Below are 70,551 nucleotides of genomic sequence, written 5' to 3'. Positions count from 1 at the left end.
GAGAAGCTCGACACCGAGCGTGCGCTCCTTTTGCCTGTGTACATATCACTGAAAACTAAGTTCATCATGAGTTAGCATAGAGTCCTCGGGACTGGAAAATATTCCCCGAATTCAGGCAAATCGAGCCAAAGATGCTCAAAATCAAGATGCGAGTAAAGCGGTCTCGGCTACTCTTTCACTCTGAAAATGAAGTGGGGCCATATTTCGGTTCTACAAGCTTGACACCGAGCGTGCGCTCCTTTTGCCTGTCTCCTTTTGACTAAGAACTAAGTCCATCAGGAGATAGTTTAGACTCCTCGAGACTGGAAACTATCCTCCAAGTTTCGGCAAATTGAGCCATAGTTTCTTAAAATTACGATACGCGTACGGCAGTTTCGTTTACTCTTTCAGTCTTAAAATAAAGTGGGGCTTTATTTCGACCTAGAAGCTCGACAGGGAGCGTGCGCTCCTGTTACCTGTGACCATTTTCCTGAAAATATCCCCCAAGTTTTGGCAGATCGAGCCATAGTGGCTAAAAATTTCGATGCACTTAAGGCGGTTTCGTCTACCCTTTCAGTCTTAAAATAAAGTGGGGCTACATTTCGGCCTACAACCTGGAAACCTAGCGTGCGCTCCTTTTACCTGTGTCCATTTCACTGAAAACCAAGGCAATCAGGAGTTAGTTTAGAGCTTCCGGGACTGGAAAATATCCCCCAAACCCCGAGAAATCAAGCCGAAGTTGGACAAATTTACCATGCGCGAAAGGCGGTCTCCACTACTCTTTCAGTCTTAAAGTGAAGTGGGGCTATATTCCGGCCCAGAAGCTCGAAAGTATGCGTTCAAAAAGTTTGGCTGTGTCCATTTCACTGCAAACCAAGGCCATCAGGAATTACTTTAGAGTCCCCGGAACTGGAAAATATCCCCTAGTTCCGCGAAGTCGAGACGAAGTTGGTCAAAATCACCATGCGCGTAAGGCGGTCTCAGCTACTCTTTCAGTTTTAAAATGAAGTGGGGCTATATTTCTCCCCAGAATTTCGAAAGTATGCGTTCAAAAAAATTGGCTGTGTCCATTTCACTGCAAACCAAGGCCATCAGGAATTACTTTAGAGTCCTTGGGACTGGAATATATCCCCGAAGTTTCGGGAAATCTAGCGGAAGTTGGTCAAAACCACGATGCGCGTAAGACGGTCTCGGCTACTCTTTCAGTCTTAAAGTGAAGTGGGGCTATATTTCGGCTCAGAAGCTCGAAGGGGAGCGTTCAAAAAGTTTTGCTCTCTCCATTTCAATGCAAACCAAGGCAATGAGGAGTTACTTTAGAGTCCCCGGTACCGGAAAATAGCCCCCATTTCCCGGGAAATCGAGCCAAAGTTGGTCACAATCACGATAAGCGTAACGCGGTCTCGGCTACTCTTTTATTCTTAAAGTGAACTGGGGCAATATTTCCGCCCAGAAGCTTGAAAGTGAGAGTTGAGAAAGTTTTGCTGTGTCCATTTCACTCCAAAGCAAGGCCATCAGGAGTTACTTTGGAGTCCGCGGGACTGTAAAATATCCCCCACGTTCCGGGAAATCGAGCCGAAGTTGGTCAAAATTACGATGCGCGTAAGCCGGTCTTGGCTACTCTTTCAATCTTAAAGTAAAGTGGAGCTATATTTCGGCCCAGAAGCTCGAAAGTGAGCGTTCAGAAAGTTTTGCTGTGTCCATTTCACTCCAAAGCAAGGCCATCAGGAGTTACTTTAGAGTCCGCGGGACTGTAAAATATCCCCCAAGTTCCGGGAAACAGAGCCGAAGTTGGTCAAAATCAGGATCCGCGTAAGCCGGTCTCGCCTACTCTTTCAATCTTCCAGTAAAGTGGAGCTATATTTCGGCCCAGAAGCTCGAAAGTGAGCGTTCAAAGAGTTTTGCTGTGTCCCTTTTACTGCAGACGAAGGACGTTGAGGGCCAGTTTAGAGTCCCTGGGAATGGAAAATATCCCCAAGTTCCGGGAAATTTAGCCAAAGTTGGTCAAAATCACGACGTGCGTACGGCGGTCTCGGCTACTCTTTCAGTCTTAAAGTGAAGTGGGGTAATATTTCGGCCCAGAAGCTCGAAACTGAGTGTTTAAAAAGTTTTGCTGTCTGAATTTCACTGCAAACCAAGGCCATCAGGAGTTAGTTTAGAGACCCAGGGAGTGGAAAATATCGCCCAAATTCCGGCAAATTTAGCCGAAGTTTGTCAAAATCACCAGGGCGTAAGGCGGTCTTGGCTAATCTTTCAGTCTTAAAGTGAACTGGGGCTATATTTCGCCCCAGAAGCTCGAAAGTGAGCGTTCAAAAAGTTTTCCTGTGTCAATTTCACTTCGAAGCAAAGCCATCAAGAGTTAGTTTAGAGTCGCAGGGACTGGAAAATATCCCGTAAGTGCCGAAAAATCGAGACAAAGTTTGCCAAAATAAATAAGCGCGTAAGGCCGTCTCGGCTACTCTTTTAGTGTTAAAATAAAGTGGGGCGCTATTTCGGCCCAGAAGCTCCAAAGTAAGGGTTGAAAAAAAATTGCTGTGTCCATTTCACTGGAAACCAAGGCAATCAGGAGTTAGTTTAGTCTTCCCGGGACTGGAATATATCCCCCAGGTTCCGGGAAATCGAGCCGAAGTTAGTCAAAATCACGATTTGCATAAGACAGACTCGGCTACTCTTACTCTTAAAAAGAAGTGGCGCTATATTTCGGCCCAGAAGCTCGAAGGTGAGTCTTCACAACGTTTTGCTCTGTCAGTTTCAATGCAAAGCAAGGCGATCAGGAGTTAGTTTAGAGTCCCCGGGACTGGAAAATATCCCCCAAGTTCCGGGATATCGATCCGAAGTTGGTCAAAATCACGATGCGCGAAACGCGATCTCGGCTATTGTTTCAGTCTTAAAGTGAAGTGGGGCTATATTTCGGCCCAGAAGCTCGAAAGTGACCGGTTAAAAAGTTACGCTTTGTGCATTTAACTGCAAACAAAGGTCATCAGGAGTTAGTTTAGAGTGCCCCGGACTGGAAAATATCCGGCAAGCTTCGGGAAATCGAGCTGAAGTTGGTCAAAATCAGGATGCCTGTAAGGCGGTCTCCGCTACTCTTTCGGTCTTAAAGTGAAGTGGGGCTATATCTCGGCTATATCGTTAAAAAAGTTATGCGCTGTGCATTTCACTGCAAACCAAGGCCATCAGGAGTTAGTTTACAGTCCCCCGGACTGGAAAATATCCCCCAAGTTCCGGGAAATCGAGCTGAACTTGGTCAAAATCACGATGCGCGTAAGGCGGTCTCGGCTACTATTTCAGGGTTAAAGTGAAGTGAGCTTCTATTTAAGCCCACAAGCTAGAAGGTGAGTGTTCAAAAAGTTCTGCTCTGTCCATTTCTCCGAAAACCAAGGCTATAAGGAGTTAATTTAGAGCTCGCGGGACTCGAATATATCTGCCAAGCTCCGGGAAATCGACCCGAAGTTGGTCAAAATCACGATTCGCGCAAGACGGTTTCGGCTACTCTTTCAGTCTTAAAGTAAAGTGGGCTATATTTCGGGCCAGAAGCTCAAAAGTGAGCGTTCAAAAAGTTTCGCTGTGTCCATTTCAATGCAAACCAAGACGATCAGGAGTTAGTTTAGAGTCTCCGGGACTGGAAAATATCCCCCAAAATTCCGGGAAATTGAGCCGAAGTTGGTCAAAATCACGATGCGCGCAAGCCGGTCTCAGCTATTCTTTCAGTCTTAGAGTGAAGTGGGACTATATTTAAGGCCAGAAGCTCGAAGATAAGCGTTCAAAAAGTTTTGCTGTGTGCATTTCACTGCAAACCAAGGCCATCAGGAATAAGTTTAGAGTCCACAAAACTGGAAAATATTCCCTAATTTCCGGCAAATCGAGCCGAAGTTGGTCAAAATCACGATGCGCGTAAGGCGGACTCAGCTCATCTTTCACTCTTCAAGTGAAGTGGGGCTCTCAAAAAGTTTGGCTGTTTCAATTTCACTGCAAAACAAGGCCATCCGGACTTAGTTTAAAATCCCCGAGACTAGAAAATATCCCCCAAGTCCCGCGAAATCACGCCGAAGATGGTCAAAATCACGATGCGCGTAAGGTGGTCTCGGCTACTCTTTAAGTCTTAAAGTGAAGTCGGGCTATGTTTCGGCCCAGAAGCTCGAAAGGGAGCGTTCAAAAAGTTTTCCTGTGTCCATTTCACTACAAACCCAGGCCATCAGCAGTTAGTTTAGAGTCCCCGGGACCGGAATATATCCCCCAAGTTCCGGGAAATCGAGCCAAATTTGGTCAAAATCACCATGCGCGTAAGCCGGTCTCGGCTACTCTATCAGTCTTAAAGTAAAGTTGGGCTATATTTTGTTCCAGAAACTCACAAGTGAGCGTTTAAAAAGTTCTGCTAAGTCCACTTCACTGCAAACCACGACAATGAGGAGTTAGTTTAGAAATCCCGGGACTGGAAAATATCCTCGAAGTTGCGGCAAATCGAGCCGAAGTTGGTGAAAATCACGATGCGCGGAAGGCGTTCTTTGCTACTCTTTCCGTCTTAAAGTGAAGTGGGGCTATATTTAGTCCTAGAAGCTCGACACCGAGCGAGCGCTCCTTTTATCTGTGTCCATTTTAGTAAAAATTAAGGCCATCAGAAGTTAGTTTAGAGTCCCCGGGACTGTAAAATATCAACCAAAATCCGGCAAATCAACCAAAGTTGCTGAAAATCACGATGTGCGTAAGAGTTTATGGTACTCTTACCGTTTTAAATTAAAGTGGGGCTATATTTCGGCCTAGAAGCTCCACACCTAGCATCCGCTTCGTTTACCTCTGTCCTTTTCACTTAATAATACGGCAATCAGGAGTTAGTTTAGAGTCCCCGGAACTGAAAAATATCCCCCTAGTCCCCGCAAATCCAGCCAAAGATGCTCAAAAATCACCATTATTATCAATATACGCGGCCAAATTGAAAACCGCCCTCTTGAAAACACGCGCTTTGCGGGCCGCAAATGACTCCTAGCGGGCCGTTAATGTATTAACGGCCCTGCAGCTGATTGGTTCTCGGTTGATCATCCGATGAATAGTAAGCAATCAGGTTACGTTTATTGACGCGGGAAAACCATTCAGGTGCGAACAGCTTGCGTAGTGAACGTTTGCCGTTTGGAAATTTCATTTTAAAATGGAAGAACTCCCAAATTTTCAGCTTTTTTCTAGTCAAAACTCGGACTTAGACAACGAGCAACTGGATGAGATTGAGCAAAAAGCTCAAGCGAAAAACACCAAGAGAGCAACGGAGTGGGGAGTAAAAAAGTTCGAGAAATGGTGTGAAAAAAGAAAAATTACAGTGGATCTCAAAACAGTAAGTGCAACGGACGTGAGTGAAATTCTGCGAAAGTTCATCGCTGAAGTGAAAACAGAGAAAGGCCAAGCATTAACTCCAAGTACATTGACTGGAATTAGAGCGGCCATACATCGCCATCTAACCTGTGCTCTACTCAGCCGAAACATAAACATTTTGCAAGACAGCGAATTTAGGTCTGCCGACAAAATGTTTGAAGCGAAGGCCAAGCTATTTACGAAAGAAAACAATGCGAAACCAAAACACAAATCATCCATTCAGTCAGGAGACATGCAGAAATTGAATCGATACTTCATGGAAGGGCAGAACACGGACGGCGTTTGGAAAGATGCGGAGAAGTTAGTTGAGTTTATTTGGTTTTCGTTGTGTTTCCATTTTGCTCGCCGCGGCAGAGAGGGATGGCGGGAGCTTACAAGGCAGTCATTTGAAATAAAAACTGATGACACTGGAGCCCGTTACGTCACCGAAAAACTTACTGAACAAACTAAAAATTAACAAGGAGCACTAAACAGTCTGAGCAGTCATACTCGGATGTTCGTATGTACGAAACTTCAACTGCACTTGATCCAGTGGCTGCGTTTGAATTTTACCTCGGCAAGACTCATCCCGACTGTAAGGCACTGTTTCAGACTCTAAGCAAAGTTACCACCAAGAATGTAAACTTTGCAAGCACCCGACACTGGTACAGAAATGAGCCTGTGGGAAAAAATACTATCAGCAAGATGATGGAAAGGATTTCCATCAAAGCAGAGTTATCGGAGCGGTACACGAATCACTGCATTCGTGCATCGACTGTCACTTCTTTGTTCCAGCGCGGTGTGGACGCAAGGAAAATCTGTGCAATCACAAAGCACGAAGATGAACGGAGCCTTTCCCACTACATCAGCGAGACAACAAGTGCACAAAAAAGAGAGTGTTCAAAGATTTTAAGTGACACAATTCAGCCACAACTCGCTGTTCAGCAAGAAGCTTCAGGAATCACAAGGCAAAATGTCGCGGGCCCGTCAACCGGTCCTAGCTCAAACTTAAACCCACAGTCTCTTCTCCAAAACCAATTTATTTCCTTGGCACAGCCGTACCAAAATTGCACCCAACATATTCAGATTGGAACAATGAACATTTATCACGGAAAGTATGAAGAACCGTCGCCATTAACCCGCAAACGCCGCCGGATAATCGAGAGCGATGATAGCGACTAAAAGCTGTAACTTATTTGATGAAATTAGCAAAGACAGTCTGAGTCCATTGCCTGTGAACGGGAAGACTATCATTTTTTTTAATGTAAACTGTGTTTTTGCTAATCATTGTTACCAATCTTTTTAAAAGTAGATTTTATTTGACATTTTATTGTAAACAAAGAGGAATTTTATTTGGTTCTTGTTTAACTGTTCGTATTGTAGCAACAACTTTCCATACCATAGTTTCATGCTACATCTCTGTTAAACATTTTTTTCTTATTAAATGAATTGGTACGATTTGTTCTTGTGTATTGATAATAATGATAATCGCATGACTTTTGTCGGTCATATAGTTTATTTGTGTCCCTCGTAACATCATTTGAGCCCTTGCGCTTCGCGCTCGGGCGCAAATGATGCTATTCAGGGCCACAAATAAACTATATGCCCTCCAAAAGTCATGTGATTGTCCTATTCGCGTAAGGCGGTCTCTCCTACTCTTTTAGTCTTAAAATAAAGTGAGGCTATATTTCGGCCTAGAAGCTCGACACCTGGCTTGCGCTTCTTTAACCTGTGTCCATTTCAGCAAAAAATAAAGACATCAGGGTTTAGTTCAGAGTTTCCGGCACTGGAAAATATCCCCCAATTTCCGGAAAATCGAGCCGAAGTTGATTAAAATCACGATGCGCGTAAGGCGGTCTCGGCTACTCTTTCAGTCTTGAAGTGAAGTGGGGCTACATTGCTGCCCAAGAGCTTGAAAGTGAGCGTTTAAAAAGTTTTGCTCTGTCTATTTCACTGCAAACGAAGGCCATCAGGAGTTAATTTAGAGTTTCCTGGAGTAGAATATATCCCCCACCTTCCTGGCAATCGAGCCGAGGTTGGTTAAAATCACCATGCCCGTAAGGCGGTCTCAGCTACTCTTTCAGTCTTAAAGTGAAGTGGGGCAATATTTCGGCCCAGAAGCTCTAAAGTGAGTGTTTAAAAAGGTTTTGCTGTGTCAATTTCAGTGCAAACCAAAGCCATCAGGAATTAGTTTAGAGACCCAGGGAGTAGAAAATATCCCCCAAATTCCGGGAAATTTAGCCGAAGTTGGTCAAACTCACCATTTGCGTAAGGCGGTCTCGACTACATTTTCAGTCTTAAAGTGAAGTTGGGCTATATTTCTGCCCAGAAGCTCGAAAGTGACCGTTCAAAACGTCTTCCTTTGTCAATTTCACTGCAAACAAAGGCGAGCCCAAGTTACGTTAGAGTCCCAGGGACTGGAAAATATCCTGTAAGTGCGGGAAAATGGGACAAAGGTTGTCAAAATGAAGATACGCGTAAGGCCGTCTCGGCTATTCCTTCAGTCTTAAAGTGAAGTGAGGCTCTACTTCGGCCCAGAAGGTCCAAAGTGAGCGTTCAAAAAAAATTGCTGTGTCCATTTCACTGCAAACCAAGGCAATCAGGAGATAGTTTAAAGTCCCGGAGACTTGAATATATCCCCTAAGTTCCGGGAAATCGAGCCAAAGTTTGTCAAACTCACGATGCGCGTAAGACGGACTCGGCTACTCTCTCAATCTTAAAGTAGAGTGGGGCTATATTTGGGCCCAGAAGCTCGAAGGTGAGCGTTCAAAATGTTTTCCTCTGTCCATTTCAATACAAACCAAGGCGATCAGGGGTTAGTTTAGAGTCCTCGGGACTGGAAAATACCCCCCAAGTTCCTAGAAATCGATCCGAAGTTGGTCAAAATCACGATGCGCGTAAGGCGGTCTCGGCTACTCTCTCAGTCTTAAAGTGAACTGTGGCTATATTTCGGCAAAGAAGGTCGAAAGTGAGCGTTGAAAAAGTTATGCTGTGCCCAATTCACTGCAAAGCAAGGCAATCAGGTGTTAGTTTAGAGTCCACCGGATTTGAAAATATCCCGCAAGTACCGGGAAATCGAGCCTAAGCTGGTGAAAATCACGATGCGCGTAAGGCGGTCTCGGCTACTCGTAAAGTCTTAAAGTAAAGTGGGGCTATATTTGGGCCCAGAAGCTCGAAGGTGAGCGTTCAAAATGTTTTCCTATGTCCAATTCAATGCAAACCAAGGCCATCAGGAGGTAGTTTAGAGTCTCCGGGACTGAAAAAATATGCCTCAAGTTGCGGGAAATCGAGCCGAAGTTGGTCAAAATCACGATGCGCGTAAGGCGCTCTCGCTTACTCTTTCAGTCTTTAAGTGAAGTGGGGCTATATTTGGGCCAAGAAGCTCGAAAGTGAGCGTTCAAAAAGTTTTGCTGTGTCCATTTCAATGCGGAGGAAGGCCCTCAGGAGTTACTTTAGAGTCCGCGGGACTACAAAATATTCCCCAAGTTCCGGGAAACCGAGCCGAAGTTGGTCAAAATCACGATGCGCGTAAGGCGGGCTCGGCTACTCCTTTAGTCTTAAAGTAAAGTGGGGCTATATCTGCTCCCAGAAGCTCGAAAATCAGCGTTCAAAAAGCCTTGCTGTGTCCAGTTTACGGCAGACCAAGGACGTCGGGGGTCAGTTTGGAGTCCCTGGGAATGGAAAATATCCCCCAAGTTCCGGGAAATTTAGCCGAAGTTGGTCAAAGTCACGACGCGCGTACGCGGTCTGTGCTACTCTTTCAGTCTTAAAGTGAAGTGGCGCAATATTTCGCCCCAGAAGCTCGAAACTGAGTGTTTAAAAAGTTTTGCTGTGTCAATTTCACTGCAAACCAAGGCCATCAGGAGTTAGTATAGAGACCCAGGGAGTGGAAAATATCGCCCAAATTCCGGCAAATTTAGCCTAAGTTTGTCAAAATCACCATGGGCGTAAGATGGTTTCGGCTAATCTTTCAGTCTTAAAGTGAAGTGGGGCTCTATTTCGCCCCAGAAGCTCGAAAGTGAGCGTTCAAAAAGTTTTCCCTTGTCAAGTTCACTTCAAACCAAGGTGATCAGGAGTTAGTTTAGGGTCCCCAGGACTGGAAAATATCTCCCAAGTTCCGGGATATCGATCCGAAGTTGGTCAAAATCACGATTCGCGAAACGCGGGTCGGCTATTATTGCAGTCTTAAAGTGAAGTGGGGCTATATTTCAGCCCTGAAGCTCGAAAGTGACCGTTTAAAAAGTTACGCTTCGTGCTTTAACTGCAAAAAAAGGCCATCAGGAGTTATTTTAAAGTCCCCCGGACTAGAAAATATCCGCCAAGTTCCGGGAAATCGAGCTGAACTTGGTCAAAATCACGATGTCTGTAAGGCGGTGTCGGCTATTCTTTCAGTCTTCAAGTGAAGTTGGGCTATATTTTGGCGCAGAAGCTCGAAGATGAGCGTTGAAAAAGTTTTGCTGTGTCCATTTCATTGCAAACCAAGGTCATCATGAAATAGTTTAGAGTCCACGGAACTGGAAAATATTCCCTAAGTTCCGGCCAATCGAGCCGAAGTTGCTCAAAATCACGATGCGCGTAAGGCGGACTCGGCTCATCTTTCACTCCTCAAGTGAAGTGGGGCTATATTTCGGCCCAGAAGCTCGAAACTCTGCTTTTAAAAACTTTTGCTGTTTCAATTCCACTGCAAAACAAGGTCATCAGGACTTAGTTTAAAGTTCCCGGGACTAGAAAATATCCCCCAAGTTCCGGGAAATCAAGTCGAAGGTGGTCAAAATCACGATACGCGTAAAGCGGTCTCGGCAATTCTTTAAGTCTTAAAGTGAAGTGGGGTTATATTTCGGCCGAGAAGATCCAAAGTGAGCGTTCAAAAAGTTTTGCTGTGTCCATTTCACTGCAAAGCAAGTCCATCAGGAGTTAGTTTAGAGTCCCCGGGACTGGAAAATATCCCCCAAGTTCCGGAAAATCAAGCCAAAGTTGGTCAAAATCACGATGTGCGTAAGACGCTCTGGGCTACTCTTTCAGGCTTAAAGTGAAGTGGGGCGATATTCGGCTCAGAAGCTCGAAGGTGAGTGTTTAAAATGCTTTGCTCTGTCCATTTCAATGCAAACCAAGGCGATCGGGACTTAGTTTACAGTCCCTGGGACTGAAAAATATCCCACAAGTTCCGGCAAATTGAGCCAAAGTTGCTGAAAATCACGATGCGCGTAAGGCCGTTTCGTCTATTTTTTAAGTCTTAAAATGAAGTGGGGCTATATTTCGACCTAGAAGCTCGGCATCGAGCGTGCGCTAATTTAATCTGTGTCGAATTCACTGAAAACTAAGGCAATCAGCAGTTAGTTTAGAGCTCCCAAAGCTGGAAACTATCCACCAAATTCCGGGAAATCGAGCCATAGAGGTTCAAAATCACGATGCGTGTAAGGCGGTCTCGTCTACTCTTTCAGCCTTAAAATGAAATGGGCTATATTTCGGCCCAAAACCTTGAAAGTGAGCGTTCAAAAAGTTTTCCTGTGTCCATTTCACTGCAAACCAAGGCCAAGAGGAAATACGTTAGAGTCCCCGGGACTGTAAAATATCCCCCAAGTTCCCGGAAATCAAGCGGAAGTTGGTCAAAATCACGTTGCGCGAAAGCCGGTCTCGGCTACTCTTTCAGTTTTAAAGTGAAGTGGGGCTATATTTCGACCCAGCAGCTCGAAAGTGAGCGTTCAAAAAGTTTTCCTGTGTCCATTGCTCGGCCAACCAAGGCAATCAGGAGTTAGTTTCGAGTCCCCGGGACTGGAAAATATCCCCCCAGTTCCGGGAAATGCAGCCGAACTTGCTCAAAATCACGATGCGCTTAAGACGGTCTCGGCTACTCTTCAAGTCTTAAAGTGAAGTGGGGCTATGTGTTGGCCCAGAAGCTTTAAAGTGAGCGTTGAAAAAGTTTTGCCGTTTCCATTTTACTGCAAACCAAGGCAATCAGGAGTTAGTTTAAAGTTGCCGGGTCTGGATTATATCCCCCAAGTTCCGGGAAATCGAGGCGTAGTTTGTCAAAATCACGATTCGCATAAGACGGTCTCGGCTACTCTTTCAGTCTTAAAGTGAAGTGTGGCTATATTTTGGCCCAGAAGCTCACACAAGAGCGTTAAAAAAGTTTTCCTGTGTCCATTTCACTGCAAAGCAAGGCCATCAGGAGTTAGTTTAGAGTCCCCGGGACTGGAAAATATCCCTCAAGTTTCCGAAAATCGAGCTTAAGTTAGTCAAAATTACGAGGCGCGTAAGGCGGCCTCGGCTACTCTTTCAATCTTAAAATGAAGTGGGGCTAAACTTTTGGGCCCAGCAGCTGGAGAGTCAGCGTTCAAAAAGTTTTGCTGTTTCCATTTCAGTCCAAACCAAGACAAGCAGGAGTTAGTTTAGAGTCCCCGGGACTGGAAAATCTGCCCCAAGTTCCGGGAAATCAACCCGAAGTTTGTCAAAATTACCATGCGCGTAAGGGGTCTCGGCTACCCTTTTGGTGTTAAAGTAAAGTGGGGCTATATTTTGGCCCAGAAGCTCGAAATTGAGCGTTCAAAAAGTTTTGCTGTGTCCATTTTACTGCAAACCAAGGCAATCAGGAATGAGCTTAGAGTCCTCAGAACTGGAATATATCCCCTAACTTCCGGCAAATCGAGCGGAAGTTGCTCAAAATCAGGATGCGCGTAAGTCGGTCTCGGCTACTCTTTCAGTCTTCAAGTGAAGTGGGGCTCTATTTCGGTCCAGAAACTCGAAAGTGTGCGTTCAAAAACTTGTGCTGTGTAAATTTCACTGCAAACCATGGCCATCAGGAGTTAGTTTAGAGTCCCCGGGACTGGAAAATATTCCCCAAGTTCCGGGAAATCGAGCAGAAGTTGATCAAAATCACGATGCGCGTAACGCGGTCTCGGCTACTGTTTCAGTCTTAAAGTGAAGTGTGGCTGTATTTCGGCCCACAAGCTCGAAAGTGAGCGTTCAAAAAGTTTTCCTGTGTCCATTTCATTGAACACCAAGGCCATCAGGCGTTAGTACACGAAAGTAGAAAATATCCCCCCAGTTCCGGGAAATCGAGCCCAAGTTGGTCAAAAGCAGGATGCGCGCAAGGCGGTCCCGGCTACTCTTTCAGTCTTAAAGTGAAGTTGCGCTATATCTCGGCCCAGAGGCTCGAAAGTGCGCATTCGAAAAGTTTTGCTGTGTCCATTTCACTGCAAAGCAAGGCCATCAGGAGTTAGTTTAGAGCGCTTGGTACTAGAAAATATTTGCCAAGTTCCGCCAGATTGAGCCGAAGTTGGTTAAAGTCACGATGCGCGTAAGGCGCTCTCGGTTAGTCTTTCAGTCTTAAAGTGAAGTTGGGCTATAGTTCGGCCAAGAAGCTCGAAAGTGCGCGTTCAAAAAGTTTTGCTCTGTCCCTTTAACTGGAAACCAAGGCCGTCAAGAGTTAGTTTAGACTCCTCGGGACTGGAAAATATTCTCCAAGTTCCAGGAAATCGCGCCGAAGTTGATCAAAATCACCATGCGCGTAACGGGCTCTCGGCTATTCTTACAGTCTTAAATTTAAGTAGGGCTATATTTCGGCCCTGAAGCTCGAAGGTGAGTGTTTCAGAATGTTTTGCTCTGTTCATTAGATTGGAAACCAAGGTCATCGGGAGTTAGTTTAGATTCCCCGGGACTTTAAATTATTCGCCAACTTCCGGGAAATCGTCCAAAAGTGCCCCAAAATCACGATGCGCGTAAGGCGGTCTCGGCTACTCTTTCAGTCTTAAAATTAACGGGGGCTATATTTTGACCTGGAAGCTCGAGACCGGAAGTGCGCTAATTTTACCTGTGTCCATTTTACTGACATCTTAGGCGATCAGGAGTTAGTTTATAGTCCTTGGGACTGGAAAATATTTCCCAAATTCTGGCAGATCGAGCCAAAGTTGCTCAAAATCACGATGGGCGTAAGGCGGTCTCGGCTACTCTTTCACTCTGAAAATGAAGTGGGGCCATATTTCGGTTCTACAAGCTTGATATCGAGCGTACGCTCCTTTTGCCTGTGTGCTTTTCACTAAGAACTAAGTCCATCAGGAGATAGTTTAGAGTCCTCAAGACTGGAAACTATCCTCCAAGTTTCGGCAAATTGAGCCATAGTTTCTTAAAATTACGATAAGCGTACGGCAGTTTCGTTTACTCTTTCAGTCTTAAAATGAAGTGGGGGTTTATTTCGACCTAGAAGCTCGACATGGAGCGTGCGCTCCTGTTACCTGTGACCATTTTACTGAAAACTAAGGTTATCAGGAGTTAGCTTAGAGTCCCCGGGACTGGAAAATATCCCCCAAGTTTTGGCAGATCGAGCCATAGCGGCTAAAAATTTCGATGCGCTTAACGCGGTTTCGTCTACCCTTTCAGTCTTAAAATAAAGTGGGGCTAGATTTCGCCCTACAACCTGGAAACCTAGCATGGGCTCCTTTTACCTGTGTCCATTTCACTGCAAACTAAAGCCATCAGGAGTTAGTTTAGAGTCCCCGGAACTGGAAAATATCCCCCAAGTTCCGCGAAATCGAGACGAAGTTGGTCAAAATCACCATGCGCGTAAGGCGGTCTCGGCTACTCTTTCAGTCTTAAAGTGAAGTAGGGCTATATTTCGGTCCAGAAGCTCGAAAGTGAGCGTTCAAAAAGTTTTGCTCTCTCAATTTAACTGAAAACCAAGGCCATCGTGGGTTAGTTTAGAGTCCCCGGGACTGAAAAATATCCCTTAAGTTCCGGAAACTCGAGCCGAAGTTGGTCAAAATCACGATGCGCCTAAGGCGGTCTCGGCTACTCTTTTAGTTTTAAACTGATGTGGGGCTATATTTCTCCGAAGAAATTCGAAAGTATCCGTTCAAAAAAATTGGCTGTGTCCATTTCACTCCAAACCAAGGCAATCAGGAATTACTTTAGAGTCCTTGGGACTGGAATATATCCCCGAAGTTTCGGGAAATCTAGCGGAAGTTGGTCAAAACCACGATGCGCGTAAGACGGTCTCGGCTACTCTTTCAGTCTTAAAGTGAAGTGGGGCTATATTTCGGCTCAGAAGCTCGAAGGGGAGCGTTTAAAAAGTTTTGCTCTCTCCATTTCAATGCAAACCAAGGCAATTAGGAGTTACTTTAGAGTCCCCGGTACCGGAAAATATCCCCCATTTCCCGGGAAATCGAGCCAAAGTTGGCCACAATCACGATAAGCGTAAGGCGGTCTCGGCTACTCTGTCATTCTTAAAGTGAACTGGGGCAATATTTCCGCCCAGAAGCTTGAAAGTGAGCGTTCAGAAAGTTTTGCTGTGTCCATTTCACTCCAAAGCAAGGCCATCAGGAGTTACTTTAGAGTCCGCGGGACTGTAAAATATCCCCTAAGTTCCGGGAAATCGAGCCGAAGTTGGTGAAAATTACGATGCGCGTAAGCCAGTCTCGGCTACTCTTTATATCTTAAAGTAAAGTGGAGCTATATTTCGGCCCAGAAGCTCGAAAGTGAGCGTTCAAAAAGTTTGGCTGTGTCCATTTCAATGCAAACCAAGAGGATCAGGAGTTAGTTTACAGTCTCCGGGACTGGAAAATATCCCCCAAATTCCGGGAAATCGAGCCGAAGTTGGTCAAAATCACGATGCGCGCAAGGCGGTCTCAGCTATTCTTTCAGTCTTTAAAGGGAAGTTGGGCTATATTTTAGGCCAGAAGCTCGAAGACAAGCGTTCAAAAAGCTTTGCTGTGTCCATTTCACTGCAAACCAAGGCCATCAGGAATAAGTTTAGAGTCCAGAGAACTGAAAAATATTCCCTAATTTCCGGCAAATCGAGCCGAAGTTGGTCAAAATTACGATGCGCGTAAGGCGGACTCGGCTCATTTTTCACTCTTCAAGTGAAGTGGGGCTATATTTCGGCCTAGAGGCTCAAAACTTTGCTTTCAAAAAGTTTGGCTGTTTCAATTTCACTGCAAAAGAAGGCCATCCGGACATAGTTTAGAATCCCCGGGACTAGAAAATATCCCCCAAGTGCCGCGAAATCAAGCCGAAGATGGTCAAAATCACGACGCTCGTAAGGCGGTCTCGGCTACTCTTTAAGTCTTACAGTGAAGTTGGGCTATGTTTCGGCCCAGAAGCTCGAAAGGAAGCGTTCAAAAAGTTTTCCTGTGTCCATTTCACTGTAAACCCAGGCCATCAGGAGTTAGTTTAGAGTCCCCGGGACTGGAATATATCCCCCAAGTTCCGGGAAATGAAGCCTAATTCTGTCAAAATCACCATGCGCGTAAGCCGGTCTCGGCTACTCTATCAGTCTTAAAGTAAAGTTGGGCTATATTTTGTTCCAGAAACTCCCAAGTGAGCGTTTAAAAAGTTCTGCTAAGTCCTCTTGACTGCAAACCACGACAATGAGGAGTTAGTTTAGAAATCCCGGGACTGGAAAATATCCTCGAAGTTGCGGGAAATCGAGCCGAAGTTGGTGAAAATCACGATGCGCGCAAGGCGTTCTATGCTACTCTTTCCGTCTTAAAGTGAAGTGGGGCTATATTTCGGCCGAGAAGCTCGACACCGAGCGAGCGCTCCTTTTATCTGTGTCCATTTTAGTAAAAATTAAGGCAATCAGAAGTTAGTTTAGAGTCCCCGGGACTGTAAAATATCAACCAAAATCCGGCAAAGCAACCAAAGTTGATGAAAATCACGATGTACGTAAGAGTTTATGGTACTCTTACCGTTTTAAATTAAAGTGGGGCTATATTTCGGCCTAGAAGCTCCACACCTAGCGTCCGCTTCGTTTACCTCTGTCCTTTTCACTTAATAATACGGCAATCAGGAGTTAGTTTAGAGTCCCCGGGACTGAAAAATATCCCCCTAGTCCCCGCAAATCCAGCCAAAGATGCTCAAAAATCACCATTCGCGTAACGCGGTCTCGGCTACTCTTTTAGTCTTAAAATGAAGTGGCGCTATATTTCGGCCTAAAAGCTCGACACCTAGCTTGCGCTTCTTTAACCTGTGTCCATTTCAGCAAAAAATAAAGACATCAGGGTTTAGTTTAGAGATTCGGGCACTGGAAAATATCCCCCAATTTCCGGAAAATCGAGCCGAAGTTGATTAAAATCACGATGCGCGTAAGGCGGTCTCGGCTACTCTTTCAGTCTTGAAGTGAAGTGGGGCTACATTGCTGCCTAAGAGCTTGAAAGTGAACGTTTAAAAAGTTTTGCTCTGTCTATTTCACTTCAAACAAAGGCCATCAGGAGTTAATTTAGAGTTTCCGGGAGTAGAAAATATCCCCCAACTTCCTGGCAATAGAGCCGAGGTTGGTTAAAATGACCATGCCCGTAGGGCGGTCTCGGCTACTCGTTCAGTCTTAAAGTGAAGTGGGGCTATATTTTTGCCCAGAAGCTCGAAAGTGACCGTTCAAAAGGTCTTCCTGTGTCAATTTCACTGCAAACAAAGGCGACCAGAAGTTAGGTTAGAGTCCCAGGGACTGGAAAATATCCTGTAAGTGCGGGAAAATGGAGACAAAGGTTGTCAAAATGAAAATACGCGTAAGGCCGTCTCGGCTATTCCTTCAGTCTTAAAGTGAAGTAAGGCTCTACTTCGGTCCAGAAGGTCCAAAGTCAGCGTTCAAAAAAAATTGCTGTGTCCATTTCACTGCAAACCAAGGCCATCAGGAGATAGTTTAGAGTCCGCGAGACTTGAATATATCCCCTAAGTTCCGGGAAATCGAGCCAAAGTTTGTCAAACTCAGGATGCGCGTAAGACGGACTCGGCTACTCTTTCAATCTTAAAGTAGAGTGGGGCTATATTTGGGCCAGGAAGTTCGAAGGTGAGCGTTCAAAATGTTTTCCTCTGTCCATTTCAATACAAACAAAGGCGATCAGGGGTTAGTTTAGAGTCCTCGGGACTGGAAAATACCCCCGAAGTTCCTAGAAATCGATCCGAAGTTGGTCAAAATCACGATGCGCGTAAGGCGGTCTCGGCTACTCTTTCAGTCTTAAAGTGAAGTGTGGCTATATTTCGCCAAAGAAGGTCGAAAGTGAGCGTTGAAAAAGTTATGCTGTGCCCAATTCACTGCAAAGCAAGGCAATTAGGTGTTACTTTAGAGTCCGCTGGATTTGAAAATATTCCCCAAGTACCGGGAAATCGAGCCTAAGCTGGTCAAAATCACGATATGCGTAAGGCGGTCTCGGCTACTCTTAAAGTCTTAAAGTGAAGTGGGACTATATTTGGGCCCAGAAGCTCGAAGGTGAGCGTTCAAAATGTTTTCCTATGTCCATTTCAATGCAAACTAAGGCCATCAGGAGTTAGTTTAGAGTCCCCGGGACTAAAAAAATATTCCCCAAGTTGCGGGAAATCGAGCCGAAGTTGGTCAAAATCACGACGCGCGTAAGGCGCTCTCGCGTACTCTTTCAGTCTTTAAGTGAAGTGGGGCTATATTTGGGCCAAGAAGCTCGAAAGTGAACGTTCAAAAAGTTTCGCTGTGTCCATTTCAATGCGAACCAAGGCCATCAGGAGTTACTTTAGAGTCCGCGGGACTAAAAAATATTCCCCAAGTTCCGGGAAACCGAGCGGAAGTTGGTCAAAATCACGATGCACGTAAGGCGGACTCGGCTACTCTTTTAGTCTTAAAGAAAAGTGGAGCTATATCTCGTCCCAAAAGTTCGAAAATGAGCGTTCAAAAAGCCTTGCTGTGTCCAGTTTACTGCAGACCAAGGACGTCGGGGGTCAGTTTAGAGTCCCCGGGGATGGAAAATATCTCCCAAGTTCCGGAAAATTTAGCCAAAGTTGGCCAGAATCACGACGCGCGTACGGCGGTCTCGGCTACTCTTTCAGTCTTAAAGTGAAGTGGGGCAATATTTCGCCCCAGAAGCTCGAAACTGAGTGTTTAAAAAGTTTTGCTGTGTCAATTTCACTGCAAACCAAGGCCATGAGGAGTTAGTATAGAGACCCAGGGAGTGGAAAGTATCCCCCAAATTCCGGGAAATTTAGCCTAAGTTTGTCAAAATAACCATGGGCGTAAGGCGGTCGTGGCTAATCTTTCAGTCTGAAAGTGAAGGGGGGCTCTATTTCAGCCGAGAAGCGCGAACCTGACCGTTTAAAAAGTTACGCTTCCTGCATTTAACTGCAAAAAAAGGCCATCAGGAGTTATTTTAAAGTCCCCCGGACTGGAAAATATCCCCCAAGTTCCGGGAAATCGAGCTGAACTTGGTCAAAATCACGATGTCTGTAAGGCGGTCTCGGCTACTCTTTCAGTCTTAAGGTGAAGTGGGGTTATATTTCGGCCCAGAAGGTCCAAAGTGAGCGTTCAAAAAGTTTTGCTGTGTCCATTTCACTGCAAAGCAAGGCCATCAGGAGTTAGTTTAGAGTCCCCGGGACTGGAAAATATCCCCCAAGTTCCGCAAAATCAAGCCAAAGTTGGTCAAAATGATGATGCGCGTAAGACGGTCTCGGCTACTCTTTCAGGCTTAAAGTGAAGTGGGGCTATATTCTTCTCAGAAGCTTGAAGGTGAGCGTTTAAAATGTTTTGCTCTGTCCATTTTAATGCAAACCAAGGCGATCGGGAGTTAGTTTTGCAGTCCCTGGGACTGAAAAATATCCCACAAGTTCCGGCAAATTGAGCCAAAGTTGCTCAAAATCACGATGCGCGTAAGGCCGTTTCGTCTATTTTTTCAGTCTTAAAATGAAGTGGGGCTATATTTCGACCTAGAAGCTCGGCACCGAGCGTGCGCTAATTTAATCTGTGTCGATTTCACTGAAAACTAAGGCAATCAGCAGTTAGTTTAGAGCTGCCAAAGCTGGAAACTATCCCCCAAGTTGCGGGAAATCGAGCCATAGAGGCTCAAAATCACGATGCGCGCAAGGCGGTCTCGTTTACTCTTTCAGCCTTAAAATGAAATGGGCTATATTTCGGCCCAAAACCTCGAAAGTGAGCGTTCAAAAAGTTTTCCTTTGTCCATTTCACTGCAAACCAAGGCCAAGAGGAAATACGTTAGAGTCCCCGGGACTGTAAAATATTCCCCAAGTTCTGCGAAATCAAGCGGAAGTTGGTCAAAATCACGTTGCGCGCAAGGCGGTCTCGGCTACTGTTTCAGTTTTAAAGTGAAGTGGGGCTATATTTCGACCCAGCAGCTCGAAATTGAGCGTTCAAAAAGTTTTCCTGTGTCCATTGCTCGGCTACCAAGGCAATCAAGAGTTAGTTTAGAGTCCCCGGGACTGGAAAATATCCCCCCAGTTCCGGGAAAGACGGTCTCGGCTACTCTTTAAGTCTTAAAGTGAAGTGGGGCTATGTGTTGGCCCAGAAGCTTTAAAGTGGGCGTTGAAAACGTTTTGCCGTTTCCATTTTACTGCAAACCAAGGCAATCAGGAGTTAGTTTAAAGTTGCCGGGTCTGGAAAATATCCCCCAGGTTCCGGGAAATCGAGGCGTAGTTTGTCAAAATCACGATTCGCATAAGGCGGTCTCGGCTACTCTTTCAGTCTTAAAGTGAAGTGTGGCTATATTTTGACCCAGAAGCTCGCACAAGAGCGTTAAAAAAGTTTTCCTGTGTCCATTTCACTGCAAAGCAAGGCAATCAGGAGTTAGTTTAGAGTCCCCGGGACTGGAAAATATCCCCCAAGTCTCCGAAAATCGAGCTTAAGTTAGTCAAAATTACGATGCGCGTAAGGCGGCCTCGGCTACTCTTTCAATCTTAAAATGAAGTGGGGCTAAGCTTTTGGGCCCAGATGCTGGAAAGTCAGCGTTCAAAAAGTTTTGCTGTTTCCATTTCACTCCAAACCAAGACAAGCAGGAGTTAGTTTAGAGTCCCCGGGACTGGAAAATATCCCCCAAGTTCCGGGAAATCAACCCGAAGTTTGTCAAAATCACCATGCGCGTAAGGCGGTCTCGGCTACCCTTTTAGAGTTAAAGTAAAGTGGGGCTATATTGTGGCCCAGAAGCTCGAAATTGAGCGTTCAAAAAGTTTTGCTGTTTCCATTTCACTCCAAACCAAGACAAGCAGGAGTTAGTTTAGAGTCCCCGGGACTGGAAAATATCCCCCAAGTTCCGGGAAATCAACCCGAAGTTTGTCAAAATAACCATGCGCGTAAGGCGGTCTCGGCTACCCTTTTAGTGTTAAAGTAAAGTGGGGCTATATTGTGGCCCAGAAGCTCGAAATTCAGCGTTCAAAAAGTTTTGCTGTTTCCATTTCGCTCCAAACCAAGACAAGCAGGAGTTAGTTTAGAGTCCCCGGGACTGGAAAATATCCCCCAAGTTCCGGGAAATCAACCCGAAGTTTGTCAAAATCACCATGCGCGTAAGGCGGTCTCGGCTACCCTTTTAGTGTTAAAGTAAAGTGGTGCTATATTTTGGCGCAGAAGCTCGAAATTCAGCGTTCAAAAAGTTTTGCTGTGTCCATTTTACTGCAAAGCAAGCCCATCAGGAATTAGTTTAGAGTCTTCAGAACTGGAATATATCCCCTAAGTTCCGGCAAATCGAGACGAAGTTGCTCAAAATCAGGATGCGCGTAAGTCGGTCTCGGCTACTCTTTCAGTCTTCAAGTGAAGTGGGGCTCTATTTCGGTCCAGAACCTCGAAAGTGTGCGTTCAAAACCTTGCGCTGTGTAAATTTCACTGCAAACCATGGCCATCAGGAGTTAGTTTAGGATCCCCGGGACTGGAAAATATTCCCCAAGTTCCGGGAAATCGAGCAGAAGTTGATCAAAATCACGATGCGCGTAACGCGGTCTCGGCTACTGTTACAGTCTTACAGTGAAGTGTGGCTGTATTTCGGCCCGAAAGCTCGAAAGTGCGCATTCGAAAAGTTTTGCTGTGTCCATTTCACTGCAAAGCAAGGCCATCAGGAGTTAGTTTAGAGCCCTTGGGACTAGAAGATATTTGCCAAGTTCCGCCAGATCGAGCCGAAGTTGGTCAAAGTCACGATGCGCGTAAGACGGACTCGGCTACTCTTTCAATCTTAAAGTAGAGTGGGGCTATATTTGGGCCCACAAGCTCGAAGGTGAGCGTTCAAAATGTTTTCCTCTGTCCATTTCAATACAAACCAAGGCGATCAGGGGTTAGTTTAGAGTCCTCAGGACTGGAAAATACCCCCCAAGTTCCTAGAAATCGATCCGAAGTTGGTCAAAATCACGATGCGCGTAAGGCGGTCTCGGCTACTCTTTCAGTCTTAAAGTGAAGTGTGGCTATATTTCGGCAAAGAAGGTCGAAAGTGAGCGTTGAAAAAGTTATGCTGTGTCCAATTCACTGCAAAGCAAGGTAATCAAGTGTTAGTTTAGAGTCCGCCGGATTTAAAAATATGCCCCAAGTTCCGGGAAATCGAGCCTAAGCTGGTCAAAATCACGATGCGCGTAAGGCGGTCTCGGCTACTCTTAAAGTCTTAAAGTGAAGTGGGGCTATATTTGGGCCCAGAAGCTCGAAGGTGAGCGTTCAAAAAGTTTTGCTGTGTCCATTTCATTGCAAACCAAGGCCATCAGGAATTAGTTTAGAGTCCACAGAACTGAAAAATATTCCCTAAGTTCCGGCCAATCGAGCCGAAGTTGCTCAAAATCACGATGCGCGTAAGGCGGACTCGGCTCATCTTTCACTCCTCAAGTGAAGTGGGGCTATATTTCGGCCCAGAAGCTCGAAACTCTGCTTTCAAAAACTTTTTCTGTTTCAATTTCACTGCAAAACAAGGTCATCAGGACTTAGTTTATAGTCCCCGGGACTAGAAAATATCCCCGCAGTCCCGCGAAATCAAGCCGAAGATGGTCAAAATCACGATGCGCGTAAAGCGGTCTCCGCAGCTCTTTAAGTCTTAAAGTGAAGTGGGGTTATATTTCGGCCCAGAAGGTCCAAAGTGAGCGTTCAAAAAGTTTTGCTGTGGCCATTTCACTGCAAAGCAAGGCCATCAGGAGTTAGTTTAGAGTCCCCAATACAGGAAAATATCCCCCAATTTCCGGAAAATGAAGCCAAAGATGGTCAAAATCACGATGCGCGTAAGACGGTCTCGGCTACTCTTTCAGGCTTAAAGTGAAGTGGGGCCATATTCGGCTCAGAAGCTTGAAGGTGAGCGTTCAAAATGTTTTCCTCTGTCCATTTCAATGCAAACCAAGGCGATCGGGAGTTAGTTTACAGTCCCTGGGACTGAAAAATATCCCCCAAGTTCCGGTAAATTGAGCCAAAGTTGCTGAAAATCACGATGCGCGTAAGGCCGTTTCGTCTATTTTTTAAGTCTTAAAATGAAGTGGGGCTATATTTCGACCTAGAAGCTCGGCACCGAGCGTGCGCTAATTTAATCTGTGTCGATTTCACTGAAAACTAAGGCAATCAGCAGTTAGTTTAAAGCTTGCAAAGCTGGAAACTATCCACCAAGTTCCGGGAAATCGAGCCATAGAGACTCAAAATCACGATGCGCGTAAGGCGGTCTCGTCTACTCTTTCAGCCTTAAAATGAAATGGGCTATATTTCGGCCTAAGGGCTCGAAAGTGAGCGTTCAAAAAGTTCTCCTGTGTCCATTTCACTGCAAAACAAAGCCAAAAGAAAATATGTTAGAGTCCCGGGACTGTAAAATATCCCCCGAGTTCCGGGAAATCAAGCGGAAGTTGGTCAAAATCACGTTGAGCGCAAGGCGGTCTCGGCTACTCTTTCAGTTTTAAAGTGAGGTGGGGCTATATTTCGACCTAGCAGCTCGAAAGTCAGCGTTCAAAAACGTTTTCCTGTGTCCATTGCTCGGCCAACCAAGGGCATCAGGAGTTAGTTTCGAGTCCCCGGGACTGGAAAATATCCCCCCAGTCCCGGGAAATGGAGCCCAACTTGGTCAAAATAACGATGCGCTTAAGACGGTTTCGGCTAATCTTTAAGTCTTAAAGTGAAGTGGGGCTATGTGTTGGCCCAGAAGCTTTAAAGTGAGCGTTGAAAAAGTTTTGGCGTTTCCATTTTACTGCAAACCAAGGCAATCAGGAGTTAGTTTAAAGTTGCCGGGTCTGGAAAATATCTCCCAAGTTCCGGGAAATCGAGGCGTAGTTTGTCAAAATCACGATTCGCATAAGGCGGTCTCGGCTACTCTTTCAGTCTTAAAGTGAAGTGGGGCTAAACTTTTGGGCCCAGAAGCTGGAAAGTCAGCGTTCAAAAAGTTTTGCTGTTTCCGTTTCACTCCAAACCAAGACAAGCAGGAGTTAGTTTAGAGTCCCCGGGACTGGAAAATATCCCCCAAGTTTCCGAAAATCGAGCTTAAGTTAGTCAAAATTACGATGCGCGTCAGGTGGCCGCGGCTACTCTTTCAATCTTAAAATGAAGTGGGCCTAAACTTTTGTGCCCAGAAGCTGGAAAGTCAGCGTTCAAAAAGTTTTGCTGTTTCCAATTCACTCCAAACCAAGACAAGCAGGAGTTAGTTTAGAGTCCCCGGGACTGAAAATATCCCCCAAGTTCCGGGAAATCAACCCGAAGTTTGTCAAAATCACCATGCGCGTAAGGCGGTCTCGGCTACCCTTTTAGTGTTAAAGTAAAGTGGAGCTATATTTTGGTCCAGAAGCTCGAAATTCAGCGTTCAAAACGTTTTGCTGTGTCCATTTTACTGCAAACCAAGGCCATCAGGAATTAGTTTAGAGTCCTCAGAACTGGAATATATCCCCTAAGTTCCGGCAAATCGAGCCGAAGTTGCTCAAAATCACGACGCGCGTAAGTCGGTCTCGGCTACTCTTTCAGTCTTCAAGTGAAGTGGGGCTCTATTTCGGTCCAGAAACTCGAAAGTGTGCGTTCAAAAACTTGTGCTGTGTAAATTTCACTGCAAACCATGGCCATCAGGAGTTAGTTCAGAGTCCCCGGGACTGGAAAATATTCCCCAAGTTCCGGGAAATCGAGCAGAAGTTGATCAAAATCACGATGCGCGTAACGCGGTCTCGGCTACTGTTTCAGTCTTAAAGTGAAGTGTGGCTGTATTTCGGCCCACAAGCTTGAAAGTGAGCGTTCAAAAAGTTTTGCTGTTTCCATTTCACTGCAAACCAAGGCCATCAGGCGTTAGTTTAGAGTACGTGGAAGTAGAAAATATCCCCCTGGTTCCGGGAAATCGAGGCCAAGTTGGCCAAAATCACGATGCGCGCAAGGCGGTCCCGCCTACTCTTTCAGTCTTAAAGTGAAGTTGCGCTATATTTCGGCCCAGAGGCTCGAAAGTGCGCATTCGAAAAGTTTTGCTGTGTCCATTTCACTGCAAAGCAAGGCCATCAAGAGTTAGTTTAGAGCCCTTGGGACTAGAAAATAATTCCTAAGTTCCGCCAGATCGAGCCGAAGTTGGTTAAAGTCACGATGCGCGTAAGGCGCTCTCGGTTAGTCTTTCAGTCTTAAAGTGAATTTGGGCTCTAGTTCGGCCAAGAAGCTCGAAAGTGCGCGTTCAAAAAGTTTTGCTCTGTCTCTTTCACTGGAAACCAAGGCCGTCAGGAGTTAGTTTAGAGTCCCCGGGACTGGAAAATATTCTCCAAGTTCCAGGAAATCGCGCCGAGGTTGATAAAAATCACCATGCGCTTAACGGGCTCTCGGCTATTCTTTCAGTCTTAAATTTAAGTAGGGCTATATTTCGGCCCTGAAGGTCGAAGGTGAGCGTTCAAAATGTTTTGCTGTGTTCATTAAATTGGAAACCAAGGTCATCGGGAGCTAGGTTAGCGTCCCTGGGACTTTAAATTATTCGCCAACTTCCGGGAAATCGAGCAAAAGTGGCCCAAAATCACCATGCGCGTAAGGCGGTCTCGGCTACTCTTTCAGTCTTAAAATTAAGGTGGCTATATTTCCACCTAGAAGCTCGGGACCGGGCGTGCGCTAATTTTACCTGTGTCCATTTCACTGACATCTTAGGCGATCAGGTGTTAGTTTAAGGTCCTTGGGACTGGAAAATATTTCCCAAATTCTGGCAGATCGAGCCAAAGTTGCTCAAAAACACGATACGCGTAAGGCGGTCTCGGCTACTCTTTCACTCTGAAAATGAAGTGGGGCCATATTTCGGTTCTACAAGCTTGACACCGAGCGTGCGCTCCTTTTGCCTGTGTCCTTTTCACTAAGAACTAAGTCCATCAGGAGATAGTTTAGAGTCCTCGAGACTGGATACCATCCTCCAAGTTTCGGCAAATTGAGCCATAGTTTCTTAAAATTACGATAAGCGTACGGCAGTTTCGTTTACTCTTTCAGTCTCAAAATGAAGTGGGGCTTTATTTCGACCTAGAAGCTCGACAGGGAGGGTGCGATCCTGTTACCTGTGACCATTTTACTGAAAACTAAGGTTATCAGGAGTTAGCTTAGAGTCCCTGGGACTGGAAAATATCCCCCAAGTTTTGGCAGATCGAGCCATAGTGGCTAAAAATTTCGATGCGCTTAAGGCAGTCTTCAAATAAAGTGGGGCTACATTTCGGCCTACAACCTGGAAACCTAGCGTGCACTCCTTTTACCTGTGTCCATTTCACTGAAAACCAAGGCAATCAGGAGTTAGTTTGGAGTCCCCGGGACTGGAAAATATCCCCCAAACCCCGAGAAATCAAGCCCAAGTTGGACAAATTTACCATGCGCGTAAGGCGGTCTCGGCTGCTCTTTCAGTCTTAAAGTGAAGTGGGGCTATATTTCGGCCCAGAAGCTCGAAAGTGAACGTTCAAAAAGTTTGGCTCTGTCCATTTCACTGAAAACCAAGGCACTCAGGAATTAGTTTAGAGTGCCCGGGACTGAGAATTATTTCCCAAGTTCCGGGAAATCGAGCCGAAGTAACCCAAAATCACGATGCGCGTAAGGCAATCTCAGCTACTCTTTCACTCTTAAAGTCAAGTAGGGCTATGCTTCGTCTCAGAAGCTCGAAAGTGAGCGTTCAAAAAGTTATGCTGTGTCCATTTCACTGCAAACCAAGGCCATCAGGAGTTAGTTTAGAGTCCCCGGAACTGGAAAATATCCCCCAAGTTCCGCGAAGTCGAGACGAAGTTGGTCAAAATCACCATGCGCGTAAGGCGGTCTCGGCTACTCTTTCAGTCTTAAAGTGAAGTAGGGCTATATTTCGCTCCAGAAGCTCGAAAGTGAGCGTTAAAAAAGTTTTGCTCTCTCAATTTAACTGAAAACCAAGGCCATCGTGAGTTAGTTTAGGGTCTCCGGGACTGAAAAAAATCCCTTAAGTTCCGGAAACTCGAGCCGAAGTTGGTCAAAATCACGATGCGGCTAAGGCGGTCTCGGCTACTCTTTCAGTTTTAAAGTGAAGTGGGGCTATATTTCTCTCCACAATTTCGAAGGTATGCGTTCAAAAAAATTGGCTGTGTCCATTTCACTGCAAACCAAGCCATCAGGAATTACTTTAGAGTCCTTGGGACTGGAATATATCCACGAGGTTTCGGTAAATCTAGCCGAAGTTGGTCAAAACCACGATGCGCGTAAGACGGTCTCGGCTACTCTTTCAGTCTTAAAGTGAAGTGGGGCTATATTTCGGCTGAGAAGCTCGAAGGGGAGCGTTGAAAAAGTTTTGCTCTCTCCATTTCAATGCAAACAAGGCAATCAGGAGTTACTTTAGAGTCCCCGCTACCGGAAAATATCCCCCATTTCCCGGGAAATCGACCCAAAGTTGGTCAAATTTACGATGCGCGTAAGCCGGTCTCGGCTACTCTTTCAATCTTAAAGTAAAGTGGAGCTATATTCGGCCCACAAGCTCGAAAGTGAGCGTTCAAAAAGTTTTGCTGTCCATTTTACTGCAGAGCAAGGACTTCGGGGGCCAGTTTAGAGTCCCGGGAATGGAAAATATCCCCCAACTTCCGGGAAATTTAGCCAAAGTTGGTCAAAATCACGACGCGCATACCGCGGTCTCTGCTAGTCTTTCAGTCTTGAAGTGAAGTGGGGCAATATTTCGGCCCAGAAGCTCGAAACTCAGTGTTTAAAAAGTTTGGCAGTGTCAATTTCAATGCAAACCAAGACGATCGGGAGTTAATTTAGAGTCTCCGGGACTGGAAAATATCCCCCAATTTCCGGGAAATCGAGCCGAAGTTGCTCAAAATCACGATGCGCGCAAGACGGTCACAGCTATTCTTTCAGTCTTAAAGTGAAGTTGGGCTATATTTTAAGCCAGAAGCTCGAAACTTTGCTTTCAAAAAGCTTGGCTGTTTCAATTTCACTGCAAAACAAGGCCATCCGGACTCAGTTTAGAATCCCCGGGACTAGAAAATATCCCCCAAGTCCCGCGAAATCAAGCCGAAGATGGTCAAAATCACGATGCGCGTAAGGTGGTCTCGGCTATTCTTTAAGTCTTAAAGTGAAGTGGGGCTATGTTTCGGCCCAGAAGCTCGAAAGGAAGCGTTCAAAAAGTTTTCCTGTGTCCATTTCACTGCAAACCCAGGCCATCAGGAGTTAGTTTAGAGTCCCCGGGACTGGAATATATCCCCCAAGTTCCGAGAAATCGAGCCAAATTTTGGTCAAAATCACCATGCGCGTAAGGCCGTCTCGGCTACTCTATCAGTCTTAAAGTAAAGTTGGGCTATATTTTGTTCCAGAAACTCACAAGTGAGCGTTTAAAAAGTTCTGCTAAGTCCACTTCACTGCAAACCACGACAATGAGGAGTTAGTTTAGAAATCCCGGGACTGGAAAATATCCTCGAAGTTGCGGGAAATCGAGCCGAAGTTGGTGAAAATCACGATGCGCGGAAGGCGTTCTTTGCTACTCTTTCCGTCTTAAAGTGAAGTGGGGCTATATTTCGGCCGAGAAGCTCGACACCGAGCGAGCGCTCCTTTTATCTGTGTCCATTTTAGTAAAAATTAAGGCCATCAGAAGTTAGTTTAGAGTCCCCGGGACTGTAAAATATCAACCAAAATCCGGCAAAGCAACCAAAGTTGCTGAAAATCGCGATGTGCGTTAGAGTTTATGGTACTCTTACCGTTTTAAATTAAAGTGGGGCTATATTTCGGCCTACAAGCTCCACATCTAGCGTCTGCTTCGTTTACCTCTGTCCTTTTCACTTAATAATACGGCAATCAGGAGTTAGTTTAGAGTCCCCGGGACTGAAAAATATCCCCCTAGTCCCCGCAAATCCAGCCAAAGATGCTCAAAAATCACCTTTCGCGTAAGGCGGTCTCGGCTACTGTTCTAGTCTTAAAATGAAGCGGGGCTATATTTCGGCCTAGAAGCTCGACACCTAGCTTGCGCTTCTTTAACCTCTGTCCATTTCAGCAAAAAATAAAGACATCAGGGTTTAGTTTAGAGATTCGGGCACTGGAAAATATCCCCCAATTTCCGGAAAATCGAGCCGAAGTTGATTAAAATCACGATGCGCGTAAGGCGGTCTCGGCTACTCTTTCAGTCTTGAAGTGAAGTGGGGCTACATTGCTGCCCAAAAGCTTGAAAGTGAGCGTTTAAAAAGTTTTTTCTCTCTATTTCACTGCAAACGAAGGCCATCAGGAGTTAATTTAGAGTTTCCGGGAGTAGAAAATATCCCCCAACTTCCTGGCAATCGAGCCGAGGTTAGTTAAAATCACCATGCCCGTGAGGCGGTCTCGGCTACTCTTTCAGTCTTAAAGTGAAGTGGGGCAATATTTCGGCCCAGAAGCTCTAAAGTGAGTGTTTAAAAAGGTTTTCCTGTGTCAATTTCACTGCCAACCAAAGCCATCAGGAATTAGTTTAGGTTAGAGTCCCGCGGACTGGAAAATATACAGTAAGTGCGGGAAAATGGGGACAAAGGTTGTCAAAATGAAGATACGCTTAAGGCCGTCTCGGCTATTCGTTCAGTCTTAAAGTGAAGTGAGGCTCTACTTCCGCCCAGAAGGTCCAAAGTGAGCGTTCAAAAAAAATTGCTGTTTCCATTTCACTGCAAACCAAGGCAATCAGGAGATAGTTTAGAGTCCCCGAGAGTTGAAGATATCCCCTAAGTTCCGGGAAATCGAGCCAAAGTTTGTCAAACTCACGATGCGCGTAAGACGGACTCGGCTACTCTTTCAATCTTAAAGTAGAGTGGGGCTATATTTCGGCCCAGAAGCTCGAAGGTGAGCGTTCAAAATGTTTTCCTCTGTCCATTTCAATACAAACCAAGACGATCAGGGGTTAGTTTAGAGTCCTCGGGACTGGAAAATACCCCCCAAGTTCCTAGAAATCGATTCGAAGTTGGTCAAAATCACGATGCGCGTAAGGCGGTCTCGGCTACTCTATCAGTCTTAAAGTGAAGTGTGGCTATATTTCGGTAAAGAATGTCGAAAGTGAGCGTTGAAAAAGTTATGCTGTGCCCAATTCACTGCAAAGCAAGGCAATCAGGTGTTAGTTTAGAGTCCGCCGGATTTGAAAATATCGCCTAAGTTCCGGGAAATCGAGCCTAAGCTGGTCAAAATCACGATGCGCGTAAGGCGGTCTCGGCTACTCTTAAAGTCTTAAAGTGAAGTGGGGCTATATTTGGGCCCAGAAGCTCGAAGGTGAGCGTTCAAAATGTTTTCCTATGTCCATTTCAATGCAAACCAAGGCCATCAGGAGTTAGTTTAGAGTCCCCGGGACTAAAAAAATATCCCCCAAGTTGCGGGAAATCGAGCCGAAGTTTGTCAAAATCACGATGCGCGTAAGGCGCTCTCGCTTACCCTTTCAGACTTTAAGTGAAGTTGGGCTATATTTGGGCCAAGAAGCTCGAAAGTGAGCGTTCAGAAAGTTTTGCTGTGTCCATTTCAATGCGGAGGAAGGCCATCAGGAGTTACTTTAGAGTCCGCGGGACTAAAAAATATCCCCCAGGTTCCGGGAAACCGAGCCGAAGTTGGTCAAAATCACGATGCGCGTAAGGCGGGCTCGGCTACTCTTTTAGTCTTAAAGTGGAGCTATATCTCGTCGCAGAAGCTCGAAAATGAGCGTTCAAAAAAGCCTTGCTGTGTCCAGTTTACTGCAGACCAAGGACGTCGGTGGTCAGTTTAGAGTTCCCGGGAATGGAAAATATCCCCCAAGTTCCGGGAAATTTAGCCGAAGTATGTGAAAATCAGGACGCACGTACGTGGTCTCTGCTACTCTTTCAGTCTTAAAGTGAAGTGGGGCAATATTTCGACCCAGAAGCTCGAAACTGAGTGTTTAAAAGGTTTTGCTGTGTCAAGTTCACTGCAAACCATGGCCATCAGGAGTTAGTATAGAGACCCAGGGAGTGGAAATATCTCCCAAATTCCGGGAAATTTAGCCCAAGTGTGTCAAAACCACCATGGGCGTAAGACGGTCTTGGCTAATCTTTCAGTCTTAAAGTGAAGTGGGGCTATATTTCGCCCCAGAAGCTCGAAATTGAGCGTTCAAAAAGTTTTCCCTTGTCAAGTTCACTTCAAACCAAGGTGATCAGGAGTTAGTTTAGTGTCCCCAGGACTGGAAAATATCCCCCAAGTTCCGGGATATCGATCCGAAGTTGACAAAATCACGATGTCTGTAAGGCGGTCTCGCCTATTCTTTCAGTCTTCAAGTGAAGTGGGGCTATATTTTGGCACAGAAGCTCGAAGATGAGCGTTCAAAAAGTTTTGCTGTGTCCATTTCATTGCAAACAAAGGCCATCAGGAATTCGTTTAGAGTCCACAGAACTGGAAAATATTCCCTAAATTCCGGCCAATCGAGCCGAAGTTGGTCAAAATCACGATGCGCGTAAGGCGGACTCGGCTCATCTTTCACTCCTCAAGTGAAGTGGGGGTATATTTCGGCCCAGAAGCTCGAAACTCTGCTTTCAAAAACTTTTTCTGTTTCAATTTCACTGCAAAACAAGGTTAACAGGACCTAGTTTAAAGTCCCCGGGACTAGAAATTATCCCCCAAGTCCCGGGAAATCAAGCCGAAGATGGTCAAAATCACGATGCGCGTAAAGCGGTCTCGGCAACTCTATAAGTGTTAAAGTGAAGTGGGGTTACATTTCGGCCCAGAAGTTTTGGTCCAAAGTGAGCGTTTAAAAAGTTTTGCTGTGTCCATTTCACTGCAAAGCAAGGCCATCAGGAGTTAGTTTAGAGTCCCCGGGACTAGAAAATATCCCCCAATTTCCGCAAAATCAAGCCAAAGGTGGTCAAAATCACGATGCGCGTAAGGCGGTCTCGGCTACTCTTTCAGGCTTAAAGTGAAGTGGGGCCATATTCGGCTCAGAAGCGTGAAGGTGAGCGTTTGAAATGTTTTGCTCTTTTCATATCAATGCAAACCAAGGCAATCGGGAGTTAGTTTACAGTCCCTGGGTTTGAAAAATATCCCACAAGTTCCGGTAAATTGAGCCAAAGTTGCTCAAAATCACGATGCGCGTAAGGCCGTTTCGTCTATTTTTTCAGTCTTAAAATGAAGTGGGGCTATATTTCGACCTAGAAGCTCGGCACCGAGCGTGCTCTAATTTAATCTGTGTCGATTTCACTGAAAACTAAGGCAAGCAGGAGTTAGTTCAGAGTCGCCGGGACTGAAAAATATTCCCTAAATGAAGGCAAATAGAGCCAAAGTTCCATAAAATCACGATGTGCGTTAGGCGCTCCCGGCTACTTCTTCAGTCTTAAAATGAAGTGGGGCTATATTTCGACCTAGAAGCTCGACACCGAGCGTGTGCCCCTTTTACCTGTGTCCATTTTACTTAAAACCGAGGCCATCAGGAGTCAGTTTAGAGTCCCCGGTACTGCAAAATATCCCCCAAAATTTGGGCAACTAGAGCCAAAGTTGGTGAAAATAATTATGCGTGTGAGGCGGTTTCGTCTACTCTTTCAGGCTTAAAATGTAGTAGGGCTATATTTCGGCCTAGAAGCTCGACACCGAGCATGCGCTCTATTTACCTGTGTCCATTTCACGGAAAACTAAGGCTATCAGGAGTTAGTTCGGAGTCCCCAGGACTGGAAAATATCCCCCAAGTTTCGGCAAACCGTATCGGGGATGCTCAAAATCACGATGCGCGTGAGAATGTCTCGGCTACTCTTTCAGTCTTAAAATAAAGCTGCCCTAGAGCGTGCTCTCCTTTTACCTCTGTCCGTTTCAATGGAAACTAAGGCCATCAGGGGTTACTTTACAAAGGGATCGTTCAAAAAGTTTTCCTGTGTCCATTTCACTGCAAACCAAGGCCAAGAGGAAATACGTTAGAGTCCCCGGGACTGTAAAATATCCCCCAAGTTCCGGGAAATCAAGCGGAAGTTGGTCAAAATCACGTTGTGCGAAAGGCGGTCTCGGCTACTCTTTCAGTTTTAAAGTGAAGTGGGGCTATATTTCGACCCAGCAGCTCGAAAGTGAGCGTTCAAAAAGTTTTCCTGTGTCCATTGCTCGGCCAACCAAGGCAATCAGGAGTTAGTCTCGAGTCCCCGGGACTGGAAAATATCCCCCAAGTTCCGGGAAATCGAGCCGAACTTGGTCAAAATCACGATGCGCTTAAGACGGTTTCGACTACTCTTTAAGTCTTAAAGTGAAGTGGGGCTATGTGTTGGCCCAGAAGCTTTAAAGTGAGCATTGAAAAAGTTTTGGCGTTTCAATTTTACTGCAAACCAAGGCAATCAGGAGTTAGTTTAAAGTTGCCGGGTCTGGAAAATATCCCCAAGTTCCGGGAAATCGAGGCGTAGTTTGTCAAAATCACGATTCGCATAAGGCGGTCTCGGCTACTCTTTCAGTCTTAAATGAAGTGGGGCTAAACTTTTGGGCCCAGAAGCTGGAAAGTCCGGGTTCAAAAAGTTTTGCTGTTTCCATTTCACTCCAAACCAAGACAAGCAGGAGTTAGGTTAGAGTCCCCGGGACTGGAAAATATCCCCCAATTTCCGGGAAATCAACCCGAAGTTTGTCAAAATCACCATACGCGTAAGGCGGTCTCGGCTACCCTTTTAGTGTTAAAGTAAAGTCGGACTATATTTTGGCCCAGAAGCTCGAAATTGAGCGTTCAAAAAGTTTTGCTGTGTCCATTTTACTGCAAACCAAGGCAATCAGGAATTAGTTCAGAGTCCTCAGAACTGGAATATATCCCCTAAGTTCCGGCAAATCGAGCCGAAGTTGCTCAAAATCACGACGCGCGTAAGTCGGTCTCGGCTACTCTTTCAGTCTTCAAGTGAAGTGGGGCTCTATTTCGGTCCAGAACCTCGAAAGTGTGCGTTCAAAAACTTGTGCTGTGTAAATTTCACTGCAAACCATGGCCATCAGGAGTTAGTTTAGAGTCCCCGGGACTGGAAATATTCCCCAAGTTCCGGGAAATCGAGCAGAAGTTGATCAAAATCACGATGCGCGTAACGCGGTCTCGGCTACTGTTTCAGTCTTAAAGTGAAGTGTGGCTGTATTTCGGCCCACAAGCTCGAAAGTGAGCGTTCAAAAAGTTTTGCTGTGTCCATTTCACTGCAAACCAAGGCCATCAGGCGTTGGTTTGGAGTACGCGGAAGTAGAAAATATCCCCCCAGTTCCGGGGAATCGAGCCCAAGTTGGTCAAAATCACGATGCGCGCAAGGCGTTCACGGCCACTCTTTCAGTCTTAAAGTGAAGTTGCGCTATATTTCGGCCCAGAGACTCGAAAGTGCGCATTCGAAAAGTTTTGCTGTGTCCATTTCACTGCAAAGCAAGGCCATCAGGAGTTAGTTTAGAGTCCTTGGGACTAGAAAATATTTCCCAGGTTCCGCCAGATTGAGCCGAAGTTGGTCAAAGTCACGATGCGCGTAAGGCGCTCTCGGTTAGTCTTTCAGTCTTAAAGTGAAGTTGGGCTATAGTTCGGCCAAGAAGCTCGAAAGTGCGCGTTCAAAAAGTTTTCCTCTGTCCCTTTCACTGGAAACCAAGGCCGTCAGGAGTTAGTTTAGAGTCACCGGGACTGGAAAATATTCTCCAAGTTCCAGGAAATCGCGCCCGAGTTGATCAAAACCACCATGCGCGTAACGGGCTCTCGGCTATTCTTTCAGTCTTAAATTTAAGTAGGGCTATATTTCGGCCCTGAAGCTCGAAGGTGAGCGTGCAGAATGTTTTGCTGTGTTCATTAAATTGGAAACCAAGGTCATCGGGAGTTAGTTTAGCGTCCCCGGGACTTTAAATTATTCGCCAACTTCCGGGAAATCGAGCAAAAGTGGCCCAAAATCACGATGCGCGTAAGCCGGTCTCGGCTACTCTTTCAGACTTAAAATTAAGGGGGGCTATATTTCGACCTAGAAGCTCGAGACCGGGCGCGCGCTAATTTTACCTGTGTCCATTTCACTGACATCTTAGGCGATCAGGTGTTAGTTTAGAGTCCTTGGGACTGGAAAATATTTCCCAAATTCTGGCAGATCGAGCCAAAGTTGCTCAAAATCACGATGCGCGTAAGGCGGTCTCGGCTACTCTTTCAGTCTTAAAGTGAAGTGGGACTATATTTGGGCCGAGAAGCTCGACACCGAGCGTGCGCTCCTTTTGCCTGTGTACATATCACTGAAAACTAAGTTCATCATGAGTTAGCATAGAGTCCTCGAAACTGGAAAATATTCCCCGAATTCCGGCAAATCGAGCCAAAGATGCTCAAAATCAAGATGCGAGTAAGGCGGTGTCGGCTACCCTTTCACTCTGAAAATGAAGTGGGGCCATATTTCGGTTCTACAAGCTTGACACCGAGCGTGCGCTCCTTTCGCCTGTGTCCTTTTCACTAAGAACTAAGTCCATCAGGAGATAGTTTAGAGTCCTCGAGACTGGAAACTATCCTCCAAGTTTCGGCAAATTGAGCCACAGTTTCTTAAAATTAGGATAAGCGTACGGGAGTTTTGTTTACTCTTTCAGTCTTAAAATGAAGTGGGGCTTTATTTCGATCTAGAAGCTCGACAGGGAGCGTGCGCTCCTGTTACCTGTGACCATTTTACTGAAAACTAAGGTTATCAGGAGTTAGCTTAGAGTCCCCGGGACTGGAAAATATCCCCCAAGTTTTGGCAGATCGAGCCATAGTGGCTAAAAATGTCGATGCGCTTAAGGCGGTTTCGTCTACCCTTTCAGTCTTAAAATAAAGTGGGGATAGATTTCGGCCTACAACCTGGAAACCTAGCGTGCGCTCCTTTTACCTGTGTCCATTTCACTGAAAACCAAGGCAATCAGGAGTTAGTTTAGAGCTTTCAGGACTGGAAAAATATCCCCCAGACCCCGAGAAATCAAGCCGAAGTTGGACAAATTTACCATGCGCGTAAGGCGGTCTCGGCTACTCTTTCAGGCTTAAAGTGAAGTGGGGCTATATTTCGGCCCAGAAGCTCGAAAGTGAACGTTGAAAAAGTTTGGCTGTGTCCATTTCACTGAAAACCAAGGCCATCAGGAATTAGTTTAGAGTCCCCGGGACTAAAAAAATATCCCCCAAGTTGCGGGAAATCGAGCCGAAGTTGGTCAAAATCACGATGCGCGTAAGGCGCTCTCTCTTACTCTTTCAGTCTTTAAGTGAAGTGGGGCTATATTTGGGCCAAGAAGCTCGAAAGTGAACGTTCAAAAAGTTTTGCTGTGTCCATTTCAATGCGGACCAAGGCCATCAGGAGTTACTTTAGAGTCCGCGGGACTACAAAATATTCCCCAAGTTCCGGGAAACCGAGCCGAAGTTGGTCAAAATCACGATGCGCGTAAGGCGGGCTCGGCTACTCCTTTAGTCTCCTTTAGTCTAGTAAAGTGGGGCTATATCTCGTCCCAGAAGCTCGAGAATGAGCGTTCAAAAAGCCTTGCTGTGTCCAGTCTACTGCAGACCAAGGACGTCGGGGGTCAGTTTAGAGTCCCCGGCAATGGAAAATATCCCCCAAGTTCCGTGATATCAATCCGAAGTTGGTCAAAATCACGATTTGCGAAACGCGGGTCGGCTATTATTGCAGTCTTAAAGTGAAGTGGGGCTATATTTCAGCCCAGAAGCTCGAAAGTGACCGTTTAAAAAGTTACGCTTCGTGCTTTAACTGCAAAAAAAGGCCATCAGGAGTTATTTTGAAGTCCCCCGGACTGGAAAATATCCACCAAGTTCCGGGAAATCGAGCTGAACTTGGTCAAAATCACGATGTCTGTAAGGCGGTCTCGGCTATTCTTTCAGTCTTCAAGTGAAGTTGGGCTATATTTTGGCGCAAAAGCTCGAAGATGAGCGTTCAAAAAGTTTTGCTGTGTCCATTTCATTGCAAACCAAGGCCATCAGGAATTAGTTTAGAGTCCACAGCACTGGAAAATATTTCCTAAGTTCCGGCCACTCGAGCCGAAGTTGGTCAAAATCACGATGCGCGTAAGGCGGACTCGGCTCATCTTTCACTCCTCAAGTGAAGTGGGGGTATATTTCGGCCAAGAAGCTCGAAACTCTGCTTTCAAAAACTTTTGCTGTTTCAATTTTACTGCAAAACAAGGTCATCAGGACCTAGTTTAAAGTTCCCGGGACTAGAAAATATCCCCCAAGTTCCGGGAAATCAAGTCAAAGATGGTCAAAATCACGACACGCGTTAACCGGTCTGGGACCCACTTTAAGTCGTAAAGTGAAGTGGGGTCTAGTAAAGTGGGGCTATATCTCGTCCCAGAAGCTCGAGAATGAGCGTTCAAAAAGCCTTGCTGTGTCCAGTCTACTGCAGACCAAGGACGTCGGGGGTCAGTTTAGAGTCCCCGGCAATGGAAAATATCCCCCAAGTTCCGTGATATCAATCCGAAGTTGGTCAAAATCACGATTTGCGAAACGCGGGTCGGCTATTATTGCAGTCTTAAAGTGAAGTGGGGCTATATTTCAACCCAGAAGGTCCAAAGTGAGCGTTCAAAAAGTTTTGCTGTGTCCATTTCATTGCAAAGCAAGGCCATCAGGAGTTAGTTTAGAGTCCCCGGGACTGGAAAATATCCCCCAAGTTCCGGAAAATCAAGCCAAAGTTGTGTCAAAATCACGATGCGCGTAAGACGGTCTCGGCTACTCTTTCAGGCTTAAAGTGAAGTGGGGCTATATTCGGCTCAAAACCTTGAAGGTGAGCGTTTAAAATGTTTTGCTCTGTCCATTTCAATGCAAACCAAGGCGATCGGGCGTTAGTTTACAGTCCCTGGGACTGAAAAATATCCCCCAAGTTCCGGCAAATTGAGCCAAAGTTGCTCAAAATCACGATGCGCCTAAGGCCGTTTCGTCTATTTTTTCAGTCTTAAAATAAAGTGGGGCTATATTTCGACCTAGAAGCTCGGCACCGAGCGTACGCTAATTTAATCTGTGTCGATTTCACTGAAAACTAAGGCAATCAGGAGTTAGTTTAGAGCTCCCAAAGCTGGAAACTATCCCCCAAATTCCGGGAAATCGAGCCATAGAGGCTCAAAATCACGATGCGTGTAAGGCGGTCTCGTCTACTCTTTCAGCCTTAAAATGAAATGGGCTATATTTCGGCCCAAAGGCTCGAAAGTGAGCGTTCAAAAAGTTTTCCTGTGTCCATTTCACTGCAAACCAAGGCCAAGAGGAAATACGTTAGAGCCCCGGGACTGTAATATATCACCCAAGTTCCGGGAAATCAAGCAGAAGTTGGTCAAAACCACGTTGCGCGAAAGGCGGTCTCGGCTACTCTTTTAGTTTTAAAGTGAAGTGGGGCTATATTTCGACCCAGCAGCTCGAAAGTGAGTGTTCAGAAAGTTTTCCTGTGTCCATTGCTCGGCCAACCAAGGCAATCAGGAGTTAGTTTTGAGTCCCCGGGACTGGAAAATATCCCCCCAGTTCCGGGAAATGGAGCCGAACTTGGTCAAAATCACGGTGCGCTTAAGACGGTCTCGGCTACTCTTTCAGTCTTAAAGTGAAGTGTGGCTCTATTTTGGCCCAGAAGCTCCCAGAAGACCGTTAAAAAAGTTTTCCTGTGTCCATTTCACTGCAAAGCAAGGCAATCAGAAGTTAGTTTAGAGTCCCCGGGACTGGAAAATATCCCCCAAGTTTCCGAAAATCGAGCTTAAGTTAGTCAAAATTACGATGCGGGTAAGGCGACCTCGGCTACTCTTTCAATCTTAAAATGAAGTGGGGCTAAACTTTTGGGCCCAGAAGCCGGAAAGTCAGCGTTCAAAAAGTTTTGCTGTTTCCATTTCACTCCAAACCAAGACAAGCAGGAGTTAGTTTAGAGTCCCCGGGACTGGAAAATATCCCCCAATTTCCGGGAAATCAACCCGAAGTTTGTCAAAATCACCATGCGCGTAACGCGGTCTCGGCTACTGTTTCAGTCTTAACGTGAAGTGTGGCTGTATTTTGGCCCAGAAGCTCGAAGGTGAGCGTTCAAAAAGTTTTCCTGTGTCCATTTCATTGAACGCCAAGGCCATCAGGCGTTAGTTTAGAGTACGCGAAAGTAGAAAATATCCCCCAGTTCCGGGAAATCGAGCCCAAGGTTGTCAAAATCACGATGCGCGGAAGGCGGTCCCGGCTACTCTTTCAGTCTTAAAGTGAAGTTGCGCTATATTTCGGCCCAGAGGCTCGAAAAAGCGCATTTGAAAAGTTTTCCTGTGTCCATTTCACTGCAAAGCAAGTACATCAGGAGTTAGTTTAGACCGCTTGGGACTAGAAAATATTTCCCAGGTACCGCCAGATCGAGCCGAAGTTGGTCAAAGTCACGATGCGCGTAAGGCGCTCTCGGTTAGTCTTTCAGTCTTAAAGTGAAGTTGGGCTATAGTTCGGCCAAGAAGCTCGAAAGTGCGCGTTCAAAAAGTTTTGTTCTGTCCCTTTCACTGGAAACCAAGGCCGTCAGGAGTTAGTTTAGAGTCCTCGGGACTGGAAAATATTCTCCAAGTTCCAGGAAATCGCGCCGAAGTTGATCAAAATCACCATGCGCGTAACGGGCTTTCGGCTATTCTTACAGTCTTAAATTTAAGTAGGGCTATATTTCGGCCCTGAAGCTCGAAGGTGAGCGTTCAGAATGTTTTGCTGTGTTCATTAAACTGCAAAACAAGGTCATCGGGAGTTAGTTTAGCATCCCCGGGACTTTAAATTATTCGCCAACTTCCGGGAAATCGTCCAAAAGTAGCCCAAAATCACGATGCGCGTAAGGCGGTCTCGGCTACTCTTTCAGTCTTAAAATTAAGTGGGGCTATATTTCGACCTAGAAGCTCGAGACCGGGCGTGGGCTAATTTTACCTGTGTCCATTTCACTGACATCTTAGGCGATCAGGAGTTAGTTTATAGTCCTTGGGACTGGAAAATACTCCCCAAATTCTGGCAGATCGAGCCAAAGTTGCTCAAAATCACGATGCGCGTAAGGCGGTCTCGGCTACTCTTTCAGTCTTAAAATGAAGTGGGACTATATTTCGGCCGAGAAGCTCGACACCGAGCGTGCGCTCCTTTTGCCTGTGTACATATCACTGAAAACTAAGTTCATCATGAGTTAGCATAGAGTCCTCTGGACTGGAAAATATTCCCCGAATTCTGGCAAATCGAGCCAAAGATGCTCAAAATCAAGATGCGAGTAAGGTGGTCTGGGCTACTCTTTCACTCTAAAAATGAAATGGGGCCATATTTCGGTTCTACAAGCTTGACAGCGAGCGTGCGCTCCTTTTGCCTGTGTCCTTTTCACTAAGAACTAAGTCCATCAGGAGATAGTTTAGAGTCCTCGAGACTGGAAACTATCCTCCAAGTTTCGGCAAATTGAGCCATAGTTTCTTAAAATTACGATAAGCGTACGGCAGTTTCGTTTACTCTTTCAGTCTTAAAATGAAGTGGGGCTTTATTTCGACCTAGAAGCTCGACAGGGAGCGTGCGCTCCTGTTACCTGTGACCATTTTACTGAAAACTAAAGTTATCAGGAGTTAGCTTAGAGTTCCCGGGACTGGAAAATATCCCCCAAGTTTTGGCAGATCGAGCCATAGCGGCTAAAAATGTCGATGCGCTTAAGGCGGTTTCGTCTACCCTTTCAGTCTTAAAATAAAGTGGGGCTAGATTTCGGCCTGCAACCTGGAAACCTAGCGTGGGCTCCTTTTACCTGTGTCCATTTCACTAAAAACCAAGGCAATCAGGAGTTAGTTTAGAGTCCCCGAAACTGGAAAATATCCCCCAAACCCCGAGAAATCAAGCCGAAGTTGGACAAATTTACCATGCGCGTAAGGCGGTCTCGGCTACTCTTTCAGTCTTAAAGTGAAGTGGGGCTATATTTCGGCCCAGAAGCTCGAAAGTGAACGTTCAAAAAGTTTGGCTGTGTCCATTTCACTGAAAACCAAGGCACTCAGGAATTAGTTAAGAGTGCCCGGGACTGGGGATTATTTCCCAAGTTCCGGGAAATCGAGCCGAAGTAACCCAAAATGACAATGCGCGTAAGGCAATCTCAGCTACTCTTTCAGTCTTAAAGTGAAGTAGGGCTATGCTTCGGCCCAGAAGCTCGAAAGTGAGCGTTTAAAAAGTTATCCTGTGTCCATTTCACTGCAAACCAAAGCCATCAGGAGTTAGTTTAGAGTCCCCGGAACTGGAAAATATCCCCCAAATTCCGCGAAATCAAGACCAAGTTGGTCGAAATCACGATGCGCGTAAGGCGGTCCCGGCTACTCTTTCAGTCTTAAAATAAAGTGGGGCTAGATTTCGGCCTGCAACCTGGAAACCTAGCGTGGGCTCCTTTTACCTGTGTCCATTTCACTAAAAACCAAAGCCATCAGGAGTTAGTTTAGAGTCCCCGGAACTGGAAAATATCCCCCAAGTTTTGCGAAATCGAGACGAAGTTGGTCAAAATCACGATGCGCGTAAGGCAGTCTCAGCTACTCTTTCAGTCTTAAAGTGAAGTAGGGCTACATTTCGGTCGAGAAGCTCGAAAGTGAGCGTTCAAAAAGTTTTGCTCTCTCAATTTAACCGAAAACCAAGGCCATCGTGAGTTAGTTTAGAGTCACCGGGACTGAAAAATATCCCTTAAGTTCCGGAAACTCGAGCCGAAGTTGGTCAAAATCACGATGCGCCTAAGGCGGTCTCGGCTACTCTTTCAGTTTTAAAGTGAAGTGGGGTTATATTTCTCCCCAGATTTTCGAAAGTATTTGCTCAAAAAAATTGGCTGTGTCCATTTCACTGCAAACCAAGGCCATCAGGAATTACTTTAGAGTCCTTGGGACTGGAATATATCCCCGAAGTTTCGGGAAATCAAGCCGAAGTTGGTCAAAACCACGATGCGCGTAAGAAGGTCTCGGCTACTCTTTCAGTCTTAAAGTGAAGTGGGGCTATATTTCGGCTCAGAAGCTCGAAGGGGAGCGTTCAAAAAGTTTTGCTCTCTCCATTTCAATGCAAACCAAGGCAATCAGGAGTTACTTTAGAGTCCCCTGGACTGGGAATTATTTCCAATGTTCCGGGAAATCGAGCCGAAGTAACCCAAAATCACGATGCGCATAAGGCAGTCTCAGCTACTCTTTCAGTCTTAAAGTGAAGTAGGGCTATGCTTCGGCCCAGAAGCTCGAAAGTGAGCGTTCAAAAAGTTTTGCTGTGTCCATTTTACTGCAGACCAAGGACGTCGGGGGCCAGTTTAGAGTCACCGGGAATGGAAAATATCCCCCAAGTTCCGGGAAATTTACCCAAAGTTGGTCAAAATCACGACGCGCGTACGGCGGTCTCGGCTACTCTTTCAGTCTTAAAGTGAAGTGGGGCAATATTTCGGCCCAGAAGCTCGAAACTGATTGTTTAAAAACTTTTGCTGTGTCAATTTCACTGCAAACCAAGGCCATTAGGAGTTAGTGTAGAGACGCAGGGAGTAGAAAAGATTGCCCAAATTCCGGGAAATTTAGCCGAAGTTTGTCAAAATCACCAGGGCGTAAGGCGGTCTTGGCTAATCTTTCAGTCTTAAAGTGAAGTGGGGCTATATTTCGCCCCAGAAGCTCGAAAACCAGCGTTAAAAAAGTTTTCCTGTGTCAATTTCACTTCGAAGCAAAGCCATCAAATGTTAGTTTAGAGTCCCAGGGACTGGAAAATATCCCGTAAGTGCCGAAAAAGCGAGACAAAGTTTGGCAAAATAAATAAGCGCGTAAGGCCGTCTCAGCTACTCTTTTAGTGTTAAAATAAAGTGGGGCTCTATTTCGGCCCAGAAGCTCCAAAGTAAGGGTTCACAAAAATTTGCTGTGTCCATTTCACTGGAAACCAAGGCCATCAGGAGTTAGTTTAGTGTTCCCGGGACTGGAATATATCCCCCAGGTTCCGTGAAATCGAGCCGAAGTTAGTCGAAATCACGATTTGCGTAAGACAGACTCGGCTTCTCTTACTCTTAAAAAGAAGTGGGGCTATATTTCGGCCCAGAAGCTCGAAGGTGAGTCTTCACAACGTTTTGCTCTGTCAGTTTCAATGCAAAGCAAGGCGATCAGGAGTTACTTTAGAGTCCCCGCGACTGGAAAATATCCCCCAAGTTCCGGGATATCGATCCGAAGTTGGTCAAAATCACGATGCGCGAAACGCGATCTCGGCTATAGTTTCAGCTTTAATGTGAAGTGGGGCTATATTTCGGCCCAGAAGCTCGAAAGTGACCGTTTAAAAAGTTACGCTTTGTGCATTTAACTGAAAACAAAGGCCATCAGAAGTTAGTTTAAAGTCCCCCGGACTGGAAAATATCCGCCAAGCTCCGGGAAATCGAGCTGAAGTTGGTCAAAATCACGATGCCTGTAAGGCGGTCTCTGCTACTCTTTCAGTCTTAAAGTGAAGTGGAGCTATATTTCGGCCCAGAAGCTGCAAAGTGATCGTTAAAACAGTTATGCTCTGTGCATTTCACTGCAAACCAAGGCCATCAGGAGTTAGTTTAGAGTCCCCCGGACTGGAAAATATCCCCCAAGTTCCAGGAAATCGAGCTGAACTTGGTCAAAATCACGAAGCGCGTAAGGCGGTCTCGGCTACTATTTCAGGGTTAAAGTGAAGTGGGCTTCTATTTAAGCCTACAAGCTAGAAGGTGAGTGTTCAAAAAGTTCTGCTCTGTCCATTTCTCAGAAAACCAAGGCCATAAGGAGTTAATTTAGAGCTCGCGGGACTCGAATATATCCGTCAAGCTCCGGGAAATCGACCCGAAGTTGGTGAAAATCACGATTCGCACAAGACGGTTTCGGCTACTTTTTCAGTCTTAAAGTAAAGTGGGCTATATTTCGGGCCAGAAGCTCGAAACTGAGCGTTCAAAAAGTTTGGCTGTGACTATTTCAATGCAAACCAAGACGATCAGGAGTTAGTTTAGAGTCTCCGGGACTGGAAAATATCCCACAAATTGCGGGAAATCGAGCCGAAGTTGGTCAAAATCACGATGCGCGCAAGGCGGTCTCTGCTATTCTTTCATTCTTAAAGTGAAGCTGGGCGATATTTTAGGCCAGAAGCTCGAGGATAAGCGTTCAAAAAGTTTTGCTGTGTCTATTTCACTGCAAACCAAGGCCATCAGGAATAAGTTTAGAGTCCACAGAAGTGGAAAATATTACCTAATTTCCGGCAAATAGAGCCGAAGTTGGTCAAAATCACGATGCGCGTAAGGCGGACTCGGCTCATCTTTCACTCTTTAAGTGTAGTGGGGCTATATTTCGGCCTAGAAGCTCGAAACTTTGCTTTCAAAAAGTTTGGCTGTTTCAATTCCACTGCAAAACAAGGCCATCCGGACTTAGTTTAGAATCCCCCGGACTAGAAAATATCCCCCAAGTCCCGCGAAATCAAGCCGAAGATGGTCAAAATCACGATGCGCGTAAGGCGGTCTCGGCTACTCTTTAAGTCTTAAAGTGAAGTGGGGCTATGTTTCGGCCCAGAAGCTCGAAAGGAAGCGTTCAAAAAGTTTTTCTGTGTCCATTTCACTGCAAACCCAGGCCATCAGCAGTTAGTTTAGAGTCCCCGGGACTGGAATATATCCCCCAAGTTCCGGGAAATCGAGCCAAATTTGGTCAAAATCACCATGCGCGTAAGCCGGTCTCGGCTACTCTATCAGTCTTAAAGTAAAGTTGGGCTATATTTTGTTCCAGAAACTCACAAGTGAGCGTTTAAAAAGTTCTGCTAAGTCCACTTCACTGCAAACCACGACAATGAGGAGTTAGTTTAGAAATCCCGGGACTGGAAAATATCCTCGAAGTTGCGGGAAATCGAGCCGAAGTTGGTGAAAATCACGATGCGCGGAAGGCGTTCTTTGCTACTCTTTCCGTCTTAAAGTGAAGTGGGGCTATATTTCGGCCTAGAAGCTCGACACCGAGCGAGCGCTCCTTTTATCTGTGTCCATTTTAGTAAAAATTAAGGCCATCAGAAGTTAGTTTAGAGTCCCCGGGACTGTAAAATATCAACCAAAATCCGCCAAATCAACCAAAGTTGCTGAAAATCACGATGTGCGTAAGAGTTTATGGTACTCTTACCGTTTTAAATTAAAGTGAGGCTATATTTTGGCGTAGAAGCTCCACACCTAGCATCCGCTTCGTTAACTCTGTCCTTTTCACTTAATAATACGGCAATCAGGAGTTAGTTTAGAGTCCCCGGGAATGAAAAATATCCCCCTAGTCCCTGCAAATCCAGCCAAAGATGCTCAAAAATCACCATTATTATCAATATACGCGGCCAAATTGAAAACCGCCCTCTTGAAAACACGCGCTTTGCGGGCCGCAAATGACTCCTAGCGGGCCGTTAATGTATTAACGGCCCTGCAGCTGATTGGTTCTCGGTTCATCATGCGATGAATAGTAAGCAATCAGGTTATGTTTATTGACGCGGGAAAACCATTCAGGTGCGAACAGCTTGCGTAGTGAACGTTTGCCGTTTGGAAATTTCATTTTAAAATGGAAGAACTCCCAAATTTTCAGCTTTTTTCTAGTCAAAACTCGGACTTAGACAACGAGCAACTGGATGAGATTGAGCAAAAAGCTCAAGCGAAAAACACCAAGAGAGCAACGGAGTGGGGAGTAAAAAAGTTCGAGAAATGGTGTGAAAAAAGAAAAATTACAGTGGATCTCAAAACAGTAAGTGCAACGGACTTGAGTGAAATTCTGCGAAAGTTCATCGCTGAAGTGAGAACAGAGAAAGGCCAAGCATTAACTCCAAGTGCATTGACTGGAATTAGAGCGGCCATTCATCGCCATCCAACCTGTGCTCCACTCAGCCGAAACATAAACATTTTGCAAGACAGCGAATTTAGGTCTGCCGACAAAATGTTTGAAGCGAAGGCCAAGCTATTTACGAAAGAAAACAATGCGAAACCAAAACACAAATCATCCATTCAGTCAGGAGACATGCAGAAATTGAATCGATACTTCATGGAAGGGCAGAACACGGACGGCGTTTGGAAAGATGCGGAGAAGTTAGTTGAGTTTATTTGGTTTTCGTTGTGTTTTCATTTTGCTCGCCGCGGCAGAGAGGGATGGCGGGAGCTTACAAGGCAGTCATTTGAAATAAAAACTGATGACACTGGAGCCCGTTACATCACCGAAAAACTTACTGAACAAACTAAAAATTACCAAGGAGGCGCTAAACAGTCTGAGCAGTCATACTCGGATGTTCGTATGTACGAAACTTCAACTGCACTTGATCCAGTGGCTGCGTTTGAATTTTACCTCGGCAAGACTCATCCCGACTGTAAGGCACTGTTTCAGACTCCAAGCAAAGCTACCACCAAGAATGTAAACTTTGCAAGCATCCGACACTGGTACAGAAATGAGCCTCTGGAAAAAATACTATCACCAAGATGATGGAAAGGATTTCCATCAAAGCAGAGTTATCGGAGCGGTAAACGAATCACTGCATTCGTGCATCGACTGTCACTTCTTTGTTCCAGCGCGGTGTGGACGCAAGGAAAATCTGTGCAATCACAAAGCACAAAGATGAACGGAGCCTTTCCCACTACATCAGCGAGACAACAAGTGCACAAAAAAGAGAGTGTTCAAAGATTTTAAGTGACACAATTCAGCCACAACTCGCTGTTCAGCAAGAAGCTTCAGGAATCACAAGGCAAAATGTCGTGGGCCCGTCAGCCGGTCCTAGCTCAAACTTAAACCCACAGTCTCTTCTCCAAAACCAATTTATTTCCTTGGCACAGCCGTACCAAAATTGCACCCAACATATTCAGATTGGAACAATGAACATTTATCACGGAAAGTATGAAGAACCGTCGCCATCAACCCGCAAACGCCGCCGAATAATCGAGAGCGATGATAGCAACTAAAAGCGGTAACTTATTTGATGAAATTAGCAAAGGCAGTCTGAGTCCATTGCCTGTGAACGGGAAGACTATCATTTTTTTAAATGTAAACTGTCTTTCTGCTAATCATTGTTACCAATCTTTTTAAAACTAGATTATATTTGACATTTTATTGTAAACAAAAAGGAATTTTATTTGGCTCTTGTTTAGCTGTTCGTATTGTAGCAACAACTTTCCATACCATAGTTTCATGCTACATCTCTGTTAAACATTTTTTTCTTATTAAATAAATTTGTACGATTTGGCCTTGTGTATTGATAATAATGATAATCGCATGACTTTTGTCGGTCATATAGTTTATTTGTGTCCCTCGTAGCATCATTTGCGCCCTTGCGCTTCGCGCTCAGGCGCAAATGATGCTACTCGGGCCACAAATAAACTATATGCCCTCCAAAAGTCATGTCATTGTCTTATTCGCGTAAGGCGGTCTCGGCTACTCTTTTAGTCTTAAAATAAAGTGAAGCTATATTTCGGCCTAGAAGCTCGACACCTAGCTTGAGCTTCTTTAACCTGTGTCCATTTCAGCAAAAAATAAAGACATCAGGGTTTAGTTTAGAGTTTCCGGCACTGGAAAATATCCCCCAATTTCCGAAAATCGAGCCGAAGTTGATCAAAATCACGATGCGCCTAAGGCGGTCTCGGCTACTCTTTCAGTCTTGAAGTGAAGTGGGGCTACATTGCTGCCCAAGAGCTTGAAAGTGAGCGTTTAAAAAGTTTTGCTCTGTCTATTTCACTGCAAACGAAGGCCATCAGGAGTTAATTTAGAGTTTCCGGGAGTAGAAAATATCCCCCAACTTCCTGCCAATCGAGCCGAGGCTCGTTAAAATCACCAAGCCGGTAAGGCGGTCTCCGCTACTCTTTCAGTCTTAAAGTGAAGTGGAACAATATTTCGGCCCAGAAGCTCTAAAGTGAGTGTTTAAAATGGTTTTGCTGTGTCAATTTCACTGCAAACCAAAGCCATCAGAAATTAGTTTAGAGACCCAGGGAGTGGAAAATATCCCCCAAATTTCGGGAAATTTAGCCGAAGTTGGTCAAAATCACCATTTGCGTCAGGCGGTCTCGGCCAATCTTTCAGTCTTAAAGTGAAGTGGGGCTATATTTCTGCCCAGAAGCTCGAAAGTGACCGTTCAACAGGTCTTCCTGTGTCAATTTCACTGCAAACAAAGGCGAGCAGAAGTTAGGTTAGAGTCCCAGGCACTGGAAAATATCCTGTAAGTGCGGCAAAATGGGGACAAAGGTTGTCAAAATGAAGATACGCGTAAGGCCGTCTCGGCTATTCGTTCAGTCTTAAAGTGAAGTGAGGCTCTACTTCGGCCCAGAAGGTCCAAAGTCAGCGTTCACAAAAAATTGCTGTGTCCATTTCACTGCAAACTAAGGCAATCAGGAGATAGTTTAGAGTCCCCGAGACTTGAATATATCCCCTAAGTTCCGGAAAATCGAGCCAAAGTTTGTCAAACTCACGATGCGCGTAAGACGGACTCGGCTACTCTTTCAATCTTAAAGTAGAGTGGGGCTATATTTGGGCCAGGAAGTTCGAAGGTGAGCGTTCAAAATGTTTTCCTCTGTCCATTTCAATACAAACCAAGGCGATCAGGGGTTAGTTTAGAGTCCTCGGAATTGGAAAATACCCCCCAAGTTCCTAGAAATCGATCCGAAGTTGGTCAAAATCACGATGCGCGTAAGGCGGTCTCGGCTACTCTTTCAGTCTTAAAGTGAAGTGTGGCTATATTTCGGCAAAGAAGGTCGAAAGTGAGCGTTGAAAAAGTTATGCTGTGCGCAATTCACTGCAAAGCAAGGCAATCAGGTGTTAGTTTAGAGTCCGCCGGATTTGAAAATATCGCCCAAGTTCCGGAAAATCGAGCCTGAGCTGGTGAAAATCACGATGCGCGTAAGGCGGTCTCGGCTACTCGTAAAGTCTTAAAGTGAAATGGGGCTATATTTGGGCCAAGAAGCTCGAAGGTGAGCGTTCAAAATGTTTTCCTATGTCCATTTCAATGCAAACCAAGGCCATCAGGAGTTAGTTTAGAGTCCCCGGGAGTAAAAAAATGTGCCCCAAGTTGCGGGAAATCGAGCCGAAGTTGGTCAAAATCACGATGCGCGTAAGGCGCTCTCTCTTACTCTTTCAGTCTTTAAGTGAAGTAGGGCTATATTTGGGCCAAGAAGCTCGAAAGTGAACGTTCAAAAAGTTTTGCTGTGTCCATTTCAATGCGGACCAAGGCCATCAGGAGTTACTTTAGAGTCCGAGGGACTAAAAGATATTCCCCAAGTTCCGGGAAACCGAGCCGAAGTTGGTCAAAGTCACGATGCGCGTAAGGCGGGCTCGGCTACTCTTTTAGTCTTAAAGTAAAGTGGGGCTATATCTCGTCCCAGAAGCTCGAAAATGAGCGTTCAAAAAGCCTTGCTGTGTCCAGTTTACTACAGACCAAGGACGTCGGGGGTCAGTTTAGAGTCCCCGGGAAAGGAAAATATCCCCCAAGTTCCGGGAAATTTAGCCGACGTTGGTCAAAATCACGATGCGCGTACGCGGTCTCGGCTACTCTTTCAGTCTTAAGGTGAAGTGGGGCAATATTCCGGCCCAGAAGCTCGAAACTGAGAGTTTAAAAAGTTTTGCTGTGTCAATTTCACTGCAAACCAAGGCCATCAGGAGTTAGTATAGAGACCCAGGGAGTGGAAAATATCTCCCAAATTCCGGGAAATTTAGCCGAAGTTTGTCAAAATCACCATGGGCGTAAGACGGTCTTGGCTAATCTTTCCGTCTTAAAGTGAAGTGGGGCTATATTTCGCCCCAGAAGCTCGAAAGTGAGCGTTCAAAAAGTTTTCCCTTGCCAAGTTCACTTCAAACCAAGGTGATCAGGGGTTAGTTTAGGGTCCCCAGGACTGGAAAATATCCCCCAAGTTCCGGGATATCGATCCGAAGTTGGTCAAAATCACGATTCGCGAAACGCGGATCGGCTATTATTGCAGTCTTAAAGTAAAATGGGGCTATATTTCAACCCCCGGAAGCTCGAAAGTGAGCGTTTAAAAAGTTACGCTTCGTGCATTTAACTGCAAAAAAAGGCCATCAGAAGTTATTTTAAAGTCCCCCGGACTGGAAAATATCCCCCAAGTTCCGGAAAATCGAGCTGAACTTGGTCAAAATCACGATGTCTGTAAGGCGGTCTCGGCTATTCTTTCAGTCTTCAAGTGAAGTGGGGCTATATTTTGGCGCAGAAGCTCGAAGATGAGCGTGCAAAAAGGTTTGCTGTGTCCATTTCATTGCAAACCAAGGCCATCAGGAAATAGTTTAGAGTCCACAGAACTGGAAAATATTCACTAAGTTCCAGCCAATCGAGCCGAAGTTGGTGAAAATCACGATGTGCGTAAGGCGGACTCGGCTCATCTTTCACTCTTCAAGTGAAGTGGGTCTATATTTCGGTCCAGAAGCTCGAAACTCTGCTTTCAAAAACTTTTGCTGTTTCAATTTCACTGCAAAACAAGGTCATCAGGACTTAGCTTAAAGTCCCCGGGACTAGAAAATATCCCCCAAGTCCCGGGAAATCAAGCCGAAGATGGTCAAAATCACGATGCGCTAAAGCGGTCTCGGCAACTCTTTAAGTCTTGAAGTGAAGTGGGGTTATATTTCGGCCCAGAAGGTCCAAAGTGGGCGTTCAAAAAGTTTTGCCGTGTCCATTTCACTGCAAAGCAAGGCCATCAGGAGTTAGTTTAGAGTCCCCGGGACTGGAAAATATCCCCCAAGTTCCGGAAAATCAAGTCAAAGTTGGTCAAAATCACGATGCGCGTAAGACGGTCTCGGCTACTCTTTCAGGCTTAAAGTGAAGAGGGGCTATATTCGGCTCAGAAGCTTGAAGGTGAGCGTTTAAAATGTTTTGCTCTGTCCATTTCAATGCAAACCAAGGCGATCGGTAGTTACTTTACAGTCCCTGGGACTGAAAAATGTCCCACAAGTTCCGGCACATTGAGCCAAAGTTGCTGAAAATCACGATGCGCGTAAGGCCGTTTCGTCTATTTTTTCAGTCTTAAAATGAAGTGGGGCTATATTTCGACCTAGAAGCTCGGCACCGAGCGTCCGCTAATTTAATCTGTGTCGATTTCACTGAAAACTAAGGCAATCAGCAGTTAGTTTAGAGCTGCCAAAGCTGGAAACTATCCCCCAAGTTCCGGGAAATCGAGCCATAGAGGCTCAAAATCACGATGGGTGTAAGACGATCTCGTCTACTCTTTCAGCCCTAAAATGAAATGGGCTATATTTCGGCCCAAAAGCTCGAAAGTGAGCGTTCAAAAAGTTTTCCTGTGTCCATTTCACTGCAAAACAAGGCCAAGAGGAAATACGTTAGAGTCCCCGGGACTGTAAAATATCCCCCAAGTTCCGGGAAATCAAGCGGAGGTTGGTCAAAATCACGTTGCGCGAAAGGCGGTCTCGGCTACTGTTTCAGTTTTAAAGTGAAGTGGGGCTATATTTCGACCTAGCAGCTCGAAAGTCAGCGTTCAAAAAGTTTTCCTGTGTCCATTGCTCGGCCAACCAAGGCAATCAGGAGTTAGTTTCGAGTCCCCGGGACTGGAAAATATCCCCCCAGTTCCGGGAAATCGAGCCGAACTTGGTCAAAATCACGATGCGCTAAAGACCGTCTCGGCTACTCTTTAAGTTTAAAGTGAAGTGGGGCTATGTGTTGGCCCAGAAGCTTTAAAGTGAGCGTTGAAAAAGTTTTGCCGTTTCCATTTTACTGCAAAGCAAAGCAATCAGGAGTTAGTTTAAAGTTGCCGGGTCTGAAAATATCCCCCAAGTTCCGGGAAATCGAGGCGTAGTTTGTCAAAATCACGATTCGCATAAGGCGGTCTCGGCTACTCTTTCAGTCTTAAAGTGAAGTGTGGCTATATTTTGGCCCAGAAGCTCGCACAAGAGCGTTAAAAAAGTTTTCCTGTGTCCATTTCACTGCAAAGCATCAGGAGTTAGTTTAGAGTCCCCGGGACTGGAAAATATCCCCCAAGTTTCCGAAAATCGAGCTTAAGTTAGTCAAAATTACGATGCGCGTAAGGCGCCCTCGGCTACTCTTTCAATCTTAAAATGAAGTGGGGCTAAACTTTCGGGCCCAGAAGCTGGAAAGTCAGCGTTCAAAAAGTTTTGCTGTTTCCATTTCACTCCAAACCAAGACAAGCAGGAGTTAGTTTAAAGTCCCCGGGACTGGAAAATATCAACCAAGTTGCCGAAAATCAACCCGAAGTTTGTCAAAATCACCATGCGCGTAAGGCGGTCTCGGCTACCCTTTTAGTGTTAAAGTAAAGTGGGGCTATATTTTGGCCCAGAAGCTCGAAATTGAGCGTTCAAAAAGTTTTGCTGTGTCCATTTTACTGCAAACCAAGGGAATCAGGAATTACTTTAGAGTCCTCAGAACTGGAATATATCCCCTAAGTTCCGGCAAATCGAGCCGAAGTTGCTCAAAATCAGGATGCGCGTAAGTCGGTCTCGGCTACTCTTTCAGTCTTCAAGTGAAGTTGTGCTCTATTTCGGTCTAGAACCTCGAAAGTGTGCGTTCAAAAGCTTGTGCTGTGTAAATTTCACTGCAAACCATGGCCATCAGGATTTAGTTTAGAGTCCCCGGGACTGGAAAATATTCCCCAAGCTCCGGAAAATCGAGCAGAAGTTGATCAACATCACGATGCGCGTAACGCGGTCTCGGCTACTGTTTCAGTCTTAAAGTGAAGTGTGGCTGTACTTCGCCCCACAAGCTCGAAAGTGAGCGTTTAAAAAGTTTTGCTGTGTCCATTTCATTGAACACCAAGGCCATCGGGCGTTAGTTTAGAGTACGCGGAAGTAGAAAATATCCCCCCACTTCCGGGAAATCGAGCTCAAGTTGGTCAAAATCACGATGCGCGCAAGGTGGTCCCGGCTACTCTTTCAGTCTTAAAGTCAAGTTGCGCTATATTTGGGCCCAGAGCCTCGAAAGTGCGCATTCGAAAAGTTTTGCTGTGTCCATTTCACTGCAAAGCAAGGCCAACAGCAGTTAGTTTAGAGCCCTTGGGACTAGAAAATATTTCCCAGGTACCGCCAGATCCAGCCGAAGTTGGTCAAAGTCACGATGCGCGTAAGGCGCTCTCGGTTAGTCTTTCAGTCTTAAAGTGAAGTTGGGCTATAGTTCGGCCAAGAAGCTCGAAAGTGCGCGTTCAAAAAGTTTTGCTCTGTCTCTTTCACTGGAAACCAAGGCCGTCAGGAGTTAGTTTAGAGTCCCCGGGACTGGAAAATATTCTCCAAGTTCCAGGAAATCGCGCCCAAGTTGATCAAAATCACCATGCGCGTAACGGGCTCTCGGCTATTCTTTCAGTCTTAAATTTAAATATTGCAATATTTCGGCCCTGAAGCTCGGAGGCGAGCGTTCAGAATGTTTTGCTGTGTTCATTAAATTGGAAACCAAGGTCATCGGGAGTTAGTATAGCGTCCCCGGGACTTTAAATTATTCGCCAACTTCCGGGAAATCGAGCAAAAGTGGCCCAAAATCACGATGCGCGTAAGGCGGTCTCGGCTACTCTTTCAGTCTTAAAATTAAGGGGGGCTATATTTCGACCTAGAAGCTCGAGACCGGGCGTGCGCTAATTTTACCTGTGTCCATTTCACTGACATCTTAGGCGATCAGGTGTTAGTTTAGAGTCCTTGGGACTGGAAAATATTCCCCAAATTCTGGCAGATCGAGCCAAAGTTCCTCAAAATCACGATGCGCGTAAGGCGGTCTCGGCTACTCTTTCAGTCTGAAAATGAAGTGGGGCTATATTTCGGCCAAGAGGCTCGACACCGAGCGTGCGCTCCATTTGCCTGTGTACATATCACTGAAAACTAAGTTGATCATGAGTTAGCATAGAGTCCCCTGGACTGGAAAATATTCCCCGAATCCTGGAAAAACGAGCCAAATATGCTCAAAATTAAGATGCGAGTAAGGCGGTCTCGGCTACTCTTTCACTCTGAAAATAAAGTGGGGCCATATTTCGGTTCTACAAGCTTGACACCGAGCGTGCGCTCCTTTTGCCTGTGTCCTTTTCACTAAGAACTAAGTCCTTCAGGAGATAGTTTAGAGTCCTCGAGACTGGAAACTATCCCCCAAGTTTCGGCAAATTGAGCCATAGTTTCTTAAAATTAGGATAAGCGTACGGCAGTTATGTTTACCCTTTCAGTCTTAAAATGAAGTGGGGCTTTATTTCGACCTAGAAGCGTGACAGGGAGCGTGCGCTCCTGTTACCTGTGACCATTTTACTGAAAACTAAGGTTATCAGGAGTTAGCTTAGAGTCCCCGGGACTGGAAAATATCCCCCAAACCCCGAGAAATCAAGCCGAAGTTGGACAAATTTACCATGCGCGTAAGACGGTCTCAGCTACTCTTTCAGTCTTAAAGTGAAGTAGGGCTATGCTTCGGCCCAGAAGCTCGAAAGTAAGCGTTCAAAAAGTTATCCTGTGTCAATTTCACTGCAAACCAAAGCCATCAGGAGTTAGTTTAGAGTTCCCGGAACTGCAAAATATCCGTCAAGTTCCGCGAAATCGAGACGAAGTTGGTCAAAATCACGATGCGCGTAAGGCGGTCTCGGCTACTCTTTCAGTCTTAAAGTGAAGTGAGGGTATATTTCGGTCCAGAAGCTCGAAAATGAGCGTTCAAAAAGTTTTGCTCTCTCAATTTAACTGAGAACCAAGGCCATCGTGAGTTAGTTTAGAGTTCCCTGGACTGAAAAATATCCCTTAAGTTCCGGAAACTCGAGCCGAAGTTGGTCAAAATCACGATGCGCCTAAGGTGGTCTTGGCTACTCTTTCAGTTTGAAAGTAAGGTGGGGCTATGTTTCTCCCCAGAATTTCGAAAGTATTTGTTCAAAAAAATTGGCTGTGTCCATTTCACTGTAAACCAAGGCCATCAGGAAGTACTTTAGAGTCCTTGGGACTGGAATATATCCCCGAAGTTTCGGGAAATCTAGCCGAAGTTTGTCAAAACCACGATGCGCGTAAGACGGTCTCGGCTACTCTTTCAGTCTTAAAGTGAAGTGGGGCTATATTTCGGCTCAGAAGCTCGAAGGAGAGCGTTCAAAAAGTTTTGCTCTCTCCATTTCAATGCAAACCAAGGCAATCAGGAGTTACTTTAGAGTCCCCGGTACGGGAAAATATCCCCCATTTCCCGGGAAATCGAGCCAAAGTTGGTCACAATCACGATAAGCATCAGGCGATCTCGGCTACTCTTTCATTCTTAAAGTGAACTGGGGCAATATTTACGCCCAGAAGCTTGAAAGTGAGCGTCCAGAAAGTTTTGCTGTGTCCATTTCACTCCAAAGCAAGGCCATCAGGAGTTACTTTAGAGTCCGCGGGATTGTAAAATATCCCCCAAGTTCCGGGAAATCGAGCCGAAGTTGGTCATAATTACGATGCGCGTAAGCCGGTCTCGGCTACTCTTTCAATCTTAAAGTAAAGTGGAGCTATATTTCGGCCCAGAAGCTCGAAAGTGAGCGTTCAAAAAGTTTTGCTGTGTCCAGTTTACAGGAGACCAAGGACGTCGGGGGCCTGTTTAGAGTCCCCGAGAATGGAAAATATCCCCCAAGTTCCGGGAAATTTACCCAAAGTTGGTCAAAATCACGACGCGCGTACGGCGGTCTCGGCTACTCTTTCAGTCTTAAAGTGAAGTGGGGCAATATTTCGGCCCAGAAGCTCGAAACTGATTGTTTAAAAACTTTTGCTGTGTCAATTTCACTGCAAACCAAGGCCATTAGGAGTTAGTGTAGAGACCCACGGAGTGGAAAAGATTGCCCAAATTCCGGGAAATTTAGCCGAAGTTTGTCAAAATCACCAGGGCGTAAGGCGGTCTTGGCTAATCTTTCAGTCTTAAAGTGAAGTGGGGCTATATTTCGCCCCAGAAGCTCGAAAGTGAGCGTTCAAAATGTTTTCCTGTTTCAATTTCACTTCGAACCAAAGCCATCAAGAGTTAGCTTAGAGTCCCAGGGACTGGAAAATATCCCGTAAGTGCCGAAAAATCGAGACAAAGTTTGGCAAAATAAATAAGCGCGTAAGGCCGTCTCGGCTACTCTTTTAGTGTTAAAATAAAGTGGGGCTCTATTTCGGCCCAGAAGCTCCAAAGTAAGGGTTCAAAAAAATTTGCTGTGTCCATTTTACTGGAAACCAAGGCAATCAGGAGTTAGTTTAGGGTTCCCGGGACTGGAATATATCCCCCAGGTTCCGGGAAATCAAGCCGAAGTTAGTCAAAATCACGATTTGCGTAAGATAGACTCGGCTACCCTTAGTCTTAAAAAGAAGTGGGGCTATATTTCGGCCCAGAAGCTCGAAGGTGAGTCTTCACAACGTTTTGCTCTGTCAGTTTCAATGCAAAGCAAGCCGATCAGGAGTTGGTTTAGAGTCCTCGGGAATGGAAAATATATCCCAAGTTCCAGGATATCGATCCGAAGTTGGTCAAAATAACGATGCGCGAAACGCGATCTCGGCTATTGTTTCCGTCTTAAAGTGAAGTGGGGCATTATTTCGGGCCACAAGCTCGAAAGTGACCGTTTAAAAAGTTACGCTTTGTGCATTTAACTGCAAACAAAGGCCATCAGGAGTTAGTTTAAAGTCCCCCGGACTGGAAAATATCCGCCAAGTTCCGGGAAATCGAGCTGAAGTTGGTCAAAATCACGATGCCTGTAAGGCGGTCTCCGCTACTCTTTCAGTCTTAAAGTGAAGTGGGGCTATATTTCGGCCCAGAAGCTGCAAAGTGATCGTTAAAACAGTTATGCTCTGTGCATTTCACTGCACACCAAGGCCATCAGGAGTTAGTTTAGAGTCCCCCGGACTGGAAAATATCCCCCAAGTTCCGGTAAATCGAGCTGAACTTGGTCAAAATCACGATGCGCGTAAGGCGGTCTCGGCTACTATTTTAGGGTTAAAGTGAAGTGGGCTTCTATTTAAGCCCACAAGCTAGAAGGTGAGTGTTCAAAAAGTTCTGCTCTGTCCATTTCTCAGAAAACCAAGGCCATAAGGAGTTAATTTAGAGCTCGCGGGACTCGAATATATCCGCCAAGCTCCGGGAAATCGACCCGAAGTTGGTGAAAATCACGATTCGCGCAAGACGGTTTCGGCTACTCTTTCAGTCTTAAAGTAAAGTGGGCTATATTTCGCGCCAGAAGCTCGAAAGTGAGCGTTCAAAAAGTTTCGCTGTGTCCATTTCAATGCAAACCAAGACGATCAGCAGTTAGTTTAGAGTCTCCGGGACTGGAAAATATCCCACAAATTGCGGGAAATCGAGCCGAAGTTGGTCAAAATCACGATGCGCGCAAGGCGGTCTCTGCTATTCTTTCAGTCTTAAAGGGAAGTTGGGCTATATTTTAGGCTAAAAGCTCGAAGATAAGCGTTCAAAAAGTTTTGCTGTGTCCATTTCACTGCAAACCAAATCCATCAGGAATAAGTTTAGAGTCCACAGGACTGAAAAATATTCCCTAATTTCCGGCAAATAGAGCCGAAGTTGGTCAAAATCACGATGCGCGTAAGCAGGACTCGGCTCATTTTTGACTCTTCAAGTGAAGTTGGGCTATATTTCGGCCTAGGAGCTCGAAACTTTGCTTTCAAAAAGTTTGGCTGTTTCAATTTCACTGCAAAACAAGGCCATCCGGACTTAGTTTAGAATCCCCGGGACTAGAATATATCCCCCAAGTTCCGGGAAATCGAGCCAAATTTGATCAAAATCACCATGCGCGTAAGGCCGTCTCGGCTACTCTATCAGTCTTAAAGTAAAGTTGGGCTATATTTTGCTCCAGAAACTCACAAGTGAGCGTTTAAAAAGTTCTGCTAAGTCCACTTCACTGCAAACCACGACAATGAGGAGTTAGTTTAGAAATCCCGGGACTGGAAAATATCCTCGAAGTTGCGGGAAATCGAGCCGAAGTTGGTGAAAATCACGATGTGCGGAAGAGTTTATGGTACTCTTACGGTTTTAAATTAAAGTGGGGCTATATTTCGGCCTAGAAGCTCCACACCTAGCGTCCGCTTCGTTTACCTCTGTCCTTTTCACTTAATAATATGGCAATCAGGAGTTAGTTTAGAGTCCCCGGGACTGAAAAATATCCCCCTAGTCCCCGCAAATCCAGTCAAAGATGCTCAAAAATCACCATTCGCGTAAGGCGGTCTCGGCTACTCGTTTAGTCTTAAAATGAAGTGGGACTATAATTCGGCCTAGAAGCTCGACACCTAGCTTGCGCTTCTTTAACCTGTGTCCATTTCAGCAAAAAATAAAGACATCAGGGTTTCGTTTAGAGTTTCCGGCACTGGAAAATATCCCCCAATTTCCGGAAAATCGAGCCGAAGTTGATCAAAATCACGATGCGCCTAAGGCGGTCTCGGCTACTCTTTCAGTCTTGAAGTGAAGTGGGGCTACATTGCTGCCCAAGAGCTTGAAAGTGAGCGTTTAAAAAGTTTTTCTCTGTCCATTTCACTGCAAACGAAGGCCATCAGGAGTTCATATAGAGTTTCCGGGAGTAGAAAATATCCCCCAACTTCCTGGCAATCGAGCCGAGGTTGGTTAAAATCACCATGCCCGTAAGGCGGTCTCGGCTACTCTTTCAGTCTTAAAGTGAAGTGGGGCAATATTTCGGCCCAGAAGCTCTAAAGTGAGTGTTTGAAAAGGTTTTGCTGTGTCAATTTCACTGCAAACCAAAGCCATCAGGAATTAGTTTAGAGACCCAGGGAGTGGAAAATATCCCCCAAATTCCGGGAAATTTAGCCGAAGTTGGTCAAAAGCACCATGTGCGTAAGGCGGTCTCGGCTAATCTTTCAGTCTTAAAGTGAAGTGGGGCTATATTTCTGCCCAGAAGCTCGAAAGTGACCGTTCAAAAGGTCTTCCTGTGTCAATTTCACTGCAAACAAAGGCGAGCAGAAGTTAGGTTAGAGTCCCAGGGACTGGAAAATATCCTGTGAGTGCGGCAAAATGGGGACAAAGGTTGTCAAAATGAAAATACGCGTAAGGCCGTCTCGGCTATTCGTTCAGTCTTAAAGTGAAGTGAGGCTCTACTTCGGCCCAGAAGGTCCAAAGTCAGCGTTCAAAAAAAAAAATTGCTGTGTCCATTTCACTGCAAACCAAGGCAATCAGGAGATAGTTTAGAGTCCCCGAGACTTGAATATATCCCCTAAGTTCCGGGAAATCGAGCCAAAGTTTGTCAAACTCACGATGCGCGTAAGACGGACTCGGCTACTCTTTCAATCTTAAAGTAGAGTGGGGCTATATTTCGGCCCAGAAGCTCGAAGGTGAGCGTTCAAAATGTTTTCCGCTGTCCATTTCAATACAAACCAAGGCGATCAGGGGTTATTTTAGAGTCCTCGGGACTGGAAAATACCCCCCAAGTTCCTAGAAATCGATCCGAAGTTGGTCAAAATCACGATGCGCGTAAGGCGGTCTCGGCTACTCTATCAGTCTTAAAGTGAAGTGTGGCTATATTTCGGCAAAGAAGGTCGAAAGTGAGCGTTAAAAAAGTTATGCTGTTCCCAATTCACTGCAAAGCAAGGCAATGAGGTGTTAGTTTAGAGTCCGCCGGATTTGAAAATATCCCCCAAGTTCCGGAAAATCGAGCCTAACATGCTCAAAATAACGATGCGCGTAAGGCGGTCTCGGCTACTCTTAAAGTCTTAAAGTGAAGTGGGGCTATATTTGGGCCAAGAAGCTCGAAGGTGAGCGTTCAAAATGTTTTCCTATGTCCATTTCAATGCAAACCAAGGCCATCATGAGTTAGTTTAGAGTCCCCGGGACTAAAAAAATATGCCCCAAGTTGCGGAAAATCGAGCCGAAGTTGGTCAAAATCACGATGCGCGTAAGGCGCTCTCGCTTACTCTTTCAGTCTTTAAGTGAAGTGGGGCTATATTTGGGCCAAGAAGCTCGAAAGTGAACGTTCAAAAAGTTTTGCTGTGTCCATTTCAATGCGAACCAAGGCCATCAAGAGTTACTTTAGAGTGCGCGGGACTAAAAAATATTCCCCAAGTTCCGGGAAACCGAGCCGAAGTTGGTCAAAATCACGATGCGCGTAAGGCGGGCTCGCCTACTCTTTTAGTCTTAAAGTAAAGTGGGGCTATATCTCGTCCCAGAAGCTGGAAAATGAGCGTTCAAAAAGCCTTGCTGTGTCCAGTTTACTGCAGATCAAGGACGTCGGCGGCCAGTTTAGAGTCCCCGGGAATGGAAAATATCCGCCAGGTTCCGAGAAATTTAGCCGAAGTTGGTCAAAATCACGACGCGCGTACGGCGGTCTCGGCTACTCTTTCAGTCTTAAGGTGAAGTGGGGCAATATTTCGCCCCAGAAGCTCGAAACTGAGTGTTTAAAAAGTTTTGCTGTGTCAATTTCACTGCAGACCAAGGCCATCAGGAGTTAGTATAGAGACCCAGGGAGTGGAAAATATCCCCCAAATTCCGGGAAATTTAGCCTAAGTTTGTCAAAATCACCATGGGCGTAAGACGGTCTTGGCTAATCTTTCAGTCTTAAAGTGAAGTGGGGTTATATTTCAGCCCAGAAGCTCGAAAGTGAGCGTTTAAAAAGTTACGCTTCGTGCATTTAACTGCAAAAACAGGCCATCAGGAGTTATTTTAAAGTCCCCCGGACTGTAAAGTACTGTATGTCTGTAAGGCGGTTTCGGCAACTCTTTAAGTCTTAAAGTGAAGTGGGGTTATATTTCGGCCCAGAAGGTCCAAAGTGAGCGTTCAAAAAGTTTTGCTGTGTCCATTTCACTGCAAAGCAAGGCCATCAGGAGTTAGTTTAGAGTCCCCGGGACTGGAAAATATTCCCCAAGTTCCGGGAAATCGAGCAGAAGTTGATCAACGTCACGATGCGCGTAACGCGGTCTCGGCTACTGTTTCAGTCTTAAAGTGAAGTGTGGCTGTATTTCGGCCCACAAGCTCGAAAGTGAGCGTTCAAAAAGTTTCGCTGTGTCCATTTCACTGCAATCCAAGACCATCAGGCGTTAGTTTAGAGTACGAGGAAGTAGAAAATATCCCCCCAGTTCCGGGAAATCGAGCCCAAGTTGGTCAAAATCACGATGCGCGCAAGGTGGTCCCGGCTACTCTTTCAGTCTTAAAGTCAAGTTGCGCTATATTTCGGCCCAGAGGCTCGAAAGTGCGCATTCGAAAAGTTTTGCTGTGTCCATTTCACTGCAAAGTAAGGCCAGCAGGAGTTAGTTTAGAGCCCTTGGGACTAGAAAATATCCCCCAACTTCCGCAAGATCCAGCCCAAGTTGGCCAAAGTCACGATGCGCGTAAGGCGCTCTCGGTTAGTCTTTTAGTCGTAAAGTGAAGTTGGGCTATAGTGCGGCCAAGAAGCTCGAAAGTGCGGGTACAAAAAGTTCTGCTCCGTCCCTTTCACTGGAAACCAAGGCCGTCAGGAGTTAGTTTAGAGTCCCCGGGACTGGAAAATATTCTCCAAGTTCCAGGAAATCGCGCCCAAGTTGATCAAAATCACCATGCGCGTAACGGGCTCTCGGCTATTCTTTCAGTCTTAAATTTAAGTAGGGCTATATTTCGGCCCTGAAGCTCGAAGGTGAGCGTTCAGAATGTTTTGCTGTGTTCATTAAATTGGAAACCAAGGTCATCGGGAGTTAGTTTAGCATGCCCGGGACTTTAAGTTATTCGCCAACTTCCGGGAAATCGAGCAAAAGTGGCCCAAAATCACGATGCGCGTAAGGCGGTCTCGGCTACTCTTTCAGTCTTAAAATTAAGGGGGGCTATATTTCGACCTAGAAGCTCGAGACCGGGCGTGCGCTAATTTTACCTGTGTCCATTTCACTGACATCTTAGGCGATCAGGTGTTAGTTTAGAGTCCTTGGGACTGGAAAATATTCCCCAAATTCTGGCAGATCGAGCCAAAGTTGCTCTAAATCACGATGCGCGTAAGGCGGTCTCGGCTACTCTTTCAGTCTTAAATTGAAGTGGGGCTACATTTCGGCCGAGAAGCTCGACACCGAGCGTGCGCTCCCTTTGCCTGTGTACATATCACTGAAAACTAAGTTCATCATGAGTTAGCATAGAGTCCTCGGGACTGGAAAATATTCCCCGAATTCCGGCAAATCGAGCCAAAGATGCTCAAAATCAAGATGCGAGTAAGGCGGTGTCGGCTACTCTTTCACTCTGAAAATGAAGTGGGGCCATATTTCGGTTCTACAAGCTTGACACCGAGCGTGCGCTAGTTTTGCCTGTGTCCTTTTCACTAAGAACTAAGTCCATCAGGAGATAGTTTAGAGTCCTCGAGACTGGAAACTATCCTCCAAGTTTCGGCAAATTGAGGCATAGTTTCTTAAAATTAGGATAAGCGTGCGGCAGTTTCGTTTACTCTTTCAGTCTTAAAATGAAGTGGGGCTTTATTTCGATCTAGAAGCTCGACAGGGAGCGTGCGCTCCTGTTACCTGTGACCATTTTACTGAAAACTAAGGTTATCAGGAGTTAGTTTAGAGTCCCCGGGACTGGAAAATATCCCCCAAGTTTTGGCAGATCGAGCCATAGTGGCTAAAAATTTGGATGCGCTTAAGGCGGTTTCGTCTACCCTTTCAGTCTTAAAATAAAGTGGGGCTAGATTTCGGCCTACAACCTGGAAACCTAGCGTGCGCTCCTTTTACCTGTGTCCATTTCACTGAAAACCAAGGCAATCAGGAGTTAGTTTAGAGCTTTCGGGACTGGAAAATATCCCCCAAACCCCGAGAAATCAAGCCAAAGTTGGACAAATTTACCATCCGCGTAAGGCGGTCTGGGCTACTCTTTGAGTCTTAAAGTAAAGTGGAGCTATATTTCGGCCCAGAAGCTCGAAAGTGAGCGTTCAAAAAGTTTTGCTGTGTCCAGTTTACTGCAGACCAAGGACGTCGGGGGCCTGTTTAGAGTCCCCGGGAATTTAAAATATCCCCAAAGTTCCGGGAAATTTAGCCGAAGTTGGTCAAAATCACGACGCGCGTACGGCGGTCTCGGCTACTCTTTCAATCTTAAAGTGAAGTGGGGCAATATTTCGGCCCAGAAGCTCGAAACTGAGTGTTTAAAAAGTTTTGCTGTGTCTATTTCACTGGAAACCAAGGCCATCAGGAGTTAACATAGAGACCCAGGAAGTGGAAGAGATTGCCCAAATGCCGGGAAATTTAGCCGAAGTTTGTCAAAATCACCAGGGCGTAAGGCGGTCTTGGCTAATCTTTCAGTCTTAAAGTGAAGTGGGGCTATATTTCGCCCCAGAAGCTCGAAAGTGAGCGTTCAAAAAGTTTTCCTGTTTCAATTTCACTTCGAAGCAAAGCAATCAAGAGTTAGTTTAGCGTCTCAGGGACTGGAAAATATCCCGTAAGTGCCGAAAAATCGAGACAAAGTTTGGCAAAATAAATAAGCGCGTAAGGCCGTCTCGGCTACTCTTTTAGTGTTAAAATAAAGTGGGGCTCTATTTCGGCCCAGAAGCTCCAAAGTAAGGGTTCAAAACAATTTGCTGTGTCCATTTTACTGGAAACCAAGGCCAACAGGAGTTAGTTTAGTGTTCCCGGGACTGCAATATATCCGCCAGGTTCCGGAAAATCGGGCCGAAGTTAGTCAAAATCACGATTTGCGTAAGACAGACTCGGCTACTCTTACTCTTAAAAAGAAGTGGGGCTATATTTCGGCCCAGAAGCTCGAAGGCGAGTCTTCACAACGTTTTGCTCTGTCAGTTTCAATGCAAAGCAAGACAATCAGGAGTTAGTTTAGAGTCCGCGAGACTGGAAAATATCCCCCAAGTTCCGGGATCTCGATCCGAAGTTGGTCAAAATCAGGATGCCTGTAAGGCGGTCTCCGCTACTCTTTCAGTCTTAAAGTGAAGTGGGGCTATATTTCGGCCCAGAAGCTGCAAAGTGATCGTTTAAAAAGTTACGCTTTGTGCATTTCACTGCACACCAAGGCCATCAGGAGTTAGTTTAGAGTCCCCCGGACTGGAAAATATCCTCTAAGTTCCGGAAATCGAGCTGAACTTGGTCAAAATCACGATGCGCGTAAGGCGGTCTCGGCTACTATTTCAGGATTAAAGTGAAGTGGGCTTCTATTTAAGGCCACAAGCTAGAAGGTGAGTGTTCAAAAAGTTCTGCTCTGTCCATTTCTCCGAAAACCAAGGCCATAAGGAGTTAATTTAGAGCTCGCGGGACTCGAATATATCCGCCAAGCTCCGGGAAATCGACCCGAAGTTGGTCAAAATCACGATTCGCGCAAGACGGTTTCGGCTACTCTTTCAGTCTTAAAGTAAAGTGGGCTATATTTCGCGCCAGAAGCTTGAAAGTGAGCGTTCAAAAAGTTTCGCTGTGTCCATTTCAATGCAAACCAAGACGATCAGGAGTTAGTTTAGAGTCTCCGAGACTGGAAAATATCCCCCAAATTCCGGGAAATCGAGCCGAAGTTGGTCAAAATCACGATGCGCGCAAGGCGATCTCAGCTATTCTTTCAGTCTTTGAAGCGAAGTTGGGCTATATTTTAGGCCAGAAGCTCGAAGATAAGCGTTCAAAAAGTTTTGCTGTGTCCATTTCACTGCAAACCAAGGCCACCAGGAATAAGTTTAGACTCCACAGAACTGGAAAATATTCCCTAATTTCCGGCCAATCGAGCCGAAGTTGGTCAAAATCACGATGCGCGTAAGGCGGACTCGGCTCATCTTTCACACTTCAAGTGAAGTGGGGCTCTATTTCGGCCTAGAAGCTCGAAACTTTGCTTTCAAAAAGTTTGGCTGTTTCAATTTTACTGCAAAACAAGGCCATCCGGACTTAGTTTAGAATCCCCCGGACTAGAAAATATCCCCCAAGTCCCGCGAAATCAAGCCGAAGATGGTCAAAATCACGATGCGCGTAAGGCGGTCTCGGCTATTCTTTAAGTCTTAAAGTGAAGTGGGGCTATGTTTCGGCCCAGAAGCTCGAAAGGAAGCGTTCAAAAAGTTTTCCTGTGTCCATTTCACTGCAAACCTAGGCCATCAGGAGTTAGTTTAGAGTCCCCGGGACTGGAATATATCCCCCAAGTTCCGGGAAATCGAGCCAAATTTGGTCAAAATCACCATGCGCGTAAGCCGGTCTCGGCTACTCTCAGTCTTAAAGTAAAGTTGGGCTATATTTTGTTCCAGAAACTCACAAGTGAGCGTTTAAAAAGTTCTGCTAAGTCCACTTCACTGCAAACCACGACAATGAGGAGTTAGTTTAGAAATCCCGGGACCGGAATATATCCTCGAAGTTGCGGGAAATCGAGCCGAAGTTGGTGAAAATCACGATTCGCGGAAGGCGTTCTTTGCTACTCTTTCCTTCTTAAAGTGAAGTGGGGCTATATTTCGGCCTAGAAGCTCGACAGCGAGCGAGCGCTCCTTTTATCTGTGTCCATTTTAGTAAAACTTAAGGCCATCAGAAATTAGTTTACAGTCCCCGGAACTGTAAAATATCAACCAAAATCCGGCAAATCAACCAAAGTTGCTGAAAATCACGATGTGCGTAAGAGTTTATGGTACTCTTACCGTTTTAAATTAAAGTGAGGCTATATTTCGGCCTAGAAGCTCCACACCTAGCGTCCGCTTCGTTTACCTCTGTCCTTTTCACTTAATAATACGGCAATCAGGAGTTAGTTTAGAGTCCCCGGGACTGAAAAATATCCCCCTAGTCCCCGCAAATCCAGCCAAAGATGCTCAAAAATCACCATTCGCGTAAGGCGGTCTCGGCTACTCTTTTAGTCGTAAAATGAAGTGGGGCTATAATTCGGCCTAGAAGCTCGACACCTAGCTTGCACTTCTTTAACCTGTGTCCATTTCAGCAAAAAATAAAGACATCAGGGTTTAGTTTAGAGATTTCGGCACTGGTAAAAATCCCCCAATTTCCGGAAAATCGAGCCGAAGTTGATCAAAATCACGATGCGGCTAAGGCGGTCTCGGCTACTCTTTCAGTCTTCAAGTGAAGTGGGGCTACATTGCTGCCCAAGGGCTTGAAAGTGAGCGTTTAAAAGGTTTTGCTCTGTCTATTTCACTACAAAGGAAGGCCATCAGGAGTTAATTTAGAGTTTCCGGGAGTAGAAAATATCCCCCAACTTCCTGGCAATCGAGCCGAGGTTGGTTAAAATCACCATGCCCGTAAGGCGGTCTCGGCTACTCTTTCAGTCTTAAAGTGAAGTGGGGCAATATTTCGGCCCAGAAGCTCTAAAGTAAGTGTTTAAAATGGTTTTGCTGTGTCAATTTCACTGCAAACCAGAGCCATCAGGAAATAGTTTAGATACCCAGGGAGTGGAAAATATCCCCCAAATTTCGGGAAATTTAGCGGAAGTTGGTCAAAATCACCATGTGCGTAAGGCGGTCTCGGCTAATCTTTCAGTCTTAAAGTGAAGTGGGGCTATATTTCTGCCCAGAAGCTCGAAAGTGACCGTTCAAAAGGTCTTCCTGTGTCAATTTCACTGCAAACAAAGACGAGCAGAAGTTAGGTTAGAGTCCCAGGGACTGGAAAATATCCTGTAAGTGCGGGAAAATGGGGACAAAGGTTGTCAAAATGAAGATACGCGTAAGGCCGTCTCGGCTATTCGTTCAGTCTTAAAGTGAAGTGAGGCTCTACTTCGGCCCAGAAGGTCCAAAGTCAGCGTTCAAAAAAAATTGCTGTGTCCATTTCACTGCAAACCAAGGCAATCAGGAGATAGTTTAGAGACCCCGAGACTTGAATATATCCCCTAAGTTCCGGAAAATCGAGCCAAAGTTTGTCAAACTCACGATGCGCGTAAGACGGACTCGGCTACTCTTTCAATCTTAAAGTAGAGTGGGGCTATATTTGGGCCCAGAAGATCGAAGGTGAGCGTTCAAAATGTTTTCCTCTGTCCATTTCAATACAAATCAAGGCGATCAGGCGTTAGTTTAGAGTCCTCGGGACTGGAAAATACCCCCCAAGTTCCTAGAAATCGATCCGAAGTTGGTCCAAATCACGATGCGCGTAAGGCGGTCTCGGCTACTCTTTCAGTCTTAAAGTGAAGTGTGGCTATATTTCGGCAAAGAAGGTCGAAACTGAGTCCTTAAAAAGTTTTGCTGTGTCAATTTCACTGCAAACCAATGCCATCAGGAGTTAGTATAGAGACCCAGGGGGTGAAAAATCTCCCCCAAACTCCGGGAAATTTAGCCTAAGTTTGTCAAAATCACCATGGGCGTAAGACGGTCTTTGCTAATCTTTCAGTCTTAAAGTGAAGTGGGGCTATATTTCGCCCCAGAAGCTCGAAAGTGAGCGTTCAAAAAGTTTTCCCTTGTCAAGTTCACTTCAAACCAAGGTGATTAGGAGTTAGTGTAGGGTCCCCAGGACTGGAAAATAACCCGCAAGTTCCGTGATATCAATCCGAAGTTGGTCAAAATCACGATTCCTGAAACGCGGGTCTGCTATTGTTGCAGTCTTAAAGTGAAGTGGGGCTATATTTCAGCCAGGAAGCTCGAAAGTGACCGTTTAAAAAGTTACGCTTCGTGCATTTAACTGCAAAAAAGGGCCATCAGGAGTTATTTTAAAGTCCCCCAGACTGGAAAATATCCCCCAAGTTCCGGGAAATCGAGGTGAACTTGGTCAAAATCACGATGTCTGTAAGGCGGTCTCGGCTATTCTTTCAGTCTTCAAGTGAAGTGGGGCTATATTTTGGCGTAGAAGCTCGAAGATGAGCGTTCAAAATGTTTAGCTGTGTCCATTTCATAGAAAACCAAGGCCATCAGGAATAAGTTTAGAGTCCACAGAACTGGAAAATATTCCCTAACTTCTGGCAAATCGAGCCGAAGTTGGTCAAAATCACGATGCGCGTAAGGCGGACTCGGCTCATCTTTCACTCCTCAAGTGAAGTGGGGCTATATTTCGGCCCAGAAGCTCGAAACTCTGCTTTCAAAAACTTTTGCTGTTTCAATTTCACTGCAAAACAAGGTCATCAGGACTTAGTTTATAGTCCCCGGGACAAGAAAATATCCCCCAAGTCCCGGGAAATCAAGCCGAAGATGGTCAAAATCACGATGCGCGTAAAGCATTCTCGGCAACTCTTTAAGTCTTAAAGTGAAGTGGGGTTATATTTCGGCCCAGAAGGTCCAAAGTGAGCGTTCAAAAAGTTTTGCTGTACGTGTCCATTTCACTTCAAAGCACGGCCATCAGGAGTTAGTTTAGAGTCCCCGGGACTGGAAAATATCCCCCAAGTTCCGGAAAATCAAGTCAAAGTTGGTCAAAATCACGATGCGCGTAAGACTGTCTCGGCTACTCTTTCAGGCCTAAAGTAAAGTGGGGCTATATTCGGCTCAGAAGCTTGAAGGTGAGCGTTTAAAATGTTTTGCTCTGTCCATTTCAATGCAAACCAGGGCGATCGAGAGTTAGTTTACAGTCCCTGGGACTGAAAAATATCCCACAAGATCCGGCAAATTGAGCCAAAGTTGCTCAAAATCACGATGCGCGTAAGGCCGTGGGGCTATATTTCGACCTAGAAGCTCGGCACCGAGCGTGCGCTAATTTAATCTGTGTCGATTTCACTGAAAACTAAGGCAATCAGGAGTTAGTTTAGAGCTCGCAAAGCTGGAAACTATCCCCCAAGTTCCGGGAAATCGAGCCATAGAGGCTCAAAATCACGATGCGCGTAAGGCGGTCTCGTCTATTCTTTCAGCTTAAAAATGAAATGGGCTATATTTCGGCCCAAAGGCTCGAAAGTGAGCGTTCAAAAAGTTTTCCTGTGTCCATTTCACTGCAAACCAAGGCCAAGAGGAAATACGTTAGAGTCCCCGGGACTGTAAAATATCCCCCAAGGTCCGGGAAATCAAGCGGAAGCTGGTCAAAATCACGTTGCGCGCAAGCCGCTCTCGGCTACTCTTTCCGTTTTTTAGTGAAGTGGGGCTATATTTCGACCCAGCAGCTCGAAAGTGAACGTTCAAAAAGTTTTCCTGTGTCCATTGCTCGGCCAACCAAGGCAATCAGGAGTCAGTTTAGAGTCCCCGGGACTGGATAATATCCCCCCAGTTCCGGGAAATGGAGCCGAACTTGGTCAAAATCACGATGCGCTTAAGACGGTCTCGGCTACTCTTTAAGTCTTAAAGTGAAGTGGGGCTATGTGTTGGCCCAGAAGCTTGAAAGTGAGCGTTGAAAAAGTTTTGCCGTTTCCATTTTACTGCAAACCAAGGCAATCAGGAGTTAGTTTAAAGTTGCCGGGTCTGGAAAATATCCCCCAAGTTCCGGGAAATCGAGGCGTATATTCTGGCAGATCGAGCCAAAGTTGCTCAAAATCACCATGCGCGTAAGGCGGTCTCGGCTACTCTTTCAGTCTTAAAATGAAGTGGGGCTATATTTCGGCCGAGAAGCTCGACACCGAGCGTGCGCTCCTTTTGCCTGTGTACATATCACTGAAAACTAAGTTCATCGTGAGTTAGCATAGAGTCCTCGGGACTGGAAAATATTCCCCGAATTCCGGCAAATTGAGCCAAAGATGCTCAAAATCAAGATGCGAGTAAGGCGGTGTCGGCTACTCTTTTACTCTGAAAATGGAGTGGGGCCATATTTCGGTTCTACAAGCTTGACACCGAGCGTGCGCTCCTTTTGCCTGTGTCCTTTTCACTAAGAACTAAGTCCATCAGGAGATAGTTTAGAGTCCTCGAGACTGGAAACTATCCTCCAAGTTTCGGCAAATTGAGCCATAGTTTCTTAAAATTACGATAAGCGTACGGCAGTTTCGTTTACTCTTTCAGTCTTAAAATGAAGTGGGGCTATATTTCGACCTAGAAGCTCGACAGGGAGCGTGCGCTCCTGTTACCTGTGACCATTTTACTGAAAACTAAGGTTATCAGGAGTTAGCTTAGAGTCCCCGGGACTGGAAAATATCCCCCAAGTTTTGGCAGATGGAGCCATAGTGGCTAAAAATGTCGATGCGCTTAAGGCGGTTTCGTCTACCCCTTCAGTCTTAAAATAAAGTGGGGATAGATTTCGGCCTACAACCTGGAAACCTAGCGTGCGCTCCTTTTACCTGTGTCCATTTCACTGAAAACCTAGGCAATCAGGAGTTAGTTCAGAGCTAGCGGGACTGGAAAATATTCCCCCAAACCCCGAGAAATCAAGCAGAAGTTGGAAAAATTTGCCATGCGCGTAAGGCGGTCTCGGCTACTCTTTCAGTCTTAAAGTGAAGTAGGGCTATATTTCGGCCCAGAAGCTCGAAAGTGAACGTTCAAAAAGTTTGGCTGTGTCCATTTCACTGAACCCAAGGCCATCAGGAATTAGTTTAGAGTACCCGGGACTGGAAAATATCCCCCAAACCCCGAGAAATGCAGCCGAAGTTGGACAAATTTATCATGCGCGTAAGGCGGTCTCGGCTACTCTTTCAGTCTTAAAGTGAAGTGGGGCTATATTTCGGCCCAGAAGCTCAAAAGTGAACGTTCAAAAAGTTATCCTGTTTCCATTTCACTGAAAACCAAGGCCATCAGGAATTAGTTTAGAGTCCCCGGAACTGGAAAATATCCCCCAAGTTCCGCGAAATCGAGACGAAGTTGGTCAAAATCACCATGCGCGTAGGGCGGTCTCGGCTACCCTTTCAGTCTTAAAGTGAAGTAGGCCTATATTTCTGCCCAGAAGCTCGAAAGTGACAGTTCAAAAGGTCTTCCTGTGTCAATTTCACTGCAAACAAAGGCAAGCAGAAGTTAGGTTAGAGTCCCAGGGACTGGAAAATATCCTGTAAGTGCGGGAAAATGGGGACAAAGGTTGTCAAAATGAAGAAACGCGTAAGGCCGTCTCGGCTATTTGTTCAGTCTTAAAGTGAAGTGAGGCTTTACTTCGGCCCAGAAGGTTTAAAGTGAGCGTTCAAAAAAAAGCTCGAAATTCAGCGTTTAAAAAGTTTTGCTGTGTCCATTTTACTGCAAACCAAGGCCATCAGAAATTAGTTTAGAGTCCCCAGAACTGAAATATATCCCGTAAGTTCCGGCAAATCGAGCCGAAGTTGCTCAAAATCAGGATGCGCGTAGGTCGGTGTAGCCTACTATTTCAGTCTTCAAGTGAAGTGGGGCTCTATTTCCGTCCAGAACCTCGAAAGTGTGCGTTCAAAAACTTGTGCTGTGTAAATTTCACTGCAAACCATGGCCATCAGGAGTTAGTTTAGAATCCCCGGGACTGGAAAATATTCCCCAAGTTCCGAGAAATCGAGCAGAAGTTGATCAAAATCACGATGCCCGTAACCCTTTTAGTCTTAAGGTGAAGTGTGGCTGTATTTCGGCCCACAAGCTCGAATGTGAGCGTTCAAAAACTTTTGCTGTGTCCATTTCACTGCAAACCAAGGCCATCAGGCGTTAGTTTAGAGTACGCGGAAGTAGAAAATATCCCCCCAGTTCCGGGAAATCGAGCCCAAGTTGGTCAAAATCACGATGCGCGCAAGGCGGTCCAGGCTACTCTTTCAGTCGTAAAGTCAACTTGCGCTATATTTCGGC

This window comes from Orbicella franksi, chromosome 2, assembly GCF_964199315.1.
Source record: "Orbicella franksi chromosome 2, jaOrbFran1.1, whole genome shotgun sequence".
NCBI lineage: Eukaryota > Metazoa > Cnidaria > Anthozoa > Scleractinia > Merulinidae > Orbicella > Orbicella franksi.
The sequence above is the reverse complement of the archived record's forward strand: the minus strand, read 5'-3'. Positions refer to the sequence as shown.